This window comes from Manacus vitellinus, unplaced genomic scaffold (genome assembly GCF_001715985.3).
Source record: "Manacus vitellinus isolate BGI_N305 unplaced genomic scaffold, ASM171598v3 scaffold_7_pilon, whole genome shotgun sequence".
NCBI lineage: Eukaryota > Metazoa > Chordata > Aves > Passeriformes > Pipridae > Manacus > Manacus vitellinus.
Window position 1 is genome coordinate 3,139,171 of NW_021940813.1, and position 57,071 is coordinate 3,196,241.

The window sequence follows — 57,071 nt, forward strand, 5'->3', positions numbered from 1 at the left end:
CATACAAGAGCTAGTCTAAATAAAGCTCCTTTCATGCATATGGTATATGGATACTGGGTATTCAGGATACCACTGTTTTACTCTGCACTTCTGATGTTCTGCACTATTTGCTAACATAGACACTTCAAACTTGCTGTCTTTGTAAACTTTTAGTTCGGCTGCTCAAAGGTGGTGACATGGAAAGAGTAAGCATTTTGATTTTGTGCTCTTCTTCCATGAAGATACAGTTAAAAATAGTTTACTTGGTCATCCTGACCACAGATATGGACCTGCATCCTCTGTCTCCATCCTCTGTGTTTTCTCCTTGCCTACTTTTTTTCTTTCTTTCATTTTCTTGCAGCATCGAGAGATTGATGAAAGATCACTTTCTGTGTAATTGTGAATTTTGATTTGCTCATTTTACTCCTTGGCATCATCAGATACAGGAGTAATTTTAAAGAAACACTTGCTGTAGTGAGTGAGCATAGTGTCAGTCTCCAGGAAATAAAAACCTTTTGTTCACCCCAGTGACATGAGTCTGGATCAGTGCTGGTGCCTGCAGTCCCAGTGGCTGTGATGAGCAGCCCATTGCTCTGGCTCCATCCTGGGAGTGTTCAGGCTGTCTATGATGATCTTAGGAGTATGGTGACAAGGGTCTTGTCAGCTGGTGAGTGGAGGTAATCTTGTCAAAAGGTGGAGAACTGTGCCAAAAAGCTAACTAGACATGTTTGCACTGCCTAAGCAGGCAGCCTGAGCATTGTGGGCTTACACAGCCCTGATAGTCCCAGAGGAAAACTTCCTTGTGGTATGATAAATACAGAGCAGAGTTTGCTCTATATTTATATATCTTACACAGCAATTAATGACAATGAATTAGGTCTCATGCTTAATTTAATCAATTGAGAAAGCTTTTTTTCTGCAGAAGTTATTATTCTGTATGTAAACAATCTGGGAGATTTTGGCATATTTCCCACTGGCACGGTTCCCTTCTCTGTAGCACAACTGACAAATGTAGTTAAGTAGTTCTGTTATTTAAAGATTAAAAAGCCATATTGTCTCGCTGCCCCTTCCCAGAGCAGGAGTTGCTTGCCTTTGTGTTGTCTCAGTTCTGTAGCAGTTATTTCACAGAGTGCACTGATATGATAGTGAAGTTTATGCTGGTTCTAAAAGTTTGCTGAGCAGTGCCCTGGTGCATTGAAGAGCTTCCCTTGGTTTTGCTTTACAGAGAATGTGTCTTGATGTACCCATGAAGCACTCAGTTATGTTTCTAGAATCAGTCATCATTCCTGATGAATCACAGTAACAGACCTTTAAAGGTCCAACCCTCCTGCAATGAGCAGGGACATCTTCAACCAGATCAGGTTGCTCAGGGCCCCATCCAAACTGACCTTGGATGTTTCCAGGCACAGGGCACCCACCACCTCTCTCAGCAACCTGTTCCAGTGTTTCACCACCCTCATTGAAAGAAATCTCTTCCTTTCTATGTAATCTGAATCAACCCTCTTTTGGTTTAACACCATTACCCCTTGTCTTATCATGACAGGCCCTACTAAAAATTTAATCCCCACCTTTCATACAAGGACCCTCTAGGTACTGGAAGGTGCTATAAGGTCTCCCCAGAGCCTTCTTTCCTCCATCCCTCTGATCACTTCTGTGGCCCTCCTCTGGACCTGCTGCAACAGGTTGATGTCTTTCCTGCGTTGAGTACTCCAGAGCTTCATCCTTACTTCAGTTTCTTGAGGAAATTCCATTAATCTCATTACAGTTTCAGTCATTTAATTTTTCTATAGCCATTTTTGAACTTAACATGGTGTTCCTTCTGGGCTGATAACCTATTTCATTCTTGTAAAATTGTGTCAGATATTAATGTTCTTGCTGCCTTGTAAGATGGTTTGTCAAGATGTGATGATTTATCTAATTCACAAGTCTTTTTTCCTTATGGGCTGAGTGGTGTCTAGGGTTTGTAATTTGTAATGTTGCATAATTATTGTTTAAAGGTTTTTTTTGCTGATTTCAGTGGTCAGTGAGGGTACACTACAGGACATTGATATTTAAACCATGAAAGTGTAGCATTCTTTTAGGTAACCCACCCATGCATTTGTATTTTGCACAACCTTCTCTGTTCTGTCAGTTTTCTGTTTAAACATCTTGCTTAAAAGAAACAATAGAGTGAAGTCTCTTGGAAAACTGTATTTGCTCTACAAACCATTATTATGACCCCCAGTATTTGGGGCTGGAGTGTTGTAAGGGAACAGAAACAAGAATGGTCACAAGTGTCTCATTTGAGGAGCCCCTCAGCTCTGGATAAGCTAATAATAAAGGAGAAAGTGCCTCTCAAGCCCAAGAGGAGTTGCATTGACTTAGTCAAGAAACAGTGACAGTATTTATGGTAAGAGCAGGCTCCCAAGGAGAAAGAGCGTGAAGTATTTTCAGGGACAAAGCTGTCCAAGGGAATTCAACCCATCTGTTTCTTCTCCCCATCTCTTCTCCTTTTCATCTCTTCTTCTCTCCCATGTCCTCCTTTGTGCTGCCTCATTGCCAGACAGATGCTCCCACCTCTCCAAAAAACATGGGGCTGCTGTCCCTGTGCCACCCACAGCCCCACAGGACTCAACTGCGTGGACTTAGGTAAGGTGGGGTGGGATCCTAATGGTCTCAGGAGCAGTGGCAGCTGTGGATGGAGAGCAGGGAACTGCCCAAGGAAATGATGAGCATCAGGATTTTTGTAGGGGGTCTGTGTGTGTTTGTATAGAGGAAGAGAGGGCAGGGGACAGGATGGGGGAATGCAAAACGCAAACCATCCCTGGAAGAATGGATGCTCCAGTCTAGAAAGTTTGAGGTCTCATGAGCTACTTCTGGTAACTGGTGTATATGGCAAAATACATCATAGATGCACTAATTTTTAACACTGGAGAGTGTGGCTGTGGCTCATTAGAGTCTCTGGCATCTTGCAGTTACAAAGATCGGGTTGTGGTGGTGACCTGGCTTCTGTTGGCACTTCATGTTTCGGGTGATTACCAAGTTTCCTGAGGTTCTAATTAATTTTAAACCTCCTTATCTTACAGATATTACTTTAAACTCTTCAATTTCTTCACATTTTTCACTTTCTACCCAGCTGGAAGTGAGGAGGATGGGGAGGAATGATGCCTTTGTAGCCAGCTGCTCTTTACCTTGATGGTATAATTCAAATATAAAACATTGAATGCAGTCTGCTCTGTTGACTGCACGTGGCAACAACTGATCAAACTGTCAGTTCATGCTGTGCATCATGATTACCTGGATTGCATGGATAGCTTGCATATAAACTGGAATAATTTTTGCTTCAGTGATAGATCTGTTTTGAATGTGTTAAATATTGGAGCAAGACATCTCTTTCCATCCAATATGAGTTAATTTTTTATGAGGCAGCTGGGCCAGAGTCTGGATCAGTGAATAATGGTAAATAGTGAGGACAAATGAGGAAGGGAAAGAGTGTAAATGCTTTTATTTTACACCTTAGATACTTATCTTTCCCTCTATGCTTCCTTCAACTTTTTTTCCCCCATGCATTCTATCAGAATGGTACAATTCTAATGGTAGCATTTTTCTTTTATAGCACTGATGTTTTCATGAGCTGTTTGACTCAAACTTCCTCCTGCCTGCACTTAGAGGTGGTTGCAAGACAGTTGCTTAAAAGTCCTATTTAGTGATTCTCTTTTGGGCTTCTCTGCATGACATGTATGTTCTCAGCCTTTGGTATCTCAGCCAGGGAATGCTTCATCATGAGCTGGCTGTCGAGAGATGAAGTGGTCTTTTTGGGCTGCCAGCAAAGAGCTGGTGAATTGAAAAGTGGCAGGGCTCATCTTCATTTCTCAGTTGTTCAAATAGATAAAATGTGCACAAATCCTTGTAAGCTTTATAATTTAGCCTGTGTGTGTGTGTGTATGCCTGCTTGTATATGTGGGCTGTGGTGAGAGTGGTGAGACACTGGAACAGGGAGACTGTGGATGCCCCAACCCTGGAAGTGTTAAAGATGGGTTGGATGAGGCCTTGAGCAACCTGTTCTGGTGGGAGATGTCCTTGACCAAGGCAGGAGGAGTTAGGACTGGATGATCTTTACGGTCCATTCCAACCCCTTAATATTCCATGATTCTGTGATGATGATGGGAACTTCCTAAGAGTCACTGAGGCGTGGCTATTTGAAAGGGATGCTGAGATATGCTCAATATGATCTGTAATTATTAAGAGCAACTGGGTGAAAATCATTAGCTAAAGATCAAGTAACATGGAACAAAATGGATAGCCATGGAATGAGGGCATGGTACTTCTGCTGGGCTTTGCTGTCATACAAAAGTGACCTCTAGGTGGATGCCTGTGAGTCATCTGATACAGAGAAATCTGGGAAACTACAGGTCATTCTTTATTGTCAAGATTAAAAGGCTAGTCTTTTGTAAGTTCACATCTTCTATTCAGTCATATATTTTAAGCGCTTACTTTTCTCAGGAGATTAATAAAAAAGAATTCTTTGCTTGAGACCATGTAAGGCTTGGCAAAACAGATAAGCATTTCTCTTCTGAGGCAGCTGTTGCATAATTTTGCAAAATTTTCCAGATGTAGTTTCCAGATGTAGTCTTTTTTTTTTTCCACGTTGCTGTGTATGGGAGGCAAAACTCATCTTCAGAGTAAATCTGGCCGACATTTTATTTGCTTATATATCTCTTTGTAATAGTAATGCCTGAAAGGATGCTTTTAGTAAACTGCCTGTATAGTGCCTCAGGCAGTGCATTGTGATCAGCTTTATTTGTTCCAGTGCTATGATCTGTTTGTTGTAGTGCTTTCAGTTCTCTTTATCTCCTTTGTTTCTTCCCTCTGTCTATAGTGTTTTGAGGCAGCCTAGGCTGTAAACTAGAAGAGAGGGGACCCTGAGAATGAAGGTATGAGGTAATGCTGGGGTACAGATGATGACGATGATAATAATAATAATAATAATAATGAAATTAGCTCTTCAGTATATCATGAAGTCATAACAAAAGACCTGCAGAATGTGTTTTGGGTTTTTTTACCTTATTGGGGCCTAGAAGCAGACTTCTGACTCTTCCTTTTGAAGTGTGAGGTGGGCACTGAATGGGTGTTCTGCTCCATGTGTAAGACATGACAAGTCTATAAAATAAAAACAGATCACTGAGTAAATGATTGATACTAGAAATACTCAACGTTTGAAAAATGGGAGTGCCCAGTTTCGCCAATCTGAGTTTTCACTGGATACTTCAAATGTAACAGTGCAGTGGAAACAAGAGGGAAGCCCTGGGCAAAACAACTGTGGCTTCAGTGCTTGAGCCTTTGCGTCACTGTACCAAAGCTGTTGGGTTTCCACCCAAACACAAAAAGTTGTCTCATCCCATGCCTGGCAGGGCTTGGGCTTAAGGCCTCACAGCTTCACTCATTTCATTTGTATCTGTCCAGGCTCTGTATCACTTAACCAGCTGCAGTGCCTGGGACAAAAGGAGACTGAATATTTTTCGTGTTGTTTTTAAGAATTCTGCTTAATAAATACTGCTCCCTGCACCATGAATGAATCATCTGTGAACACTTTCAGAGAGAGGAGATCACAGAAAGTTGGGATTAGAGTTTATGCTCACATGAAGTCCCATTAACTCACGGGAATGCTCTTACTGACCTTGGTGACAAAGTCACAGAATTAGAGCTCTGACAGAAAAGCTCATTGTCTTGGCTAGACAATGAAATGCCAATAGAAACAAATTATATTTGCTCATAGAGTGCTGTATCCTAGGCAGAAATGTTATGTCCTTTGTACAAATATTTTAAGTAAATGTACATTTTAAGCAGGTAGTCAGATTGATAATGTCTTTTCTTGCTCCTTGGGGTTTCTGAAACTGCAATTTTGTTATTTTCTTAAGTTCTGTAATGTTTTACCTGAATTATATTCATTTTAATGGCATTAATTGCAGCACAATGATACAGTTTAGGAAGAGAGAGTATCTCCCCCCACGGTCAAAATACTTAGATCAAGAGTTGCTTTGATACCATTCACTGTACTGTTCAGAATTTTACCAATAGTGATAGTTTACAGAAGCCCAGCTCTACCATGGTTTTAGGTTCTGAACTTTTGTATCTTTCTCCCATAAGATTGGGCCAGATATGTAAAGTACCATTGTAAAGCTGGCCCAAATTAGAGAAGTTAAAAGGTTTCCTTCACCCTGAAAGCGTAGTGTTCTTCACAAGGGCAAAATTCCTTGACCTTCCCATAATGTGAGGAACGTTATGAAACAGGACGGTACCACCTTAACTCCCCCAGACCGTGGGCTAGTGTTGGTTTTGTTCTTTTTGTTGTTATTGCTTTGTTTTTTATTTTACTTACAACCCTTATTTTTTTAATGTTTTACAGGCATTATTGTCTCAAGCCATTATTTCAATTAAAACGTTTTAGCTGGCTAATGATGAGTGACAGAGGTAGAGGTGACCAGCGCCAGGTTCAATCTCTCAGCAGCGGAGCAGTAATTGGATTGTGATCATTAGAGCACAAACAAAACCAGTGCTATTAAATTGCAGTTTCCAGCACAGCAATGCAATAAGGAGTCTGTGGAAAATGAAGGAGAAAGCCCACTGGTGAAAAATGGCTGCTTAGGTGTGGATGAGAACGTGCCTTTTGTCTGGTCCTGCCCTCCATCCCTTCAGTGTCCCAGTGGAATGTGAACTGTGCAGTGCTGATGGCACTGAACTGACAAGATGTTGTGAGGACATTTTAATTTTTTTTTATTTTATTTTATTTGAATTTTAGAGTAATTAGGTCTAAGCAACAGCAAAACGTATTCTACTGTTAACTGATCTAATTTTAACATACCAGAAACTTAATTCTTGACCGAGGGAGTATTTTCTCTTTCCCTCCCCAAAACTGACCTCAGCTGCTTGGGACATATTCCTCTTTGTTTCTTCTTATTGCCCTGGTTTAAACACTGCAGCTGTGTTTGACCACTAACAAAGGTATTCCCCTCAAATGTTCTTCTACAGTGTTAAGACAGATGGATTTTATTTTGTTTGGTACAGTGCAACAGTTTTAGCCAAACTCCTTTATTTGCTGCATGTGTTTTGCACGTATTTCTAAGTACCAGAGATGGTAGGTAAGGGTTACTGTATGAAGACATCTAATAGTGAGGGAAGTTGTATTTCCCATGTGATCCCACAGCAATACCAGCTTCTCTAAGATTGTGTAGGTTTTGACAGATTTTGGGGTTTTTTACATTAATATTTCAGATAAATCAGCGCGTGTGGGGTGTGGGGTGTATTTGTTGTTTGTCTGTTTGGTGTTCTGTTGTTGTTTGGGTTTTTTGTTGTTTGTTGGTTTGGTTTGGTTTTTTTGTTTTGGTTGTCTGTTGTTTTTTTTTTATGAGACTAAGCACTTTTGTTTAGAGAAAAAAATTAAATTACTGTCCCCTCTCATCAAAATGAGACTTAGACTCAAGATCAGGTAGAAGAATACAAAAACCTGAGATGTCTAAAATAACTGCGCTTCAACATGTTAAATGTCTATGGACAAACATGTTCTGACTAGTATTTTTGAATACTTATGCTAAGAAATACTTGATTTCATCTGCCTTACTGACCCTGAACTCAGCTCTTACTTGTTTATATATAATCAGTTATGATATGTTTCCTTTTCTTGCTGTCAGTCTCGTGAAACATTTTTACATCCCACAATTTCTCCATTAACCCCAGGCCAGAGGACTGTGCTTGTTCTGCAGGCTGAGTATTATTATGCCATTTCCAAGCTGCGTTTTGTGACAGATCCTCATGTCAAGCCTTGTGCTATTTTTGTTTACTGCTCTGGACCCCATAAAAGTGCTGTGGCTGCTCTGCCCACTGGCTCTGTGTAAGGGAGCATCTGTTACCTGATGTCTCTGCAGACAGTGATTTAGATGAGGCTGAACAGGTTGAGAATGAGGAAAAAAAAAATCCTCAAAGAACTCGTCAGTTTTGGCTTTATTTACAAGGTGTGCCATGGCAGACACTCCTCATGCAGACGTGCCTGAGCTTCCAGCTGGCTGCCTGCAGGACAACTTGCAGTGTGGCTGCTGCACCTGCACATACCCATTAAAAAACAGGTGTAAACCTGTGCTCAAAGAAGTTATGTCAAGGGGGATGCTGTCAGCAGTTACCCAGACCAGTGCAGCGCTGGATATCCAAGCTGTGGAGGCACAAAGGTAACAACCAGCTCCTTGCCTCTTTTAAGTGTTGAATGTTTTTAATCTGCTGGTGCAGCTGATGTTTGTATGCCCAGTCCAAGTCTGGCATTGGTTACAAATGTTAAACCTCCCCAGGGCAGCACTTTGTGAACATATCTTTTGTGTCAAAATAAATTCAGAGGAGAGGAAAATGTAGGCAAATTTCATGAACTGAAGGAAGTTCAGATGTCAGACATGTAAGTTCTGCAGTAAGACCTGCAGGTTAGTACAGTACAAGTATGATGACAGCATTTCTTCCTGCTCAATGCACAATTTCAGTCGAAGAGAGAAATTCTTAAGGTTACAGAGTAAACATTTTTTTTTGCCAGCCATTTTAGAAGCTATTAATTGAATACCTGTGTCTTAGGGACTCTTCCTTTGCTCCTTACATGAGTTAAAAATTAGAATTTGTTCATGATTTTTATAATTATATAAATGAGAGAAATTATTTTTTTTTCTTACAGCGGAGATAATAAGTATGGAGGAACATGATGAAGTAGTGAATAATACAGAGAAAGTGCAACAGGAACTGCAGGAATGCCTTCAGAAATTTACAGCTTTTCAGAGATGCAATTTCCAATCATGTCCTTTCTAGTGATTTTTTTTTTGTGGAAGTGCTAAGATTAAAAGTGTATTTCAGTAAAATTGCTGATTCCAGGCAGAATCAGACTGGAATCAGTTATTAAGTTTCAGTTGGTTTTTTTTTCTTTAAAGTACTTCAAAGTATTTTTTAGATAATCTAATGTGTTTGATTGTAGGGCTTCACTGTAGTCCACAGAGGGGTCCGATAAAAAAAATTGACTCCTGTCATATTTATCAATGCAAATGTATAGATAATAAATATATTTTAATATAAATATTATCTATGTAATCCAAATATATATGATCCAAACATAAATATAGACATATAATAAAGGTTGGACTTGATCCTGGAGGTATTTTCCAACCTTAATGATTCTAAGAGTCTATGAAATATCAGTTTGGATTCTGCCCTAGCACAGAAATGTAAGATTTTCTGTTTAAAAAACAAAATTAAAAAATCTGAATTACTCGTTCTCTGAGGATAAGGAAACTGTTAATGTTAGAAATTGAGGTTGTAATGAAGCTGTTTATTCAAATGGTGCAACTTAAGGTGTTTAGTGGGTACAGAACTATCAAACAAGAAAAAAGTTGGAACCGAAGGTGAAATAATTATTGTGATGATTTGACATTGTGATGTTTGAGTCATATCTGTGGGAATGCAAAGTGCTATATGATGAAGAAGTGATTTTCATGGCTTGAACTTGTGTTACAAGATTCTGGGGGAGGCAATCTCTTACCAGTATCTCTGGGTGGCTGCAGTTGGGTACTGGGTTGCTATGGGAACACACGTGAAGGCTTGCCTGGTTAAGCATCTCTAAGTACAATGGTATTTTCAGTCTGGGGATTCAAATAATCATCCTTGCTTCTTTGCACTTTGAATTAATTAACTGCTTATCAGTTCTTTGAGCAGAACTGCAGGTTAGATTTATGTTTTCTGTCATATATATATATTTGGGGCTCTCTGTTGCCCCTTGTAGAAAGCTGACCTGCAGTGGAAACTGGACCTAGCTCCTTTCCTCTGTGGTTGAGCCCTTATATTGCAATTCAGATCTTATTCTGTTGAAATGCTTCTGGTGAGGAGGGAAAGATGCCACTGGATGACAAAACAGTGCATGAAACAGGAGTAATAACAGCATCAGTCACGTTTTTTGGATGACCTTTTCATTTGAATGTGGTTGTGATGTGCAAGAGAGTGAGAGGTAAGCCAGAGGCAGTGCTGAAATGTGAAACTTGTGAAGGGTTAAACTTCTCAAGAGGAGATCTCACATCATGTATGACAGATTTTTCCAGGCTTTACTTCACAGGCATCATGCCTGCTCTGTTTCTGGCAATTGGGGTATCAGGCACAGAAAGGCCACTCTGATTCTAGCCCAGAAAAGAGGTTGTGGTTTGTAGGGGTTTCCTGCAGCAGTTGTTAGTTTCTAAAAAGTGAACCTCAACCTTGTGCTCCAGTATTCATGTCCTAGTATTCATTTCTATTTTCATATGCTTTTATTGCTGTTCTGATGCCTTATCTGTCCTCGTATCACTTCAGCTCAGAGCTCTCCCTCAGCAGCATCCAGTCCTGTTATTTGGCTCCAGCCCAAGAGCCCCTTTGGGGTCTTGGGTCCAGCTCCAGGGAGCAGGTGTGGAGTGATGTGGCAGTACTGTGATTCTAAGTGTGTAATATACCAAAATAGCAATATTCCTACCTGACAACATTGCACTGTAGTGTTGTATTTGTCACAGCAGTCTTGCCTTATCCTGCACCATGTGTGCTATGAGACCTACTCTGGTCCTTTGCTGTGCCATCTGACCCTCCTGAGCCTCTGTCTGTTCTTCCATCTTTTTGCTGTTATGTGTCTGTGGTGAGGGGTGGGAGAAGCTAGAGGTTGGCTATGGTCCCTGACTTTGTCGGCAGTTACCTCCTTAATTTCTCCAGCAAACTTTGGAGCAAAACCAGAGCTGTGATGTGGGTGAGAGGAGCAGGTGGACCACCAGCCCTTGAACTAAAGTGGACAGGTGGTGCTTAGTTTGGGAACCCCATAAACTGCATCTTCTGCTACAGAGCCAAGCCCCAAGGACACATCCCTCCCCCTGCAGAGATCAGATCTGCTGGAGGATGGGCATGGATGGGGCAGTGAGATACTAATGAGCCTGATCCTACCCTCAACACTGTTTTGGTTTTCTGTTTTTGCATCAGGAAAGAGCAAACTGTTATCCACCTCTAACAGGTACATCTGTGAATGTGTGGGTCTGGGGAAAAGAGGGGGTGTGCCCCAAAATAGACAGCAGGGAGTAAATAGTAGGTCGATGCAATAGAGCGGATGAAAGTTGCAGGGGGAACAAGGAGTGGTATCTGGGCTACAAATCAGCTGCATTTCAGTTGAGTCTAAAGAGTTATAATTTCATAAACTTTTCCATTTGTTCAGCTCCTGGGAATAAACTACCTTTGTTCCCAGATGTACTGAAATGTTTATTCATTAGATTTTAATAAAGAAGGTCAAATCTCATATCCCTTAATCATTGTTGGTAACTGAATGCTATTAATTGATTAGTCAATACCTGTTAGCATGATAAGACGACAGAAACCCACAAGTGACAGCAGCCTTCAGTTTGTGTATTCATTCTGTAAATTATTAATAACTACTATTGATCCTCTCCTAACTGATGAAATGTTTCTTTTTTGAAAAGTAACTTTTTTTTTTCTTTAACTGATAAGCTAGATTTAATTAGGAGCTTTGTTGGCTATTTTTCCTCCAGAAGCCAATCTCGCTTTGCAAGTTCTTTGAAGGAGTGGTCCATGTTTACATACCATGACTGTTTTCTGTATTATGTTCTTCCTTAGTATCTTGAAATATTTGTGAGTGTAGTCAAGGCCACTGATCCAGCCAGATGTTTTCGCAGTATAATTTCCTCAGTAGGAAGTATGGAAAGACCTTTATCAGTTTCATTACTGGGTTTCTCACTAACACTTATGTGAAAACCCAAGATAAATAAGCCCATGAAGCTAGAAATAGAAGCAGGACAGTATGATATTTTAATGGAAACATCTGCAGCTTTTCTTTAGAAAATGTAAAATCTTGTAGATAGATAGATCTACCCCATTCTCTCTCTTTTCTTCCTTTTTTTTTTTTTTTTTCAGGTGGGCAAATAAAGATCTTAAGTGGTTTAACCAGCACAGTGCAGCAGTTTCAGTACAGGGTTGAGAACAGAACCTGGTTCTCCTGCTCCCAGTCCATTAGTTGATGACCAGAGTGTTCTGCAGCCTCTATCCAGGACAGCTACACTTTCTTCATTATAGTTTCATTCAGTCCTGCCACGCTAACTCTGGCCATCTGTTTTTCCTGCTGGTGCTTTTGCCATTTGTTCTGTGGCTGCCTTATGCTTGGAACGATCCTCTTTCACAACTCCTCCATAACTACACGTACCAGGACACACAGAGGGAACTGATTGCATTCTCATGGTAACAAGGCAGAGAGCCAAAAAGGATAAATTACGATGTATGAGTGAGACTTCCAGCCTGGCCTGTTGCTGAACTTTATTCAACCCATCCTGGTGGCTCAAGAGGATGAGGCAACCCACTAGAATATAACTTGTGTTGTCCCACTAGAAATTCATTCACATGTGACCAAAGTAAGCACCATGGCTTATTCAAATCTCAGTTTGTGTGCTGAAGTAAAAGGCAAGAGATGATCTTAAGAAATTGAGAGGTTTCAGGCTGTAATCCCTTTCTAATTTCCTTCATTCCCACAGCAGCTTGCCACACTTGCTGCAGGGCTTGGAGCTAATATTTTCCTCTGCATTTATGAGGATTTATGGCATCAGAACTAGAGTGAGATGTTCCCTATTCTTATTGTTCTATTCTTATTGTTCCCTCACTTGGGTGTCTCAGCTCCAAAAATTGCAAGGTTGAAATAAAAGTGTATGAAGAAAATGGATGAGGAATCAAACAATTTTATGGGGTAGATTAACCTATATTCTTTTCTTCTTCTTGTCATGCACAAGTGCACATTCTGTTTCTTCTAAATCAGACCGTGTGTTCTTCTGGAGGCAAAACCTGTGACCCGACTGTGTGGAAGCTTTGCTATTGCACTTTAAAATATTCAGAACTGGAAAGCAGAGACGTAGAACAAGTGTCAGGAGAGCTTCTGAAATTTAAGACAGTCCTAATAAAACTTCCTATTTTTCTTTTCTGTTTGGGTTATAAAAGATGACATGTTGAGAAAGATAGCTTTCTGTTTACAAACAATGAGTTGTCTGCATGGCTGGATGACTGTCATAACAAGTGCTGGCTTATGCATCAGAATTGCTGAGCATGTGGTGCAAAACTTGCTCAGCACATGTAAATTTTGACCACAAACTGTTTTAATATATGGCTTCAGCTTCATTTAATGATTATTGCTTTTTTAGTTTTTTAATTCCACCTCACCCCCCTGTCATAGTGTTTGAATGAACAATTTGGGATTTGGATGGACAGCTGTGAGGGTCTTTACATGTCAACTCACAAAAGCCACATGGTGCATATGTAGAAGTGTCCTTTAATTGCTTTTCTTTTTGTCTTTTAGGTCTCTCAGCAGCCAAACTGCTGACTGAATCAGGCTTGAATGTGGTGTTGCTGGAAGCCAATGACAGGGTTGGTGGAAGAACTTTCACTGTAAGGGTAATTATCTCCAAACCCATTTGTTCTACATATACAAACTTAGAGTAGATACTATACATGTAAGGGGAAGATTTCTGGAGTACTAGAAGGTGGGAAATTTCCTGACATTTTAACAGCAAGAGAAGGGAAAGACTGGCGTGATGGTGAAGACAGAATATTTCTGTGTGATCTGCTGGGTATGGAGTCATCCATCTGGTAAGGAGAATGTGATGAGTTAAGTTTCAAAGTCATTTCCTAGGGAGAGACACTATTGAAATCTCTATGAAAAAACACCCATAAGGTCAACCATGCTGTGAAGAGCCTTGAGCTGAACCTTAACAAGCCCCATGAGGAGTGGTGTAGGCTACAGGAGTGGCTGGGAGCTCAACCAGAATGTTTCCCTTTACTTTACCTTCTGTTCTACCTCGACTTGGGAGATTCCCCCTCCCACCCTGCTCATCAGAGAATCTTGCCCGTGCTACTTCCTGGGACAGTCTGTTTTAAACCAGTCGTTGTTGAGATGCCAGACCGAGCAAGAGCTGTGCACATGTCTCTCTCCATCCTCTCTCTGCTTGTCAGGCTCTTTCCTCTCATGTTTGTTTAAGGCCTGTAGCAATGGGCCTGCTAAGCTATTTATGAACTCATAATCTGAGATTCTCAGTAATCACCACACCAGAACTCCACCAAAGAATTTTTGTTTTTCCAAGGGGAGAGGAATCTGAGCCAAAATACTATGGGAGTGTTTGATTTCAATTCATTCCTCCGGATTGCTCTTTTAACGTGTGTGCTATTTACAAAGGACTTACTGGCTTGTTTGTTTTTTTTTTTTTCCCTTTTGTGTGTGATAAACTAGAATAAGCAAGTGAAATATGTGGACCTTGGAGGAGCTTACGTGGGGCCAACACAGAATCGTCTCCTGCGGTTATCCAAAGAGTTGGGAATAGAGACCTACAAAGTGAATGAAGTTGAGCACCTGATACACCATGTCAAGGTAAGAGGCTCTCAAGCATGCTGCTGTAGGCAGGCAAGTTGTAGTGATCTCCTTTCTCACTGTTTTCCTTCATGCTACAGCAGAGTTACATTACATGGCTGGGCTTCGCGAACGAAGATTTGGGAAGGGCTCTACCCACGTTTGTTGCAAATACAGCAGAGTAGACTTGTTAAAATATGCAACATCTGAGTTTGTTGGTGAAAAAAATAAGTATGTTGGTATTAAGGAACTCGTACAAATTACTATATGCACACACACTTATGTGTGTACCCTGTGGATGGATCCTGTTAGCTGATGCCTTGGTTCAGGTCTGACCTCTTAGTTTAAAGCTCTCAAAATCTTCGTTGTTTTGGACAGTGAAACTGTCACTCTTCTGTATGGGTCAGCTCTGATATACACTGCCCAAGGTGTCTGAAAATCCCTTTCAGAATTCCTAGACATATCTTAAAGCAGGCTGAAAGTTTGTCAGGATGGGCCTCCTAAACCAGTGACAATTATTATCCCGACTGACAGAAACATGAAGAGGTTCTGTCTGGTTTTGCTGACAGGGAGACTTAACATGTAGAGTAGCAAAAGGCTCTGGGAGTCAAACAGTCTTGTGGAGGCAGATCTAAATGTTCTGTTCATGATCAGGAACAGAACAGCTATGGCAAAGCTGTTAAAAAGCCCACGTATTCTCAGTAGTCATTACGCTTTCTCCAGAAGAGCATCCCATCTCCTTTCCTGATATAGACCAGTGTTGCACTCCCACAGAAAGGAAACTTTCTATGTTAGTGCCTGAGAAAATTATCATTGAATTTCATTATATGCTTAGGAAAAGCCATTATGCAATGACTGGCAAAATACATGTCAGTAGTTGGTGTTTGATGAAAGGTTAAAGAAAACATTGACAGACCTAAAGACAGCCATATAGAAAAGATGTTCTGTCAGTTTTCCATTATTTTTTCCACTCAATTAATATAATAAAGAATTGTGTTCTCAAAGTGATTTGTTTTGTGGTGATGGTCCACAATTACCATTTTTTGTAGTAAAACTGGTGGGTACATCCACACTGTTCTGTTTCATGTGCCTCTGGCACTGTCCACAAAGCCAAATTTTCTGTTTATTCACAGTATTTAGCCTTCAAATCACCCCAACACAAATAGGAGGTCATGCCATGAGGGGAAACCTTAATGGGACAATTGATGTGGCCAGTCAGGATGATAGCCTGGTGGCATTCCAAAATGCTGCCAGAAGTCACTGAAGCCAAAGGTAAAGCTGATTTATTGTCAGCAGCCAGTCAAGCAAGGTTCCTTGTTTGGTAAGCCAGACCCCATTTCCTTTTAGGATCTCTAGGAAACAGGTTGTGGAGGAATATTGGTATTACTATGCTAGTTGAAATAACATTTGATTTCCAATCACCTTTTATAGAGTGAGGAAAAGGCAGAATGGCACAAGAGTAGAAGTTCAAGCTCTTGACAAGGGCAATCTGTCTTTCCCTTGAGCACAAGTGTCTCACCATATGAATTGCCAGAGATTGTGCATAGCCTTTTACCATCATCCTTGGATGCCTTTTAGCCCAGGATGGAGTGCTGGTGTGAGTCAAGGATCTCAGCTTTCCTCCCTATCCAGCACTGATAGGAGTTGCTGGCACCCAGCAACATATCCCAGGCTGGCAGAGAAAGGCATTCCTTGGCTTTTCTGTATTTTGGGGATAGAAAAGGCCTTGAATTGGGATGCTAAGACATTAAGACACAATAGTATGACTTGTATCCAGAAATCCAGACGTGGGGGAAGCCTCTCTGCTTCTGGAGGCATTCAAGCCATCCAAGCCTGGAGGTGTCATCTATTGTGGTCATTCCCAGTCAAGTGTTGAAAATCTCCAAGGAGAGACATCCCAGCTGTGGGCTGAGGTGCTCCCAAGGCATGCTAAGAAGCAGCAAGTTGGATTCAGACAAAGTTTTTAGGCTCAGCTGCCCGTAGGAGCTCCTGAAGTGTGTGCCAGAACTCCCTGGTAGCCAAGCAAGAGGTAAAGAGAGGAGATATTCCACATTCAGTTGCACTTCCTTTGAATCTCCTGATTTAATTAATTTAAAATCCTTTATTTTCATTTTTCTTATGTTTATACAATTGTGGAAAAGTATTTGCATATTTGAAGAATTAATCACAGTAAAATAATTGGCACGTGAGCACAATATAGTAGACGTATGCACTGTCATGTGGCCAAATCTTCAGCCTCAGGCATTTCATGTGTGTGGAACACATTCCTGACAGGTCTCTCAGCCACGTGGCTTGTCCATACTCCCCCTGTGAGTGGACAATGCTTTTGTGTGTTCCTTGAAATCTCAGCAGTACTCCCGAGTCAGCTTGCAAATCAGATTCCAAAATAGGCAAAGGGCTGTCGACCCTGTGTGAATTTGAGTTCACTGTGGCCAAATATTATTAAATTCTGGGCCACAAAATTATCTGAACCCAGAGAGGCAATGAAATGTAAAGGTTTTAATTTTTCTTTTGCTACACAATCAGGCATCACAGTGCATCTTGTAAAATCAGCTGCTGTTTTTACATATACCCAAAGGCAAAATCAAGCCTTTCATAGTTAATTAAATTCATTTTAGAAGCTTTTTAATACAAGTAATATATGCAGCTTCTTTATACTACAAAATGAAAAGAATGCATTTTGTTGATCTCTGGGTGGGTCTCTGCTAATTAGGCTTTATCAACTTGATTGGGTTGGGTGGTTTTTACCTCCTTTAATCTCTTTTAATGTCAGGTTCTATTGTGAGATTATTTTTGGTCTCGCTTGTATTGCATGTGATATCTTCACAGAAATTCAAAATTATATTTCTTGCCCTACATTTTTTTTCTTTTCCCTCCACTTGTTAAGCACCCTTTTTCATGGTCTTTGAAAAGAGATTAGTATGTTCTTTTCATTTGTGTAAATACTGGTTCATCAGCCTTAGTGAGAAAATTAGTATAGCTCTGCAAGTAGTATTTGGTAGGCAAATTGCTGCCTGAACACCATTGATTTTCAATAGCCAACTGAAATTAGGTTCATAAATCCAGATTTGAGAAGCAAAAGCAGAACTGTCTGAGAATTCATCATCTCTTAACAGTCCTCCCACTAGACTGGTAGGCAGATGTAAAATCTTAAAAATGCTTCTTAAAATGAGATAACTTTTCCTTAGCTGCCCAAGAGAGAATTCAGGATCCTACCTCAGATATGTAGATTTGCAGCTTTTGACTGGTGGTGTTTGTTTCCGCCACCAAAACGAATGGCAGTTTTTGTCTTTCAGAAAGCAAACCAAAGTACATATAGTACAGGTAATTTTTACCTTTGTTGTGTAACAGTCCCTGGAAAGAAATGTTGAAATCTGAAAACACGCCAGCTGTCGTGAGGGTTTAATTATCACATTTTCCCTGTAATTCAAATTGTACTTCACTTCTGTGCCATCTCAATAGCCACGCAAACTTCCTGCATTTTAAACCACAAATTTACCAATGTTATCAATTGCAACATCGGTTCCTTGTCTAAGGTAACTGTGGAACTGGTTTGCTTTGCTCCCCTAAATCTGTGTAAAGAAACACATATTTGTATGACTGGTTTGCCCAGTGAATCTTTTCAGAACTTCATTCCTTCATATACAGTAAGGATGACCTACTCTTTGTCCTGCTATGGTGCCAACTGAACATCCCCAATCCCATTTTCACTGATGACAAAAAGGCTCCTTCCTGGCTACATCAGAGCACCAAAGCTCGTTTTTTTTAAACACAGTCGTTAGTCTGTGGTAGATCACCCACTGCTGTTGATGCTTCTTGTCATTTTTTTTGTTTTGAGATGCTTTTTGCCACTGGGACTTTTTATGGGATAATGCTATTATCCTTCCTGGACCTTCCCCAGATTATTAAAAGTGGCAGTAACACTTGTTCTTTCTAATCTCTGTTGTCTCTGTTGTGCAAGCTGTGGACAGTGCTAACAGCTGGCTGAGGTAGCTGGCTATTTTGACCACTTTGACAGGGTGTTGCACCTGAAACAGTCCTCATATGGTTGTAATTAAATCCTGCAAGTTGCTTCTTTAGCGCCAGAAGGCACGTTTGGCATTGTGCACATCCTGGGGGCTCTTTCAAGTTCAGATGCTGGGTGAAACAGGAAGCATCCCCCTCCCCAGTCACTAGACAGGTTCTTGACATTGACTGGCCAATACTTCATTACCTCAGTTAAGTTCTCTTTAAGAGGCTGGAGTTTCCTCGTAATAATTCATCTGCCAGCAGCACTGGCCAGAGGTGTTTGAATGCATGTCATTCCCACTTGAAGTTTGGCACCACCTTTATACAAATATTAACAATTAGCATCTCCAGGGAGAATGCTAATGTGAACCTTGTCCGCAGCACGTCAGGAAGGTGAATATTTAGTCTTATATACACAGTGCTTCTAACTAGGACCCAAATCTACACTAATTTTGTCAGGTTACATACTAACCTGAAGTAGATTTGCAGAAAAAAAATTTATAGCCCTCTTGGGTGTCATTCATTTTCAGCACTATTGTGCCTATTAAAATGCAGTTTACTGTGGTCTTGTTCATGAATAAAAAATATGATGGTCATATTGTACAGGGATTTAATTAACAGCTGGATAAGTGACTGCTGTATCTAAAGTTATAGAATTTAATGGTGTTTCTTTTGTGATATCTGTGATATATGCACTGAAGCTAAGCAATATGATTTATTTAAGCTTTTGACCCGCTTCTCTGTGAATCTGAGGGCAGTATCTCCTGGCATAGTCTGTAGTATAGAGTGTAACAGCTTAAATAGATTTTTGAATGACTAGATAAATGTACTTTCATTGTTCTTTGTATATCTTAATTAGAGTGCAGTCAGAGAACGAAGTCTGTGAGACTCTCAGTTGCCATCAATTTAAGGGAGGTGAAACAGCCTCATGTTTTGGGTTTTTTTTTCCCCGTTTTATTGGCAATTTGTAAATAAGAACTTGGGGAACTGAGAAGAATACATCTGAATCTGTAAGAAGCTGGGCATTTGGTGTCTTTACTGGATATGAGGATGCAGGTATTTCTCTCACAAGATTCTGTGTCATTAATCGTATTCACTTGTAGCCTCAAAAGTGAGTCTGAGGTTGACTAGGCTGAGATTGGTGAAAGCATCTTCCAGACTCCCAGAAGAGGGTGGAGCAGGCTTTGGCATGAGTATAGGAAAAGCTGGGCTTTTTTGGTCTCATTGGACCTGCCCTGTAAATAAAGGAGCACCTTACCTTTTTTTATACCAGCCAGCTGGCAGTAATTGTAAGAAGAAATTTCATAATTAGGCCTTTTTAAATTAAAATATGGATATTTTTATTTCAGCAGCCTAAAAGATGCAAGATTATGTACAGCAGATCTGCAGAATGATCTCTGTCAAAGGGGACTGTAATGCAAGATTTTGCAAGGGGTCTTTATTGATCAAGAAGATTGACTGGAAGGCTGGAAACTGTGACCTAATGGTAGCATGAGGATGAAAGTAGTAAGAAAAATGAACTATAAATAAAGTATGAATTTCTTAATTAAATTTGAGTTGAGAAAATCTTCCTCGGTCTTAGCTTTCCCAGGCTACATGGTCTGTTCCTGAGGAGATTAGGAAAAGAATTAGAGAAGTGTGTATTTAATACAAGATCAACCTGGTGAACATACTGGATTTCATGGGTCTGTAAAATTTTATGTAAGATTTAATATTTTTAGGTAAGGAGTTTAATAACCTGAAGTATCTCAGAAACAAAACTACTGACCCCAAAGTCATCTTCTGGTTAAAACCAGTGTTCTAGTTGTGGGAGTATGTGTGCCCTGTCTGCTCAGTTATATTATGGGCAGATGCTCTCTTGAAAGCTTTCTCCCAAATGAAGCTACTCTTTTCTTCTTCTTCTTTTTTTTTTTTTCCATTTATTTATACTCATTTATCTGCTTTTGGGAGGGGAAAGAGGATTTTTCTTAAGACTAATTCTAGAAATATTGTAAAGTTTTCAGTTGATTTTTATTCACTTTGTTGACTGGTTTAATTCGGGTTTGGAAAGCCACATGCAGGCCCAGTTTCAAAGAGTATTTACAAACAAAGTCCCTATAAGTCTGTGCTTCATAAGTCACTTTAATGCTTTTGTAAAGGTAGTTTTTAGTGTCTGAAAACAAAAAAAATCCCATTCTAGTAGGAAGGAGATTTAGTTAATTATTTTCACAGCTGATTGGAAGAAATATACATACAGTTATATAGAGGATCTAAATTCAGAGCAGATCCTCAATTTTCCTTTCTAAATCACTTCAGTGTTGTTTCTCTCATTCTGTCTATATTTTAGGTAAGACAAGTACTTAACGGATTGCACGACGTGGCAGAGTGAAGGTGGACTTATTTCTATAGCATGGCAGAAACAAGTTGTTCCTGCTTAGCTCCATTCCTTTTCAGAATGCATGTTTCAAGACACTGTGTCTGGCTATGCAACACTTAAACTGGAATTACCTTACTTGACCAAATTCACAAGACACACTGGCATGCACAGCTGATGATCTCAAATTAGATATTGAAATATATTTGAAGGACATTTTGGCATGTCTAAATATTACAGCTTTGCAGTTATATCAGTTATACAGATTGTCTTATGCTGTGTTTATATTTTCTAACCTATGTATCTTCTTTTTACTTTTAGTATATCTGTCAGTATAGTAATCAGCTGAGCATATGAGCTCCTGAATAGTTCTGCAATGAAGGGAACTTCAATGTAGTTCAATGCTGTTACAGTTTCTAAGTAGGCCTGTGTAACTCTCTCAGTTTGGTCCAGCTACTTGCCATATTTTACTGAGAATTATGATTATAAAAGAGGCTTACTTTCAAAGAAACATACTGGTTTTAAAAAACCCAACAGAACTAAACAAACACCCCCCCAAAGAACAACAAAACCAAAAAACAACTCCCACAAACCAAACAAAAATGATATTTTTTCACAAGGCAGCAGATGAGAAACAATATCTGATACATGTACAGAGTTACATCCTGAAGTGATCCTTTTCTGGTTCTCGTTTTCCTGCTCATGACTTTGCATCTTACTGTTCCAGTGCTTTGTATGAATGACGTTCCTGGGATTTTGAGTTGAGAGAACAGGGTGTGTGTGATATACCAGTGCTGTGAATCGGCAGAGGGCACTGCTTGCCAATAAACCTGTGTAACTGTGAATTAACATGCAGAGTGAGGTCTTGGTGAAGTGAGCATCAGTTTAGGTGGTTTAGCTGAGGGAATATCCGTGCTCCTTCACTGACACGGAGAATGCACCACACCCTCTTGTTTCTTCCAAGCAAAGCTGATTACATTTATAAGATGTTTATACTGGTATTTCCTGGCATGTCCTTCCTCAGCTAACCATTTACTTGCTGTCATCCTCACAGGAAGAAGTGTGTGGAATCTGACCCTTATGCCCTCCTGAGTGCTGGGGCTGATATTCAAGGGGCTATTGGTATTCAGTTGCCACATTGTGGGGTTTTTTTCCACCTGTAATAACCCATTTCTTATGTCAGCTATTTGACCTGAAACAGAGCTGATGTATAAAGAAAGCTTATTTCTGCACTTACATGGGTCCATTGTAAGTAAGCCAAATGTTGGTTGACGTGAAACGGATGAGAAAATCTGTTGGGAATTGCAGCGTTTGTGACAAGCACTGGATTTCTCATTTCCCTGTTGGTTTATTCCTGAGACAGCTGCATTGCACGAGTTTCCTCCCTTATGGTTTCAGCTTCTTCAGTGAGCTTTAGCCCCTACTGCAGCAACAGCCTTTGTGAGCAAGTGATCCATACAATAGCAGGTAGACTTCCAACTGCTGTGTTCTGTTCACCTTTTGGAAACGTTGCAAGTGGCATCATGAAATTATTTCTAAAATTATATATATGCCTGTATTAAATAAAAAAGGGTAAGAAATACTTCTGAGCGTTGTAGTACTGGTGCTGAAATACCATGGCAAATGATTGGAAGGGGTGGTTACTATTGCTGTTTCTATACAGCTGTGATTTAGGTATAAAAATATTCAAAAAGGAAATTGTTGTGCATCTTGGACCATATTTTTCATCTGTGTCTTGTTATTCTTTAGGGATTTTTCAGCACTAGGAGGTATGGAGAATGCTATTCCCAGTAAGATGATAGCAATAAGCAAATTTTGCCTAAATATCAAAAAGGTTGTTGTGTTTGCAAAAATGCAAATTCAGCAAAAGTAGAGCTGAAATGTTTCAGTTTGTTGGTAATTACTCTGAACTTTCTGTAGTCTTTCTTTGGTGCTGTTATTTTTGTTTCTGTGTAGAACTTAGTCTGGCAGTTGCTTCTCAAACAAAATTCTGGTTGACAGCTCCTGGAGTTTTGTTTGTACAAGAAATAAGGATCAGGCCTTAGGAGATGCCTTAGGAGCTCTTGGAAGTAGCTTTCACAGGGTACTCACTAACTTTGATTTGTTTATATTTTTCCAGGTTTAAGTTTGTTCTTGTGCTTTATGAGACTTGTCACCCCAGATTTCTACACAAGAGACATACCCAAGATTTCCGTTTCAGCAGTTCAAATGCAGTGAAATAGAAGAATACTAAAACAAAAATATGATTTGTGTGTCTCTTGTGTGCTCATGAGGAAGCACCACAGGGAACTCATAAGACCTGAGTTAACTCAGAGGGAATAACTCAGTTAGGATTGCCTTTGGCAAAGCAGGAAGTTCAGAACAGAATTAGAATAACCCATTCTGATGCTGTCCTGGTTTTCTTGAGCACAGCTGTATACTTGTTTTATAAATCTAAATTTGGGAAATACTAAGTATTTAAAACCAAACTGGTATGGTCTGGCTTTGGAATATCCATATGGTGTTTACACTAGTGAAGGGTGGCTCCAGTGTTCAGAAGAAAACGCTGTAAAACTTACTTCTTGTTGCCATTGGAGCCACTTACAGAATTTTAATGTGCCCCAAAAGGCTAAAAGGTAATTGTCAACATGGTTCAGGTGTTATCACTTGGGACAAGAAGGTACTTAGTCTGAGACTTCTTGCTGCTCTTTCATAGCCCTTTGACAGCAGAGTATGAGGGTGTCCTCCAGTTCAAATTGATTCCATATTAAGAGATTCTGTAATCATACACAAATTTTCATGTCAGGACTAAGTGCTTATGATGAAACAGACTTGTTCAGTTCATCTTCATTTATAGGGATATGTTTTCCTGATTCCAGTATTTTCATATGGTTGAGCACAAGACGTGTAGAAATGCACTTTTGTTTTCATGCTGACCGGAAAAAACAAAAAAAATCCCACCCTTCCATTATCTGGGTGAATGTGCTGTAATGTCCATACCTAAATTGGAAGTGCTAGGTTTTCAACCTTGGTGCCTCTGGCACACAAAGTGACTGGAGATCTACTCCGGCTGTGACAAAACCTCTGGCTGGAAACTTCTAAAAATTTGATGTTTTGGCATTGTGAAAACCATAATTTCTCCTCAAAAACACTGCAAAATGAAATTGTTGTCTTGCAGCTACTTCTTCATGCGTACCAAAGAATTAAATCCTTTCCTCCCCTCTCCCATTTTACTTTTTTTCCAAACTTTCATTACCTTGGTGTTTCTGACAAGGATTCCACTGGAGTCCTGCGTCTGTGAAGACGAGGTGAAAAACCAGTTTCTTCTTCACTTTCTCTAACCTGTTTGGGAGTTTTGTAAGCTAATTTTCTCTTTCCCTTAGGTTTGATTTTTTGCCTTACTGCTCTCTAAGTATCTTTCTCTTTGAATTAGAAGTCCTCAAAGTTATTAGCGAGCGTTTTCAAGGTTTTGTCTCCTTTTGTTATTTCCAGGCCGAGTTTTGAGTCTGTCAGGGTCCCATTGCGCCCTTTTACTGTCTTTTCTGGTGCTTGCAAATGCTTGAAGATTTGAATAATGTGCTCTCCCTCCCTTCTTTCACAGTATTAATAAAGATACTGAATCAAATAAAGCCCTACACTTCTTTGAGTAAGTGGTCTTTGGGTACTTCTCCTCAAGAAGACACACTGTTGTTGTTGTTACCTGTTTCTAAATATTAAATCTTGGTACAGTATGATTTTTTTTAAGCCACTGTAAATAATTTTTTACTGATGGATTGGTGTGGCACTGCATCAAATATGTGTTAAAAGTTGGTACTTCTACTGTTTGGCAATCATGCTTGGGCCGTGCACACTTAAATACATAATTTAATACAAGTTTTGAAAAATCAGATGTGGCACACAATGTAGCCTTTATTATTTGCCTATCTTATGGACTCTGGAATGCATAGTGAAAAAAGGAGTACCTACATAATGCTGATGAGCATTTCTTTGTGAATTTTTAAAGCTATTAGGCTGCCATCCATATAGTCATCCAGGGAAATCCCATGTCAGAGAAATAGCTCTACAAATTACTTGTTATCTTCCACTCCTAATTAAGCCAGACTTTCAGAGTATCGTGTAGCAGAGATGCAGACGTATAAAATCTAACTATTAAATATGTAATGATGTAATTAGGACATTGGTATTGGTCACCCTATCACTGGAATTTACAGCCAGAGGTGTTAATGACTGGAAGAATAAGTCATTAATAGTAAACTCTACATTTTCTGCAGGACTGGTAATTTTTAGGTTAGCCAAAACAGCTTTTTTTTTTTTAAAAGGAAGGTCTCTGAACTATGATTTTAGTGTATAATAAAGCTCACCACAACTGCTTTTGCCTGATTTTGAAAAAAAAAAACAACAAAAACTAAAAAAAACCCTGCTTACTACAATTAACAGTTCAGTCTTCTCACAAACATTTAAGAGGAAAAAAGTAACATACATATGTCTCTTTCAGTAGTAAATAGCCAATTTTTCATCTCATTTTTTTAGTCTAGTCTTGATGACTCTACTGCAGGGTATTAGTTTTGTTGCCCAGAAGTTCCAAATGTAAAGCTTTGAAGATGAAGGCACTATCAGTTCTGCACACGTGGGACTTACTAATTCAGCTGTGTATCACAGCTAAGTTGCAAATACAGGATAACAGGGTCACAGAATGGATGAGGTTGGATGTACCACTGGAGGTCACCTTGTTCAACCCCCTGATTGAGCAGGGCCACCTAGAGCTGGTAGCCCAGGACCATGTGCAAGTAACTTTTGAGGATCTTCAAGGATGGAAGACTCCACAACCTCTCTGGACCATCAGTGCCAGTGCTGAGTCACCCTTCACAGTGAAAAAGCATTTCCTGATGTTCAGAAGGAGCCTCCTGTGTTTCAGTTTGTGCCCATTGCCTCTTGTGTGCACACACTGACATGATCTGTCAAAAGATGTTACATGTATTGATTGTTCTTTCTTACAGTGTACGCTTAATTTGGTGCAGCTTCCCACACATGGAAGCTACGATTATGGTTGTGTTTAGTTTTTAATGAGGTTTTTGTTTGTTCTTCATCTTGTAGGGTAAGTCTTACCCCTTTAAAGGTCCATTCCCTCCTATGCGGAACCCGCTGGCCTACCTGGACTACAACAACCTGTGGAGGACCATGGATGAAATGGGGAAGGAGGTATGGCATGAGGCATTGCAGCTGACTGTCTCAGCTCAACTTTGTCTCTGTGAGAGGCAGAGTGAAAGGTGGGAAGCTGCTCTAGCTTGAAAAAACCTGGTGCTGGCAAGAGCAGCCACACATTTTGGTGCACACTGATGGTCAGAGTGCATCTGAAGAGACATCCTTGAAACTTCTTCTGAGGACCACGTTGCTGAGGCTGTCTGCAGTCGTAGCTTTGCTCTTCTGGTTAAAGGAATGTCAAGGCTTATGTTTGTGATTGATTTTTAGCACTTTTCCTGGTGAATCATAAAGTGATATTTTAAGAGGCTTGTCGACCTCAAACGTTTGCCCTTCTCTACCTTCAAATTCAACTTGTCTGTTCTAGTTTATTACCAGTAGTGTATATTTTCTATTGACTGAGCTACAAGACTTTGAGAAGAGGTTGCTCTTACTTGCATAGATAAATGCGAGAGATATGGAACAACTTAGAAACATCACTTAGCTCTAAATTTATTCTCTGTTTTTCCATCTAATAAAAGAGAAAATTCTTAAAGCAGGCAAGCAAACAACAAAAAAACCCTAAAAGCATTCACTGTTAAGTTCACTGTATTATCTGCCAGAAATTTGCAGGCTAAATTACCATGTAAAGACATGGTAATTCTTGTGTCACTCATTTGCTGATGGATGCTTTTTTATGTCTCCTTAGATTCCCAGTGAAGCCCCATGGAAGGCTCCACATGCAGAAGAATGGGACAAAATGACTATGCAAGATTTCATAGATAAAATTTGCTGGACGAAGTAAGAAACTTTTCAATATGAAATACAATGACATATTTATATATCTTAGAGCTCCAAATAAATGTTACTGCTTTGCAAAGAGATGTAACTACCCCTAAAATACAGCTTTTTTAAAGAAATGGGGTGAGAAAATCTTGTAATAATGGACCACAGCACCTGTCAGCACACTCTATTTCCCTAACTTTTTAGACTAAAAAAGATAAAAGGAAAATGTATTTGGGAGGGTTACTTCTGAATAGATGTGTAGTACCTTAATCTGTTATGTGCACTTTCCTGCTCTTTACTGTGTGTTTAGCCTTTAAAAGAAAAATGTTCTGGTTACAGCAGCTTTTTGAATCAAACTTTTGATGGAACAACACACATTTATTCTGTGCTGGACCAGCTGATTTTACCAAAGTGCTATAAAGATAACATTTGTCTTGCAATAGCACTAAATCACTTTAACACCCATCTTTCTATTGTTTAGCTGGTGCGCTATATAGCAGGTAAAGTGAAAATGCTTCCTGTTTTTATGTATACATCAAAGCCATTTTTTTCCCTTGCCATTCAGCGGCAGTTTGATTGTTTTTCTTCTCACTGAAAGAAAAAAAAAAGCCCATTAATTCTGCCTTGCTGTAAAGCAGATTGATTTCTACGGCAGCCACCTCAGAACTGCCAAGCACCCCACATGCAGCTGCCACGAGCCTGCACGAGCTTGGTGCCGAAGCCTGTTAGCACCCACTAAGTCTGGTTCTGAACAGGGGCATTTCTATGGCTTCAGCCAGTCTCCAGAGAGCAACATGACCATTGTTGTTCGTGTAGATCATGGCTATTTTGGGCCGAGTCCAGAGCAGGGCCGCAAAGACGACCTGAGGCTGGAGCACCTCTCCTATGGCGACAGGCTGGGAGGGTTGTGTTGTTCAGCCTGGAGAAGAGAAGACTCCAGGGACACCTTAGAGCAGCCTTCCAGAGCCTAAAAGGGGCTTACAAGACAGCTGGAGAGGGACTTCTGACAAGGGCATGTAGTGATAGGACAGGGGGTTCTGGCTTTGCACTGAAAGAGAGCAGGGTTAAATTAGATATTAGGAAGAAATTTTTTATCATGAGGGTGGTGAGGCCCTGGCACAGATTGCCCAGAGAAGTTGTGGATGCCCCATCACTGGAAGTGTTCAAGGCCAGGCTGGATGGAACTTTGAAGCAACCTGGTCTAGTGGAAGGTTTTCATGCCCATTGCAGGGGGTTGGAACTGGATGATCTTTAAGGTCATCCTTTGGGGTCTTTCACCATTCAATAATTCCATGATTGTAAATGGACAGTAGGCCCCTGTCAAAAAACTTGCTTTACTTTAACAGGAGTGACAATTGCACAGAAGCATATAAAAAGCCTTTCTCATTTGTATCATGGTCCACGTGCAGTAAAACCAGATAGAAATGTAGTCTGACAGCTCTGTTGGCTCTCTAAACCTCTAACTTGGTAAGGAACTGGACAAGTTTGCAAAGCACCATGCACCAGTAGTCATTCAATATCCAGTAGCTCATGTGACTACATTCATGATTTTCCAACTTTGATGGAATAAGACTTGACATTTTACCTGAATATTGGCATAACACAGAGATGCTTTTCAGATTTTATATGTGCACCTCAGCTTGATTTGCTCAGTTTGTTCAAGATTTAGGTCACATGCCATAGAAAATTCCCCCCCTGGAAGGTAATGATCCAGAAGGGTAATCTTCTACTATTGCCTCTCATCTAACAGACTGTACAGATTTGCTTTCGGCTACAGATGCATGATGGAAATGTCCTGACTGCACTTGGTTGAAATCATACTGGCATTCCTAGGTAAAACATCAGGAACTGAAAAGCAATGGGAGAAGGCAGCAGAAACTAGGAGAATGTAATCACCATCTAATAGCCTCAGCTTATAAAAGATTAATGGACACATTAGCAAAATACCTTACAGAGTTGATCATATTTTACAATATGTGTTTATACTGACAAAAAATCATGAATAATTTCTGTATTTTTTTTGGCTGTCAAGAATGAAGCCAGAATGCCCTCATATTTCAGAAAATGGATGAGGTCTGTACTTCAGTTGGACTTTGCATTTTTAGAAAGGACAGAAGATGCCTTTTTTTCTATGTAGATCTACGGCTGTTTGAAATAGTATGATAGAGATACACTTTTCCCTTTCTTTGAAGTCTAAGACTTAAAAAAAGAAAGAAGCAACAAAAAAGTGGATTCTGTACTGGCTTTGGAAGTTATTGATTGCCTGATGCCTTGCATATGAAACACATATAGAATTTTAGTCCCTAAGCCCAAAGTAGTTAAATTGGGCATCTCATGGTCCTGTCCATGTCTCTTAAAACTCCTCCTCAGAATGAGGGCAGGGGAAAGCATTTACTTCTAACAGGAGGAATGTTTCCCTGAACCTTAATAAATTCTGTCTTAGTGCACCCAAAAATCTTGTACAGGCTTATACATTAATTTACAGTGGAGCTGTAACGAAAGCACAAGCTGTAAGACGTAAAGCAGTGATCCTTTTTCAGACACAGGTCAATTTTCTGCTTCTGTGTTCATTGCCACTGGCTACTAGAACACTGTTTAAAATACTGAGTTGAGCAACCAAAAGAATCCTTTCCTTTTCCCTGTCAAACTCTTTCATGAATGCTGTCTCGTCTGTTTTGGCTTCCTACTTACATTTCTTTCCTTGTTGTGTTCCACCTGCAGCACTCTCCCTGAGCACAGAGGAGGATTGGGCAGTGAAGGGATCCTGACTAATCCAGAGATATTAGATAATTAGCTTAGACAAGATGGCTAACTTTTTATGACAAGTGTTGAATAATCTCTCTACTATGTGCTTGAGGGACAGGCATTTAGCAGGTGCAGATCTTGTCTGTAACCCAGGAGCCAAGGACATGGTGTTTTTGGAGTCCAGTGAAAGCCGGAGGGCTTGCTTCCCTTAATTCTAAAATGACAACTTTGCATTAGTAGCATAATTAGTAACATAAGCTTTCATGAGCTTTTGTGTCTCCTGGAGCCCTAATTTGTCTGGAATATAAACACTCGATTAACACTTTTTTTGCAAGGATTCTTGAAAAATGTTACATAAAAGGAATTGATAATTTCTTGCTTCAACCCAAATCAAGGAATCCTTTGCCCACAGTAAAAGAAGAGGTTACCAAAGACAGTCTCCCACTCAAGAAGAATCTGGTCAACATTATTAGTTTTTTAAATTAACTCACTTTCTTGTCTTTGTTGCAGTGCAGCTAAGAGGTTTGCAACTCTGTTTGTGAACGTGGATGTCACTTCTGAGCCCCACGAGGTCTCTGCCCTGTGGTTTTTGTGGTATGTGAAGCAGTGTGGGGGGACAGCGAGGATATTCTCAACGACCAATGGAGGACAGGTACTGTCAGCCATCACCTTCTGCAGCTCTTGATAGGCCCTAGTTTAACTTCATTCTTTTGCTTGTTTGTTTTAGTTCAGAGGGCAAACTGAGTCGTCCGTGACTTTTGAGCACATTGATAACTAGTTTTATTCATTTACACTTTAATCTGGATCTTGCAAAACTGGTGTTGAAAACTGCTCCTGTGCTGAAAGCATTGACCTAGGGTTCAGTAGTTTTGTATCTGTTCCTGGCTCTGGATTCCTTTTGGACTCTGGTTAGAACATGTACTTCGCTTATCCATGCTGAAAAAGGAGAGTTTTACCTATGCTTATTTCTGTCACGAGGCTGAAGCAAGGCTTGCCACTGCTGAAGAACTTAATGGACATGGCAACTCCAGCTGTGAATTAATGCTGAAAATGTAGCCCAGAGCTGGGTTCCTAAGATGCAAACTTCCAAGGATTAACACTGTTGTGATTTTAAAATCAGCCTGAAGAAAATGACCACCATTGCTTAAAAATGGTATTGCCCTGAAATGTTTGCAGTCTGGTACGCTAGTGCTGCTTCTGCATTTGAAAAAAGTAAAGACTCTGTTAATGGTCTTCTACTTGAGAAGTGCAAATTTTACTAATTGTATTAGATATATTTTTTGAAATGCAAGTTACTTCATCATAAATAAATAAAAATGCAAAGGCATGAAACCATATCAAATCCATAAATATGCATATATAAGCAATAACCGTAGATAATTTAACTGTAAATATGTTTAAATATTTGAATTCTGTGCTATGCTAGAGGTGATTTAAGTTAGTTTAGATTACAGACCGTAGTAGGCATTTTTTATGTGAGCTACATTATTTCTTTTACTTTGTTATTTGTTATGAAGTTTCCTATTTCTGATGCACAGAGCTCTGCAGGGATGAATAAACTCAGAGAAAGGTTTGAAAGTTTAAGCACTTTTCAGAAGTCTTGCTGATTCACACAGGCCAGAGGAAACCGTTTGGAGACCACATGAGAAGGGGTTTTCTCATGAGATTACTGATACTTCTGGTTTTGACTGCTGGTCAAATATGGGAAGTATTTGACGAAATCCCCAAAAGAGAAAGTAACGCGGACATGTTTCCAAGTGAAACCGCCAAAGTTCCCGAATATGTTTTGATAACAGTGGAAGAACGGGGTTTGTTTTGAATGCTGAGCAAAATGATACCTGCTTCACAAGCACCTCTCTGCTGGGTCGCTGTTTATGTGTTTCAGGAGAGGAAGTTTGTTGGGGGCGCTGGCCAGATCAGTGAGAAGATGATGGAGCGCCTGGGAGGGCGGGTGAAGCTGAGGAAGCCGGTCGTCCGCATCGACCAGTCGGGTGAAAGTGTCGTCGTGGAAACCTTAGATCATGAATTATACGAGGTAATGGAATGTCCTTGTAAGAAATCATTAGTGGTGGGATGGATGGCTAGAAACCCTTTAGCTTCGTCCTTTTTGACTGCTCCAAAATACTCTCCAAAAACGTAGCAGAGAAATGAGTGACTATGACAGGTCACACTTTCTCATTGTCCTGAAGTGATAGTTCTTTAAAGCGATGCCTGGAAAGCAATCATCTCTTCTTTGTGTTCAGTTACCTTCTGAATTAAAGTGTGAACACAAAAATGTAGCTTAGTAGTAAACTTTCTGGGAAAAACATTGCAAACTTTACTTCCAAGTTGTAACAGAGGAGTCCAGATGGAAGGGAGATCAATGGACTCTTATAGCACAGTGCTTTCTTTTAAGTACTGAGGAAAGGGCAGCTGCCCATCATTTGAACAGATGGCTGCTTATATGATGCTTGTTTGTTATTTAATGAGCAGGATTTTGTGAGGGTTTAGTTTTACAATTCTTATGCTAAATGCCAAAATTGCTTCACAAGATACACCCTGCAGCCTCCACAGATGTCTGCCAAGATCACTGGAGCAATATACCTAGGTTGAAGTAATGGAGAATGTATTTGGCTTATGTATAATTTCTTTTCCAGGGCAAATATGTGATCAGTGCCATTCCCCCAGCTCTTGGTCTGAAGATTCATTTCAACCCACCTTTACCCCCAATGAGAAACCAGCTCATCAACCGGGTCCCCATGGGCTCAGTCATCAAGTGCATTGTGTACTATAAGGAAACTTTCTGGAGGAAGAAAGGTATTGTGTTTTAATTGAATGGAATAGTAGTGACAAAGGGAAGAGGGTGCATGGCAGTGGAGTAGACAGAGGATGCTAAACCTTAGAAGGAAAAAAGAGGGAAAAGAGGGTGGATGAGGGAATAAAAAGAGGGAGGTAGTCACAAAGGGAGAACTCATGCCTGTTGTTTATTGTCTTGGTTGTTCTTTATTGTCCTCTTCTTCAGTGGCATGTGGATATGAGTTTCTGTCACTTGTACAGGAACGTAAAGGTACAAGTGATGTGTGATGGAAAGGGGTTTTATCCCATCAATTATCAGTCTGCAAAAATTCTGCCTTCTGGATGCACTGGGCAGCATTAGTTGAAAGTGTCTTTACATCTCCATCCCCAGCTGGGCTAGTCATCCTGAACTCCCCTTACAGGCTGAATACTTCCATCGTGGTTCCTCAGCTCTGTTTTAGAACTACTGAATCTAAGAAAAACTGCAGTGTAATAGCACCTATTTCTCATCTTTGGCTATAATGAGCCCACATCTGTTTGCCTACTGTCATGGTTTGAGAGCTCCAAAATCCAATTCCCTATTCCAAACCCCCTCCCACATCTCAACTCAGTGTGAGATGGTTTTTCCAGACACCACACAAGACTCAAAATGGGGGAAAGGGAATATATTACAATGACTGTGCAAATAAATACTACATTATATACAATCTTAACTATCTCTACCATGACATAAAAAGTATTTACAATGGATCAAATCTCTTCTCCCCCCCCAATAAAAGTCCAGGAGGGAAGAAGGAAAAGATCCTTTCCACTCTCAGAGCAGCAGTGTTTCTAAGGCAGCAGGCATCTCTTCTGCAGCAGCTGTAGCTGGATCTCTGCCAGTACACACGAGGGAGTATCCAAGCCCTCGTGGCCCTTCGCCTCCAGGAGAGGGTTTTCTCTTCCGTGGGCTACGTTCACCCGGACACAGTCGTTTCACCACAGTCATACCACAAAGCTCAGGGGTCTTCGTGACTGTCCTTATCTTCAGGGGATTCAAGCCCCCTTTGCAGAGCTCTGTGCTCTGTCTCAGGCAGCGGGGGGGCCAAGGTCACCCCTCCGCATTCCTTCTGAGCTTTACAGCTCTTTCTGCAGTGCTGTAGCACTCCATGACTCTTTCAAGTAAGAGTCCATCATCCTCCTCTCTCTCGGAGGTCTCAGAGGGGTTTTATTTCATTTCTTACCCCAACTTCCTCTCTCTCTCTGTAGAGCCTAATTCTCTCTCTCTGCTGCTGGCTCTCTCTCGGTTCTCCTTCCAGGAGTTCTCTCTGTGTTGCTGCATGCCTGTCGTTGTTGGTTGGTCTTATCTCTTCTGGCTCTCTGCCACCGTTTCTTCGGTCAGTGCAGTTCTGCCGCTGCTCCTGCTGCTTCTTACAGTAGAGAAACTCCTTCAGCTGTCAGCCACAGGTACTTAGCCCAGCCTTACGCTGTTCCAAGTCCCTGTAGCCCCCAACTGGGGGCTGGGGGGCCAGAACCCCCCAGGGGGGCTCCTACCCTTTCTCCTCGTGGCCTTACAACGTGGCTACTTCTTCAACAACAACTACAACAACTATCTTCTCTTCTGTTCTGCTTGTGATATGTTTATATTTTGCAGAAGCGCTCTCTGGTTCAAACTTCCAAGGGTTACCACCCCCGGGGATTTACCATTTTATAACTTCAGGGGGAAAACTGTTTCCCCCCACCACACCTACAAATGTCATCCACCCTCCATCTTTGTGAATGACTTATGGGGTTCTGGATCCTGTCATGTTCTGCCTATTAGGTTTGGAATGGATTGACAGGGGGTGACTCCCTGTTTCTGATAGAACCTGTAGCATACTGTGCTTTGCCAACACCATTGTTCTTTTAAGAACAATATATTTTCTTCAAACTCTTTTAAGAACAATTGTTTTTTCAAAGCAGTGTACAAATATCTCCTTCTCTGTCTGACATAAATGTCATACATGGAAACAACTGTGGTAAAGACCCTTGAACATCTTCAGTATTTGAGAGCAGTCCATTTCTGTGTAATAATTACCTTGCTAATTATTAGTTACCTTGCTTCCCTGTATCAGAATCATAATATCTGAGAATGATAGAGACTGGGAGAAACCTCTGGATGTCATCTAGTCCCATGTCTTGCTCAAAGCAGGGTAAATTTAGATCAGGTTGTTTAGGGCTTTTTCCTGTCATGTTCTGAATATTTCACATCTTCTTGGAAGATTGTTCCTAGATTTGGATACATGTATCCCAACTTTTCCACTTTGTGCTTAACAGGGTATTGTGGTACCATGATCATTGAAGATGAGGACGCTGCAATTGGTTTAACACTTGATGATACTAAGCCTGATGGCAGTTTTCCTGCCATAATAGGGTAAGAGACAGTGTCTAATTAATGCTTTTTTATTTTGTCTTAGAGGCAGCAGTTGAAATGGAAAACCTACTGCTTTTGAAAGGAAATACTTTAAAATAATTAAGGGTTGAGTCTGTGGTGAATATGTTCTGTGATTGTTTTATTTCAAAAAAGTTTTCTCTATGATTTCATTGCTAATTTAAAAAATGAAATTCTGTCATTTTTTTTTACTTTCATCTTTTACCTTGTTGTGGGGCAAAGTACAGACTTGGAGAAGAGGAAAGAAAAGAGAAGAAAAAAGAGGGTGATTGCAGAAATATAAAATTTTTGCCCAGTATTCTAGTTCTTTAAATCAAAATTTGTTTTCTAGAATTATATTTTGTTTGGTTTGGGTTTTTTAACAGCTATGGAGTGTGATCAGTCTTAAAAGTTTTATTAAAAAATAATTTCCAGCTCAATCCCAGGCTTCACCTCTTGTTCCTATATACCTGCACCCACAGATGTATAAAATTAAGGTAACTGGGAAACAGCTCATGCAAATATCATAAAATGAATCTCAGAGTGTTTCCTTCTAGAGTGAGTCCTGCAAGCAGCAGACAGAGCAAACAACATTATGCAGAGAAGTGAAATGGATATTTTAGATAGAGACCCTAAAGCTATTACTGTGAATCACAGCATCCCACCATAACATATTGATATTTTTAAATAATGCAGGAAATGTAGTTGCATAATGGCAGTAAATTGTCTGTGGTCTTCCTACAGCTTCATTCTTGCTCGGAAGTGCAGAAGATTGACAGGTCTCACAAAAGAAGAAAGGTAAGTCCAAACACTGGAGATCTGTGCAGAATCTGAGTCAGAATTTTGTTATAAATGACCAGGGCAAGAAAAAAAATGCCCTGATTTGAAGGAAGTTGTCCATAACCTTATGATAGTAGGCAGACATGTCACTTGGAAGAAAAAGGTATCTTGGTTTTGGATGAAGGCCCCACAGAATTCCCACAAACTGGCAGCAGATGTGTAGCTAACCCCTGCCCTTTGGAAACTCTCTGGTCCTGGTTCTTATTTTCCCACAAGGCTGTTCTGCTTATGTAACTCCAGGTAAAGAACTGCTCTAAGCTGCTGGATATGAAAGTAGTGTAGAAATCCACCTGCCCTCACTGGAAAGGATCCAGGTCCAGCCTCCTGTCCCCACTGCTACCTCTCTGGCTTCCTGCAGGTGCACTGAGCTCTTTGAAAGCTTGTCAGAAGGGACAGGCTTGACCATTGTGTTTGATTTTTATTTCTTCTAATCACCCTGGAGGGTCCTTTCAATGTCTGTAACTAAGTGCAACCTTGACGGTTCTGTAGCTGCTGTGAGCAACACCTTAGCATCATGAAGGGATCAGAAAGCTGCCTCCATCTCTCCACACTCAGCTATGAAGGGAAAAAATGCCCTTCAGGCCCAGATGAAGGCCATTTTACTGTCTTCTTGAAACAAGTCTCTGCATACCATACTGCTCTTTGGCATATTACTAAAATAGAATTTACAAAGTAATGATTTTTTTCCATCTCACCAGTTTACAGTATCTGATCAAATTAAAGCTAGAAGCAGAGAGTGTGGATTATGAGCAGAGGCTTATTTTGAAACTGAGAAAATAAAATTGTTTTTAAAGCATGCCAGAAGGAATACTGTGTCCAAGTAACATGTTTACAGTCTAACTAGAGAAGATTTAGTCATCTCAGATTCACTTTGCAGGTAGTCTGGCAGTCTGTGGATAACGGATCTGAATGGAGCTGTTAATGTCCCAGTCTTTTCAAAGGACAGCCTGATACCACAGAGCCCTTTCAATTTGGCAGGAATGGACAAGCACTGAAGCTTTGAGATAGACCCCCAGCAGGTGCCAGATGATAAAAGTCATGTAGGTATTCTGAAACCCAGCTTTGCCCAGCATTCAAAGCCATCCCAAACACCAAATGGTGTCTTACCCTGTGTGTGAACCCCCTAGATTCATCATGGCCAGGCTTCACGAACGAAGATTTGGGAAAGGGCTCTACCCATGTTTGTTGCAAGTGCGCTGGTGGCTGAAAAGGCCAATACAAGACAGGCATGTCCGGTTGCAAAAGGCACAACAGAAAGACTCCTTAGGAGGTATATTCTGCAAGGCACGATTCTTTCTGTGTTGCCTTTTCTCCTCAAGGGTGATCCTGCGTGCTTTCTCAAAAGCATCAACAGCGTTATAGATGGTGTGTCTCCAGACCTCCCAGCTGGAGGCCAGAGTAGACCAGTTATAGTGATCAATATGGCCAAGGCTGAGATGTTGTTTCAGGGAGTCCTTGTATCTTTTCTTCGGGGCTCCTCTCATGCGGCAGCCAGTGGCAAGTTCACCATAGAGCAGGATCTTAGGGAGGTGTTGGTCCTTCATCCTGGAGACGTGTCCTACCCAGTGTAGCTGTGTTCTCAGTAACATGGCCTAAATACTTGTGACTGCTGCTTGTTCTAGAACAGATGTATTGGTCACATAATCTGACCAGTGGATGTTTAGGACTGTACGGAGGCAGCGTTGATGGAAGCGTTCTAGGAGACGCAGGTGGTGGTGGTAGATGACCCATGATTCAGAACCGTATAAGAGAGTAGACAGCACTATGGCTCTGTAAACACTGATCTTGGTGCTTTTCTTCAGGTGTTTGTTTCACCAAACTCTTTTATGAAGCTTTCCGAAAACACTATATGCCTTTGCTAACCTGTTGTCTATCTCTCCGTCAATCTTACCATCTGAGGAGATGAGGCTGCCTAGGTAATTAAACTGCTGGACTGATTTGAGCTCTGATTGGCCAATGGTGATGTGGGGATGATGGAAGACTTCCTGAGGTGCAGGTTGATAGAGAACTTCTGTCTTCTTTAAGCTGACTTCCAGCCCAAAGAGCTCAGCAGTGTCTGCAAAGCAGGATGTTAAACGCTGCAGGGCTGCTTCTGTGTGGGCAACAAGGGCGGCGTCATCAGCATAAAGCAGCTCCCGGACAAGATGGTTTAAGATCTTGGTGTGGGCCTTCAGTCGCCTTAGGTTGAAAAGGCTTCCATCAGTACAATATCAAATGTAGGTACCATCCTGATCATTGAGGTCTGCCGTGGCCCTTTGGAGCATCCTGCTGAAAAAGACTGTGAATAGGGTAGGAGCGAGAACACAGCCTTGTTTCACGCCATTCTTTATTAGAAAGGGCTCAGAAAGTGTGTTGCCATATCTGACTTGGCTGTGCTGATCCTCATGGAGCGAGATGATCATTTTGAGGAACTTGGGGGGACAACCTAAACGTTCCAAAATCTGCCACAGACCTCTTCTGCTCACAGTATCAAAAGCCTTGGTGAGGTCGACAAAGGTTACATAGAGATCTTTGTTCAGTTCCCTACACTTCTCTTGCAGTTGTCTGAGAACAATAACCCCCTAGATACAACTGAGCATTTGCAGTCTTCAAGAACAGCTTCTCTTTCTATGAAATTAAGGGCTGTCCTGGCTGTTTGCAAGGCACCATCTTTTCCCCTGGGCATTAAAAGCGCTGGCACAATTACCTGACTCTGCTGCTGTCTACAGCCAAGTTTTAAATGGGAGTTTTGAACTCTTGTCTTTGGAGGAATAGACCTTGGACTAGGAAGGGCTTTGCTTTGGTAACAAATGGCTATGAAATAGGCCCAGGTTGGTACCTTCTGGGTGTACCCTGGTGCAGGGGTACCTCTGGCTCCTACAGTCTTGACCTCAGCCAGCCAAGGCAGGAACCTGCTGGTCTATTCTGCAGCTCCTGTCCTTCACATAAGTCTCCTTCCAGTGGAAACTGGGGTCCAGGGGAAGGCAGAGCATGAACCCAGACCTCCCAGTGTACACTTGGGGTGCAACCAATCTATATTATTTAGATAAGGGGTGTGGTGTTTGCCCTTCTGATCACAGGCTTCTTGTGGCACCCTACAGGGGATGTATCCTGCTGAGATGCTGTGCTCACCTACAACACAGCCTGGGCTCTCCCTGCATCACACTTATTACAGGGTTTTGGTAATCCTTGCATATGAAGAGTAGGATGTAGAGTCTGTGACAGCTATCCTAAATCATGACTAGGAACAGCAGCTGTGGGAGAGGATGGAAACCTTTTTACAGGCTAAACCTGACTGAAGGGAGTAAAACTCACTGCTGCCTTCCAGGTGGTCTTCCCAGGCCAGGTGCCAGTGAGTAATTACAGTGGTTAGATTGTACCCTACCTTTCCACACTGCTGTGAAATAAGAGATGAGGGAAAACAGCTATGCATGTGCATTTCTTCCACACTGGGCACAGTGTAACTCTCAACAGAACCCTACCTTGGTAGCTCCAGGCATAACATTCCTCTTATTTAGTGCTGATGGCAGTTTCACAGCTGAGTCCAAAGCCAAGAAATAAGGATTTTACTCACTGCATATTCCATGTGTTCCATGCTAGCTTCAACTATAAATACATAAATAAGAATTTATTTAAACGGTTCTGGGATGAAAACTGCAGATCTTGCAGAGAAACCAACACAGCAGCAAAGATTGCTCTTATTAAGGGTAATGTCCTCAGTGATTGATTTCTGCTGGTACAATTCAATTCCTTAGAAACTGCTGGGGTTTTTTGTGTGTGTGTGGTTTTTTTTCCCCCTGTCAAATAATACCTTGTTATTGATGAATAATTCCTTCCAAGGTTGACATTTCTTAAGAGTCTGAAGATGCCCTTGACCTGAAGCTTAATATTTTCTTTTTGCACAGCTATCTTAAACTAACTTGACACCTGCCAGCAGCAAAATCACCCCAGGGCCAGGGCTCTTCCTGAACTGTAGCACCCTTCATTTTCTTGCTCAAGCCCCAACCTGCACATGAGGACACCTTCAAGGCTCTTCTAGTCATCCTGTTTCTCCTCAGCCCCATCCTGTAGCATTCTTTGGTTGAGCTGCTCATGGATATAGCTGGGCTCCTGTAGAAGCTGGGATGCTTCATACAGCAGTTATATGTGGTGTCCTTATGGGCTTTCATAGCTGCAAGTGTAGCCCATGCAGTTACAGAGCTGGGACTCCTCTATTTCTGTGCCCAGCATGGCTTCCTGTGGAGCTCAGGATTTGTTTCCAGGAGTAAATGTTTTTCCAATTCTGTGTTTTGAGTTTTTGTTTTTATAGTTGTTAGCTACTATTTCATCTTGATCTTCCGGATTTTGGGAATTGGCGCAGCGGGGCTGAGAGTAAGACCCAAAAGCTTGTAGGAACAAACTTAATTGCGCTTGGGGTTTGCTATGGAATGAAGTATATTCATGGATTTATAGACTCATAAACTAAAATAGGAGGAAATTTTATATATACAGAAATAAAGTACTAATTCCCTGAGAGCCGCAGTACATCGATACCTGCATCTTTGTAGGAACAAACATAAGTTAGACTATGTGCCAAGATGAAAAATTGCAGTGCCTTACTACTTTCTTTTCTGACAGTCTGGAGAACATTTGGATAATGTATGGAACTGGGCTGCTAGAGTTATCCTAAGGGAACAGCTTGTGTAACTGCTGATTAAACCAGCACTTATGCAGCACAGGAGTTTGAGTTATTTCAGTGATCCAGAGGCTGACCAATTAGGATAGATCCCAAAAAGCTGGAACCTCAAGTTCAAGCAGATACATTACATGTTCTCTTGAAACTAGGGTATATTAGGGTGGTTTGTTTGCTCTTTCCTCACGCTGAAGTCTTATGTTGCTTTTCTCTTGCAGGAAGACAAGGCTGTGTGAGCTCTATGCAAAGGTTCTGGGATCAGAGGAAGCTTTACACGTAAGCACAAAATCTAACCATGGTGTCTCTGGAAAAGGTACCTCTGGAAAAGGTAGCTGCTATGGGAGCACTTACTGCCCTCTCTAGAGGAGAGAATATTATGGCAAGTCTTCGGTTGTGTTTGACAGTGAGGACAAGAATGAGCTTATGAAACTTTATTCTTGTCCAGCTTTGTGGGTGGCATTCTCAGTGCTCACACCACACATCTCAGTTGTTTTCAGGTGTGACAGGCTTGCTTTCTCTCTCATCTATGTTGTGTCTTCTCTCTCACCAGTTGTTAACACTCATTGCTGCATGTGTTGGGTTGTTTTTCCTTTGCCTTTCCCTCGCCTTCTCTTCCCTGTAATGCTGAATGACTGTTCGGCTCTGTGTGATCTCACACTTAGATTATGTGATTAACACTGTTTACGCTTTAGAGACATTTTTAAACCAGTTAAATGTTGTAGACACCAATCTGGAAAACACATAATTTCCGACACGGTGATACTGTACACAGAACCATGCAAGTGCCACACTTTGCATTTTTACAAGTATATATTTGTGTCCCTTGTACGTATTGCAAGTCTTACATCTGTGTACACCGGAGGTTAATTTTGCTTTACATGGTTCAGAGCATAAATTTGTGCACAAAGTATCAATTTACATTGACAGATTAAGAGGATTATGTTCTGCAGTGGCTAGATTAGCTAGTTTTTTAGACACTGCTAGCTACTTTTAAAAAATTAAGGCTTTTTGTGTTGGGTTCATGTTGCATTAAGAGATGTGTTAAATGTACTTGTCTTGTCAGACGTTGACATGCAACAAATGATAAGCTGTTCTCTGCTCTCTCCTCAGTTCTGTTATTAGCTTCCTTGGGACTCTGTCCTTTCCCTGAGTGAATTAATCTCTGTTTTACAGCCAGTGCATTATGAAGAGAAGAACTGGTGTGAAGAGCAGTATTCTGGGGGCTGCTACACAGCCTACTTCCCACCAGGCATAATGACTCAGTATGGGAGGTACAGTGTCTATTTATAGTGGGCTTTGGAGTAGTGAGATAAGACCAAGTTAATAAATATCCTCAGAAAGGGTCATAAATCCTCTGTCACTGTTCACTTTATACCTTTTAAGATCACTAGGGAATATTTTGAAGAGATAGTATAACCTTCCACTTGTCTCAGCTGGGCTTTATGATGGATGAGTTCAGCATCATTAGGGGCTTTTATTCACTCTTGAAATTTGGTGAGTACAGCTGAGTAGGCCCTGGGAAGAGAGTTGGGAAGCTTTCACATTCTGTTTACAAAACTGGCTTTGGGTGTTTGAGATCTGTGTAACCATTTCCAGCACATCTTTAGCTGGTGTTTTATAAATACTGGCAGAGAGGTAATTCTTGCCAGTATTTACAGTAATGAGTGATTTCTTTGGAGTATTCCTTTTTTTTCAGCAGTCAAGGCTTAAAATAGTAATCAGTGGGCCATTGTATACAGTCTTCTCCCACCTAAGTTTTTGCATGAGAATAATATTTAGCAGGAAGAAAAAGACTTACATCAGACCAGTGATTGGATCCAGATACAAAGTTTTTAATGTGGAGGCATAGCCCTACTTTTGAAGTTTAAGTTTTTACAATTTAAAAAGAACTTAGAGCAATGAAGCACTTGTAATGAAGAGCTTATGGAGGCCTTAGTATTTAAAGTAATTTTAATGATAATTATTGCCAGTTCTGTCAAAAACAGAGTTAAAACAATCTTTTATTTATTTATTTGCTTATTGCTTTAGATATTATGAGGATATACTTCAGAATGCTGAATTATGCCAGTAATGCTTAGCATTGGTATTTATGACACTGGCTAGAATTGTGAGATAGAGTAAGTATACTGGTGTCTTTACTGTAAGAAATTAAATGCAGTGCAGATTCCCCCTCCAGCTCAACTCACTCAATGTTACTAACTGTAAGTGCTTGCTGTTATTTAAAACACTTCTGTAATGTTAACCCAACTGTTTTGGTTCTTTTCTGATATGCCTAATGAGACTTACTGCTTGTCCCCCTCCAGGATCATTCGGCAGCCCGTTGGCAGGATCTATTTTGCTGGCACAGAAACAGCCACAGAGTGGAGTGGATACATGGAGGGGGCTGTCCAGGCTGGAGAAAGAGCAGCCAGAGAGGTACAGAAACTCAGGGGACACTGTCAAATATCCTGTGGAAAATGAAAGATCTTCTGGTTGGAGGTGAAATGGGAAGGGAGTGTTGACAGCATCACATGTTCTGAATCTTGATGCAAGTCCCTGCAAAGGGGAAAGACTTCAAAAAGGATGAAGGTTTTGCACTTAGGTTTGGAATACTTGAGAAGGGCTGTGGTTATTTCCTCAAAATCTTCTCTGTTTCCAGGAATCAAATCCTTTCTTCTTTTACAGAAATCCCAGATTCTCACCTAGCCATTTTTTCCCCCAAATGATCACTCTGTTAGTGATCCTACTGAGGCATCATGGCTGTTGGAGCACGGGAGCAGCTCAGTCCTGCAGCTCCGCACACCAAACCGGTCCCTTCCTCCTGTGTTCCCAACAATACCATTGACACAGTGAAATACCTTTGAGAAAGCCTCACATGGAGTCAATAAAAAAGGACTTAGATTTATTTTGCATCTGAGGAAATGGAATTCCTCAACTATTTTCAGGAACATTACAGTTTATGGAGCAGCAAAAGAAATGTCATCTTTGTTTTATGAGGCAAAGGGCTAAAAGCTACAGTTGTGGAACAGAAATTCTCCCGGAAGGGATCTGGAGAGTTTGTCTAGCACATACTTCTGCCCCAAAAGACAAGGATCAACTATTCATAACCTGTCCCATTTGAGAAAACTATACCAAACCTGCTTCTGAAAACCTCCAGGGGCAGTGCTTCATGATCTCACTAATGTACAGACATTACAGCAGAGCCTCCATAGGCCTCAGCAGAGACGTTGACAAGTGTGCTAGACTGGTAAAAATGTTGATATTTTCCTTTCCTTGTTTACTTTTGAAAGGAAAATATGTTTGAAACCTAGTGCAAGGGTGTTTCTCATTCCTGTGCATTGTAGAGTGGAGGGGTTCAATGAATCTTGCCTACAGTAAAAGGCCATCATAAAAGATGACAAATTTTAAACCTACAAGTGCCTTGAATAGTAAAAACATTAATATCACCACCTCCATTTTATTTACTGTAGAAGAAACTAATCTTGCTGTCTTCCCTGACTACCATTTCAAATAATCTTTGCCATCCTACTGATCTCTGGTATCTTTGATATTTTGAATGGTAAGTTTTCCATTGCGAAGGTTCTCTTTTTAGTTCTGCTTTTCTCTTGCTGAAAGTAGTGGTCTGTCATCACTCCCAGGATGCTGTTCTTCTTCCTACATCATGGTAAAATTTACAAAGCAAGCTACTCCTTGTAGCTGGCATAGGCACACCATATGTATGCCAGGAGTGTCTGCTTAACTGTTAGTCATGTTCACATTGCCCTGTTCCCATGGGACTGGGCAAGTTCTGATATCTTCCATGGACTAACTAAGCATAAAGATATTTTTCTGTTACTCTTTCTATGTTCCACTAGGAGAAGTGTCTTATTAAATATCTGGCCTCCCCAGAAATGAGTTGTAAAAGGCTGAGTTTTCTTCTAAAATTTCAATACACTGTTGTTTATGTGCTCAGTCATCATCATGCCATTTTAAAACAAAAATTGAAGCCAGCTTTTTTTTCCCTTTTGACGAATCAATGGTACTTACTGAGAACATTATTGCCTTTCAGATACTGTTTGCTATGAGGAAAATCCCAGACAGTGAAATTTGGAAGGCAGAACCTGAATCAATTGTAAGTATTTATGTAGATTAAAGGGTCTGGCTTTTTTTTCTGCTGCTTTGCTGATGAGATAACATTTTATTGGTTGTTTTTATGTAAGTTCACTAAATCAAAACCACAATAAACTTTCCCTTACTCACCAAAACTGCCCCTTCCTTAAGAGGAACATGATAGAAACTCAGAGAGGGCACCCATCTGACAACTCTGTAGTGCAGGATTGGAAAGAACTGCACTTTTTAACTGGGCTGTGAATCCTTTCCATGTGTGTGTTCTTCTTCCCTTTAACTGGGCAGAAAATTTTGATACATTCCTTCCTGGTAACATTTCACTGCTGCAGCCCAGTTCTGTTTCTGCTGCAAGAATCTTGATTTGTATCCTGCCTCTCACAATGGAGATGTTATGTTGATAAGGGGTGCTCTCCCTGCAGGATGTGCCAGCTTTGCCCATCGCTATGACCTTCTGGGAGAGAAACTTGCCATCTGTGCCAGGACTGCTAAAGCTGATTGGATTTTCCACTTTCTTCACCTCTGTGGCTGCAGCTGGGTTACTTGCCTACAAAAAGGGACTTCTAGTTCGAAACTGAAAAAGGTGCCATCTCAAAGCCTCACACTTGAGGGGTTTGCTTTTTTTTTTTTTTTGGTGGTTTTTTTGGCATGCATTTCCCTGTCTCCAAAGTCAGATCAGGACTGAAGAAGAGGTGAAAACAGTAGAGAAAAGAGGCTGGAGGGGAGGGATAAATAAAGGGGATCTATACTGAAGAAGAACCCCTTGAATCCAGGCCTATTTCTAGCAGTAAATTTTTGGTTGTTGAATTTCTAAGATACCCTGCCAAGCATTATCACCTTGGTTTTTATCCAGGTCTCAGAACAGAAGGGACAAAACACCTCTATAAAGCCTATTCTGGTGAGATTTGCAGTTGTTTTTACACTTACGTCTGAAACACACCCTGAACTCCAAGTCTTTACAGACTCTTTTTTGTACTGTACTATGCAACAACACAGTCTCTAGTTGTAAACAAAAGATTTCTGCCTTTCTGTGTGCTAAAGAAATCCATAACTTAAAGGATGATTAGATAGGTCATGCAAATTACTGGTAACAAACTTTTTAGTGTTTTTATTTTTGTCACCCAGGTGTCCAGAGCCCAGGCAGCATCTGAGGGACAAGTCAGGCCAAATCTATCCATCTGAACTATCTGACCATAGGATGCTGGCATTTCTAGTGGTCTCTGTCCTACAGTGAGTTAAAGGGCAATGGTTTTAGTGCCTCGGGAAGAGTAGTTGAATTTCAGGCTTGCCACCTGTGTTCCCAACTGCCTGGAACAGCAGAGTTGATGTCCCAGTCAAGTCTGTTCCTGGAAAACTCCTCTGCCTGAAAAACTGTCAGGCTCCAGCCCACAGCTGATGTGTATCCAGTATGGATTAGGCTGTTGGACCTGAGTGTGAATGGGAAACCTTGTGCTAAAGTACAGGCACAGCCTGTCAAGCCTTTTTCACCCTGTCTGACATCTCTCTGCCTCCAAGGTCCTCTTTTAGCTCCCTAAGTTTCTGCAAGATAGCAAGAGAATAGATTACCTTCTGCCTACCCCATGAAGTTGTAGAGCCATCCATAAAAAACTCTCTCATATACTTTTTTCTTAACACCTTGCTTTCTTTCAGCTACTTAAATTTGTTCTTTGAACACCTTGAGGCTGTCTCTTGCCCAGTGGGGCACACACAATGGGCCTGAAAATGTAGTGTTTGCATTAAAAAAACCACCAAACCCCCAACAAAACCCCCAAATTATCTACCCCCTTCATGCTGAACACAGCTTTGCTGATTCAGAGCTTCAGTCTCTCCTAACAACCATATTGATGGGATTAGCACTTCCACTTCTGCCTGCTGTGCTGCATTGTACTGACTGTGCACTTTTAACTCACCAAGGATCTAAATGATAGATGAAAGAGAACCATGGACAGGAGAGTCACATGCAAGTGCTTCTGCCCTCCGTAGCTTGGTACCTTTCAAACAATGTTAAAAAAAAAATAGAAGAAATAAAGAAGGCAGGGTGCAGGGGAGGAAGTAAAAAAACCCAACCACCAAAACCTCAGTGCCTACATGTCAGTGTGTTGTGCATTGTTGTAGGTATTTCTGTTGTGTTACATCTGCCCAACAAAAAACAGGAAGACGGAGGTGTAGCTGAGAACAGGATTTGGTGCAGGTGAAGTTTGAGACATCTGGAATTTTTCCTGGCCTGTTTGCTGTGCTTCTCCCTTCAAACAGCATCAATTTAAACGTAAAAAAAATTGCATTTCAGTAAAAAGCCGTGGAGGGAAGTATAATAATAAATTCAACAACTAGTGTGAGCAGACGGTAGAGGAACTGTTCCAACAGTCTCAGGCAGACTTTTTGGGCCAGCATCTGATCTTGCTTGTGCAGAGTAGTACTTTGTTGTCCAGATAGTCCCATGGAAATTTACTGAACTACTTCGAAAGCTGCAATATTTGTGAGCGGCACATCGTTTTCTGGTCCTTAGGTTTTGTTCCTTTTAACTTGATATGCCAGTTAAACATCTTGCAGCAGCAGCTTGGATTTTATCACAATTGAATATCCTCATAACAGCCTTTTAAAATGCATAGGGGAACTTTCCAGACATAAAGATCTTTAAGTCAGAACAGTGCAGCCAGTGTACATATGGCCTTTCTCATTGTATCACACAGAGCTCTAATTTGCTGGGACATTTGCCTACTGCAGACTGCTTCTACATGGCTTTCTCCCCGTGGGATTTATTTACTAAATCAATTAGGAACCGAAAGCTGGATGGGAAGTTCAGAGCTTTTGCAACTCAGACAATTCTTAGGCCAGAAATAAACACAGGAACCTAAATTTGGGAAAACAGTCTTAGTCTTGGCCCTGATATCTGTAAGTGCTAGACAGCGAATGCACACTTAATACATAAAGAGCTGCTTCATTTGCTGATGTTTTCCCTGCCAAAACTGTTTGGAATTCAGGTCCTGCCTCTGCCCTAGAAATACTCTTCAGTTCCCTACAGGGGAGCAGATTCATGAAACTAATGAGGATAAATTGGTTTTATTCACATCCAGAATGTATCTCTCTCTTCTTTGCTCCTGACTCTGGCAGAAGTTTGTTTCAGTCTAACTAACTGAGGCAGAAATTCCAAGCAAAATCAGAAGTTAGGTAGTTAGAAGTGAACTGAATCGTGGACTTTTTATGAGACTGGTCAATTAAAAAAAAACAAACAAAAAACAGCTGAACATTTTCTATACTTATCAACATTTCTTATTCTTAGTTTCAAAGTGAAAAAAAAATGTAAAAAACCGAAACCTCACAAACATTTCTCGTGTTGTTCTGCACAACTAAAAGCAGGTGGGACTTGAAATCTCAAATTAAATTTGGATTCCCTGGGATTTCTAGCCAAATCTGATTGAAGCTGGGAGGTCTGAATTGTAACATCTGTATTAACACACTGAAGTCTCTATCTTCTTCCTTGCAGGCTGCCAAAGCACTAGGAAGGCTCTCTTTGTCTGTACCGACATGTCTTCCTGTGATTATGCTGTGGATCTTACCACGACTGTGGGATAGAAAAAAGGATTTGCTGCCGTTTTCTCAACATTTTCCACGTAAAAGGAGTATGTGGCACTTTGTGTACATGGATACCAGTGTGATGAGTGAATTGACAGATGTAGGTTGAGAATCAAGCTGCTTCCCCTTGGGTAGAGGGAACTGTTTAGGACTGGTTTACATTTTTAAATTAAAATTCCTGCCAACCCTTCAAAGAGAGGAATGAAGTCTGGTTTAACGGGCAACGAGTCATGCTATCTTGTTAATTCATTAAGAAGTTTGATGAGACAACTGCTATCATGAAAGTTCCAGCAGTTTACCAGCTTTGTAAAAGGTACTATAGGAACAACCATGGAAATAAGTGTACTTGTCTCTTATGAACTGAATTGTGTTACCATGCATATTTTGTAATGCTCTTAAGAGTTTTCAAAAAAAGAAAAAAAAAAAAGAGGTTTACTTTCTTGTACACTGTTCTGATAGCAACTGTACATTTCAAAGGCTGTTGGGTCATGGCATGATAATCTATGTTAACCAAAGTACTTGAAAGCTGATTGCTTAAACTACTCGACAATAACAAGGATGTGAGCAGTCTGAGGCAGCCCCTCTCTTTCCTTTAACTAGTGCATTTTTTTTTCTTGGTGCAGATCTTGATTCTAAATAGCACATCTGCTGTCAATACAATGACATTAATCACAGTTAAGTGTATGTCTGAGCATTGTCCATCACTGGAACCCAAGGCCTGGAGAGAAGCTTAGGTCCTCTATTAAAATGATCTTACCATGTCCTCAGTGGGACTGTTGTTTCACTCAGACTTCACAGATGTGCAGAAATTTTAAGATTTTTTTTTGAAGAAGAGGGAGTTCTATGTCCTCCAGAAGTACTTGGATGCAAAAGGGATCCAGGATTAAATAACAGATCTGCCACTGCTCTCGGGCAAGAAGCAAACCCACTTAAATCACAGATTACAGATGCTCACAAATAAACCTGACCTGTCTTTAAATGAACTGACATTCCCTCTCCCATCTCCACCACCTTAAGGTCACCTTGATCTTACTTCTGTTGAAGAACAGATTGTAAAAACCAGACAGCCAAAGCTGTCTTGCTTTCAAAGTGTCTCTGCAGTCACACTGTTTAGGCGTTGTCATAGACTGCTGCTTTTAGCGTGTCTCCTGTGGTCATGTGCAGGTCAGTGCTCAGTGATGCCTGCCTCTGTGTTTTGGAAAAAAAAAAAGTGACTTCACTTTGCAGGAATATATATGCTCTGTGTGTGATGAATTTGTGCCTTTTATAACTGTAGCATTTTCTAAAGTGCCTCTGTGGTGACTGTCTCCCTTGGTTTCCTTCTTCAGCTCCCTTTTCAATAGGCTCTGCAGATATTTTTATCTGACAGCTGTGAACTTTTTTTAACCTTAATTAGAATCAATAAATATTGTCATGTCACATGTATTGTTTGAGGCTTTTCTTTAGTGGGAGCTCCTTTTGACTTGGTTGGTGATGGTGAGTATTACTTACTACCACAACATTTTACACTTCCTACTGAAGCTAGTGAGGTATCTTCAGCCTTTCTCAGTAAAGAAAGCTCTGTAAAGAAAAAGGAGAGAAGGATAAAAAACCCCCCAAAAACCCAAGCAACCCCCAAAAAGTGCAAAAACCCCCACTCATCCCCTCAAAAAAATCAATTACAAAAAAGAAATCAAACCACATTTGGTAATAGTATATATGACCACCTATCTTACAGCTAAGAATTAGATTTTATTGCTGTTGGGAGGGGGGTTGGAGTGTCCCCATCATGAACATACACCTCTCACAGCACCTTCTTTACCAGAACACTGTGGGCAGGGGCATATTTTGTAGCTGCTCATAAGAGTCAAGGGCAGGTGGTGTGTGGCTGAAACTGAGCATGCAAAGAAGCAGACCTTGTATCATATATTTTGTGGTGTAAACATAAAAACCCTGGAAGAAAAGAGAGACAGAAATCACAGGCCTAATTTCACCCAGCAGCTCAGTGTCAATACTGGAGAGATAATGTAACTGAAGAACAAATTTGGTCTCAGGAAGGGACTGTAGGCCATGGATACTGGAAAAAGCAGAACCAGCCATGTGAAAAACATCAAAAGTGTGCAGTGCTCTTTGTATGGGCTTAACTTGCAGTATTACAAGTTATAAAGGAGCACAAATACCATGAAAGAAAATATCCACAACTAATCCTCTGCACGCTCTATAAAGCATCCATCCCCTAAGACACATGCCAGAACCAACAATGCATTTCACAGCCCTTAAAACAGCCAAAAAGTGGTTATGACTCTAAAACATTGCTGTATTGGATCAGATCTGACCTACCTCTTTAACCCTTTGTTCAGACATATCCTGTAGAATCCCAGAGCAGGCAACTGAAATGGTGTTATTAATAATTTACTTATTTACAAAGCTTTCAGTGTGCTAGTCAAAGAGACTCTGTCAGCCAAGGGACACTTCATTATTTCCAGCAGTCTAGCATACAGAAAATCAATGTGGGCAGATTAATACAGGAGAAATCCATTTTGTTTAATATCTATGAAAGATACAAATATGATTTCCCAAGAAACCAATTAGAAATCCCCCTCATTGTTTAGAAGAGATTAGAACGTGTTTGCAAATTATTTGGCTAAATCATGCAAAACTCACTGCTACTGTGAGAACTGATGATCATTGGATCATTTTTTCCTCTTGTCTTGTGTAATTATACCAATTGCTCATCTGGAGCAAATCCCAAAATGTTTGAGGGAGTGATGAATTTCATCTTCTGGCTCAAGGCAGAATAAATTCCCCCTGGCCCTGTGGAATTGCCTCAGAAAAAAAAAAGCATCCAAGAATGAAAGGCAAAACTGGCCTCAGATTGTAAAACCAAGATATGGTTTGGTATCTGCTGGAAAAAAGATGCTGTTCTTTCCTGGCTGGTCCTGCACTGTGCAATGAGCAGGGAGAGATGGGCTCCTCATCTGGTGTTTCAACCCATGCAGGTACTGTAGGACTCCTACAGACATGTCCTTCTCTCTCTCCACGTTGGAGAATATCTAAATGGATGGGGTTTCTAAATCAGCATCTCAGTTATATGTTACAAATATGTGGAATTAACTTCTATCTCACGCACATGTATCACTTGTTCTTCAAAGAGTACAATTTTCCCACCTAGAGAGCAATTCATGAGCAAAAACACAGTTGCCTTGTGCCTCTCAGACATTGGAGGGTACCTTGTCCAGCCTCCAGCTGCTGCTCCAAAAAGAGGCAGCTCTCCCAGAGACCCAAGAGAAAATGTGTCCTAAACCAGCCTGGTATGGTGACACAGATGCTCTTTGGATACCAAACCAGGCAGCTTCTGCCTCCCACTAACTGCTGATGGCAATTAGTTGCTTCTTGGGGTATTTAGTTTTGAAGAAATGCAAACAGGGATAATGCAGGCTCTGTGAATCCAATATGTTGCAAGATAATAAGCTGCATGTTAATAGATAGCTGCGCATATAAAATGTTAATACACAGATGTCCTTTATGCAGGCAGACTATACAATTATTTTGTTTGTCATTGGAAACAAAGGCATGATATTCTAGTCATAACATTAGCAGTGTTTGCTAGAAAAGCCTTCAGTTAGCAGCTGAGTGCCAAGTTAAGCTGTAAAAACATACATCTGAGTAAGAGGCTTTGTAAGTTGATTTTAGTGTGCATGATTTGTACAGTCAGGAGCAATAAGCTCTTCTGTGGCTAGGTTAGAAAAAGTTCAAAAATTATTTTAAAATGGAATCATAGAATCACAGAATAGTTTGGGTTGAAGGGGATCTTTCTAGGTTAGGTAGTCCAAACCCCCTGTCATGGGCAGGGTCATTTTCAACTAGATCAGATTGCTCAGAGTTCTGTCCAACCTGGACTTGAATGTTTCCAGGGATAGGGCACCTGCAACTTTTTTGGGCAACCTGTTCCAGTGTTTCGCCACCCTCGTTTTAAAAAATTTCTTTCTTATATATAATCTAAATCTATCTTCTTTTAGTTTTAAAACCTTTGTTCTATCACAACAGGCCCTGGAAAAAAGTCCTCTCCAGCCTTCTTGTAAGCCCCTTTTAGGTACTGGAAGGTACCCTAAGTTCTTCCCAGAGCCATCTCTTCTCCAGGCTGAACAGCCCCAGTTCTCTCAACCTGTCTTCATAGGAGGGGTGCTCCAGTCCTGTGATCAACTTCATGCCCTCCTCTGGACCCACTCCAACAGGTCCAGGTCTCTCCTGTTAGCTCTCATAATAGCTGTGGAACACAAACTCTCATCCACTGGGTCTTTACCCAGGGCCATGCTGGCTTATCCCAGTTTTCCATTCTTGCTGGCATTGCTGAAAGAGGCAAATCAAGTCGTTCTGAGTCCAAGACAGTCTCACTCTGCATCTTGGCAGAATGTGGGATACCATTTCTAATTTAGAAGCAAAGGGTATTAGCTTTCATCAAGGGTTTTTTTTTTCCTATTTTCTATTAGTGATGTTCCTAATCCTTTCTTAGCAGAACAGCCTTAACAAAATAATCCATATTCATTCAGTTCCATTTACAGGCTCTGTAGACTTCCTCCCACTATCCCTGCAAATTTGAGGTGGGGGGGGAAACCTCATCCATATTTAAGTGCTCCATTCATCTGACCAACAGCAGGAAGGGTCTGATCAAACATAGACCAGCCTCACCTGCCCAAGGGCATAATGTCATTGAACGTCAGTAGTAACTTTGGGGACGGGGGTGTCTCATCAAGTGCTGTTTCCCTGAGGCAGCAGAGTCTTGAAGAAGCACTTGAGGAAGTGGTACCCAGCAGAAACACCAGCCTTTGGCTGATTGGGTTTGTCAAGTGGCTCAGTTTGCTCCTGCACTGCTGTCTGATGGGATTCAACACTGCACTCAAATGTGCTCTGGTGCTTGGATGGGAAGGAGGGGAGAAAAGGAAACATATTAATAATGCACTGAGGCATCCTTGTCAGCTCTCAGGCTGTTCACTCCCAATTTGCATATGCTCCAAGTTGTAAGAAAACACTTTGCACAGCAGTGTTGCATTTAGCAGAAATTACATTATAATTTCAGATGTGGAAACTTCCATTCCAGGTCTGAGGCAGTGAGATGTCCCATCGGGCTGTGCAGTCATTATCTTAAACAATTGAAATGTATTCTTGTACTTAATCAAAATCAGGGGGAGATGTTACTCCAGCCTCCACTTGCCAATTCAGCCCAAAGCAGAAAAAGAATATTTAACTAAATTAGAAACTATATTACTTCCCAATAATTTCTTTATGAGATGGAGTTTGGCCAGAGTAATTTTTCAGACCATGCATATTTGGGCCAACACCTCTATCTATCTCAGTTTGCTTTAAACTGCCTCCAAAGAAATCTCCTTCTCAAAGGAGGGGAAAGTACAGGTGCATTTAGGATCTGTCCTCACACTTTTCTTCCAGCTCCTTCATGCTGCCAAGCAGCAGTAAGGATTTCAGCAGCCTTTTGGAGGAAGTCTTGTAGAGCTGGCAGAGGGGTAGTGCCACAGCCATTTCACTGCCCTGAATTCTGCCAGGGACTGGCTAGAGCCAGGAAGGAGAGGCTGCAGGGATGGAGACAGCCTTTCTCTGCCTTCTCCAGTGTGGCTTATCAGAGCTTGGAGATGGGTGAGAACTGCTGCCTGAAGCTGTGGACTTGCATCCTTTTCCTATAGTGTGTTTCCACTCCAGAGTTTATTTTGAGTACGTGATGGGAATATTAAACACCAGTGCAGAAACATCCGCTGAGACCTCTCTGCAAGTCGAAGTGTTAAGCTTCTGCCACCGTTTTGTTTGTGAGGTGATAAAATACTGCTTTTAGGCAGCCAGAGGGTGGCAGCCTTTATTGCAGCCTTGAGCCCTGCTGTGCCACACTGCTGAGCATCAGGAGGGCTGCCAGGCATGCTTCAGCGAAGCTCTCTGCAGCTGGTGTCTGCTAAAAGTAGTTCCCACTCAAATGCTAGGCTCTGCCTTTTGGAATTCAGCCAGATGTCCTGGATTTTCCTGGATTTAACTGATATTTTGATGAAAATGATGATGCTCAGGCTATAATCCAAGGAGTTTTCAAGTGTATGGTCTGGCCATTTGGAAGTCCAAATGCCAACACAGGCAGTAATTATGTCCTTTGCTTCATTTTCAACCCCATCTTGAGTGGCAGCTGCCCTTCTGTACTGTGAGCAGCAGCAGAGCTCACAGGTGTATTTAATAAAGAAGAACAGTGGGAAGACAGAGATGACAAAGGACACCTGTCTTATAATTTCTTGTGCTCGGTAAACTCATAGGCAGTGCAGTTCATGGTTATGGTCTGGGACACATCACATCCCTGGGACCCTGGGAGTGGAGATGGGCAGCTTGAAGGCACTGCTGACCTGCTCTGGCACCCAGCAAGGTGCCACCACTGCTCTCCTAAAGCTTCTCTCTCATAAGTAATGTACTCTCACTTGGGAACCTTTTTCCCTGCTCCTTCTATGCGTCCTTAGTTATTCTGACTCTGTTACACAAGATGAAGCAAAAGAAACCCAAAACCAAACAAAACAAGGAGAGCAAGAAACAGGGAACTGAAACTGGAAAGCCAAGTGCTACAAATAAAGAGCAGAATAGGAATTACAACTGGATTCCAAAGCATTCATTGCCAAAGGCAGGAGCTGAGTGGGAAAAGGACAAGTTACAGTTCACTCACAAAGAGCACATTTGATTACTCCTCCTGGATTTTCACCAAAATGAAATTTGCTTTCTCTGTGTATATGTGAAAGGCAACTGTTGCAGGGAGCATTTACAAAGCAAAATTGTTTGTTTCCAACTGCTTTGTGGGAGAGAAAAAGCCCACAAGGAAGAGAAGAAAACTGACTAGAATCATGTTTCCACCGAAGAGGGCTCTCTGGATTTGTCCATTTTTCTATTTCTTGATGCTGCTGTCAGGAGCTGGGAGCTGACCTCTGTGCAGAGAGCAAAAAAACAGCCCCCAGCTTGACCCCAGTGTGGTTTCTGGATGGGGAAAGCCCTTGCTGTCAGGCATCAGAACCTGGTCAATGGGACGTGGGAATCAACTGGCAGGAGACCTGGATGTTTAGTCTTGCCAGACTGCACAATGTTGGCACATCACCCTGGGTGGTATTTTTATTCAAATATATAATACTAATCTTTGCTGGTAGTTTGAGGTATGTTTGATCCTGGAAAGGAAATCAAATATGAAACCAGGGGCTGGATCAAACACTGATTGAAAACTATTGCTGGTGAATGATTAGTAAGGAGACCAAGTGGAGGCAGCAACCTCTTGATTCCCCAAAGTGGATTTTCATAGAATCATAGAATGCTTTGGGTTGGAATCATTCCAACCCCCCTTCCATGGGCAGGGACATCTTTCACTAAACCAGATTGCTCAGAGCTCCATCCAACCTGGCCTTGAACATTTCCAGGGGTGGGACGTGCACAAGTCCTCTGGGCAACCTGCTCCAGTGCCTCAGCATTTTGAGGCTGGATGTAACTTTTAGCAACGCAGCTGAACGTGGTCAGACCTTCCCCTTGCCCTGCGTGAGGAGCGTGACTGGAGGGCCACTGCTTGACCTGGGGAACATCCACCTTCACTGCTCCAAAGCACACAGCCTGTGCAACCTGGCATTTAATGCCCCTGCCCAGACCTCTCACACAGTGGGTTTCCAGCCAGAGGGGTTTGGGTTGTCAGTTCCCATGCCAGGCATTTCGGCGGTTGCGTGCCAGGCAGCTGATGAGGGAAAGAAAGCATTGCTGGACTGATGGGGCTAAAAAGCCAGTCAGTGGCTCTCCTCCTGCACCTCCTGTCCATCCAGCTCCAGGTTAGCCAGCAGCCTGTCCTGTTCCAGGCTCTCCATGCCCATGAGGCTGGTTGATGGCAGCCAGGGAGGGAGCAGCCACGTTTCCCTGCACAGGCAGGAGCTGCAGCCGAGGGGAGTGGGGCAGAAAGGAGGTGGGAAGTGTGAGGGTCTCACAGGAGTGTCTTTCCACCCCTGGGGTCTGGACAAAACCGGTATGCTATCTGTAAGTAAACCCAGCAATTTTAATTAAAAAGAGGCAGGTTTTCTCTCATATATCACTTCTGCTTGCTTATTTTGGACCACCTGATCTATCTGTTCTGTGGTGCTTCTTATTTCACTCTAGTACAGATGATTAGTCTTTTTCTTTCTCTCTTTCCTCTCTCTGTTGCTCCTTCTGCCAGTGCTTGCTCTGGTGTTTGTTTTACTTTCAAGCATCAGACAGCAGCCCTTTCACCTGAGGTTTTCCCATTCCCCATCTCCCATGTCAATGCAATTTAATTCCCACTCTGGTGCTGATGGACTTAATGTGGACCTCAGCCTCTCCCATTTCACCCTTTACTTAGAGGACAGAGCACCCCCCACCTGTGTCAAGGGAGTGCAGGATTCTTCCTCCAAAAACTGGAGGACTTATCACCCCTGGTTAGGGGAGGTGACCAAAGGTTTTCCCACTCCACAGCCTGGGTGAGTACTCCACTTGGGCCCCACAAGAAAATGGTTCTTCATCCTCATGGATTTAATACCAGCAGCAGCCCTCTTGGAGAGTTGACAGCAGTGATAAACTTGGTCCCATTCTGTTTAAAAATTGGTTTAAGAAAGATGCCTGGCTGTTTAATATTTAAGCTAAATGTTTAATGTTTAAACAGGAAATTGGTCTGATTGTCAGAAAGGGCATTAAAGCAGGACGGGAACTGGTCTATAATCTCTGACAGGCACTGCCCTTTCTCTGCAGCAGCGTGGTGCCTGGGAGCTGCAGGAGTTTCAGAAATGCCAATTTTAATCAACCTCTTTCATTTCACTTGCTGCTTGCCAATCCCACAGCAGTCAGACGTGCTTTTCCTTCTGAAGTGGGGAACAATGTACCTGGCCCTGTTTAACAGCATGAGACGAGTTCAGCTGAATCGAACTTGTACTTCAAACCCCAAACTAATTGCAATAGAAACGTGCATGGGTGAGGTGAAAGGTGAAGCTGGAAGGTATTGGCTTGTAAGCGTATTCCAGATGATTTGGGGTCCTTCTGCACATGCACCCAAAATTCTGATGTCAAGTTTAAAGTAAGCCCAAAAATGAATGGCTCTATTTGCTACAAATACACATATGGACCAATTATTTTTGAACAGATATGAGCAGTGTTTTTCAGGTGGTGGAAATACCCCCTGGGGGAAGTGTGTGATGGTGTCACAAAAGGTTCATCAGGATCTAGTCTGTGCTCCCTCCCCAAGGAGGCACTGTGGCTGCACCAGGTTGCATGCACGGGGTAGTTCTTGAACACAGGAATCCCTGCTTGTAAATGGTTGGAGCTGGGAAGAACATGTTCAGCAGGGAGCCCTCGA

The 57,071-nt window shown here is 41.3% G+C and overlaps 1 protein-coding gene across 1 annotated transcript; it reads left to right on the forward strand.

Annotated features, from left to right (window-relative positions):
* Nucleotides 1-13,328: 13,328 nt before the first annotated feature.
* LOC103756772 (amine oxidase [flavin-containing]) lies at nucleotides 13,329-48,941 on the forward strand. The gene is made up of 15 exons (XM_008922849.2): nucleotides 13,329-13,395; nucleotides 14,255-14,392; nucleotides 25,806-25,910; nucleotides 26,599-26,690; nucleotides 29,931-30,072; nucleotides 31,306-31,455; nucleotides 32,057-32,216; nucleotides 34,491-34,587; nucleotides 35,329-35,382; nucleotides 40,294-40,351; nucleotides 41,249-41,346; nucleotides 42,379-42,490; nucleotides 44,103-44,165; nucleotides 44,581-44,741; nucleotides 47,643-48,941. Exons 3-14 carry the CDS (start codon nucleotides 25,842-25,844, stop codon nucleotides 44,734-44,736), a joined length of 1,251 nt encoding a protein of 416 aa, XP_008921097.2. The 5' UTR covers nucleotides 13,329-13,395; nucleotides 14,255-14,392; nucleotides 25,806-25,841; the 3' UTR covers nucleotides 44,737-44,741; nucleotides 47,643-48,941.
* Nucleotides 48,942-57,071: the final 8,130 nt, after the last annotated feature.

What these genes read in the sequence shown, in the direction of transcription:
- LOC103756772 (XM_008922849.2), top strand. Translation starts at nt 25,842, where the DNA reads ATGCGGAACCCGCTGGCCTACCTGGACTACAACAACCTGTGGAGGACC. An exon ending in GATAAAATTTGCTGGACGAA is followed by an intron (nt 26,691 to 29,930) that starts GTAAGAAACTTT and finishes TCTTTGTTGCAG; the next exon opens with TGCAGCTAAGAGGTTTGCAA. An exon ending in AGTTTTCCTGCCATAATAGG is followed by an intron (nt 34,588 to 35,328) that starts GTAAGAGACAGT and finishes GTCTTCCTACAG; the next exon opens with CTTCATTCTTGCTCGGAAGT.